Source organism: Meles meles, chromosome 16, assembly GCF_922984935.1.
Source record: "Meles meles chromosome 16, mMelMel3.1 paternal haplotype, whole genome shotgun sequence".
Taxonomy (NCBI): Eukaryota; Metazoa; Chordata; class Mammalia; order Carnivora; family Mustelidae; genus Meles; species Meles meles.
This window is the reverse complement of record NC_060081.1, coordinates 32,964,985-33,035,759: the sequence shown is the minus strand read 5'-3', so window position 1 is coordinate 33,035,759 and position 70,775 is coordinate 32,964,985. Positions and strand designations below refer to the sequence as shown.

The 70,775-nt window shown below is 47.5% G+C and overlaps 3 protein-coding genes and 2 pseudogenes across 3 annotated transcripts; 2 read left to right on the top strand and 3 right to left on the bottom strand.

Annotated features, from left to right (window-relative positions):
* The first annotated feature begins 16,321 nt into the window (after window positions 1-16,321).
* On the top strand, window positions 16,322-19,015 carry LOC123927155 (annotated as a pseudogene).
* Window positions 19,016-25,649: 6,634 nt separating this feature from the next.
* On the top strand, window positions 25,650-43,848 carry LOC123926594 (annotated as a pseudogene).
* A 2,675-nt stretch (window positions 43,849-46,523) lies between these two features.
* LOC123926593 (uncharacterized protein C2orf16-like) lies at window positions 46,524-48,808 on the bottom strand. The gene is made up of 2 exons (XM_045980545.1): window positions 48,776-48,808; window positions 46,524-47,807 (listed from the first exon to the last, which is right to left on the bottom strand). Exons 1-2 carry the CDS (start codon window positions 48,806-48,808, stop codon window positions 46,524-46,526), a joined length of 1,317 nt encoding a protein of 438 aa, XP_045836501.1.
* A 1,818-nt stretch (window positions 48,809-50,626) lies between these two features.
* Window positions 50,627-60,008, bottom strand: LOC123926591. The gene is made up of 2 exons (XM_045980544.1): window positions 53,336-60,008; window positions 50,627-50,658 (listed from the first exon to the last, which is right to left on the bottom strand). Exons 1-2 carry the CDS (start codon window positions 59,988-59,990, stop codon window positions 50,627-50,629), a joined length of 6,687 nt encoding a protein of 2,228 aa, XP_045836500.1. The 5' UTR covers window positions 59,991-60,008.
* An 88-nt stretch (window positions 60,009-60,096) lies between these two features.
* Window positions 60,097-64,638, bottom strand: LOC123926590 (the record flags this gene model as incomplete). The annotated part of the gene is made up of 3 exons (XM_045980543.1): window positions 60,097-60,124; window positions 60,262-64,005; window positions 64,532-64,638. Coding segments are annotated over 3 exons (3,879 nt in total), but the record flags the coding sequence as incomplete, so codon positions are not given.
* Between the last annotated feature and the right edge of the window lie 6,137 nt (window positions 64,639-70,775).

The following is a 70,775-nucleotide window of genomic DNA, read 5'->3' as shown; positions in this document are numbered from 1 at the left end:
TGCATTTAGTTTGCTTCTAGCTGGTCTCTGCAGCAGCGGGGCAGGGGTTCATCCTAAGACGAGGTGCCTGTCTTGGCTTAGAGAGCCCTGAAAGTATCCTACCAGAATGGGGTACAAGGATCTTATTTAGGGGATGATCCCAGGAGACCTGAGGAGAGACAGCAGAGTAAGGAGGAAAACCCAAAAAAAGGGGCATGTTACGGGGTCAAGGCCCTAGGCAACTGGCACTTAGCCCCTTAGGGGCCCCTGTGGGACCATGTAGAATCCAATGCCAGGAAGGAGGAGGTGGGTGTTCTCCCATTACTGACTAGGGTTGATCCTACCATGTATGTGGCCAAGGAGAACTGTGGACACAGGAACTGCCCGTCAAAGTCGCCAGCCACACCCGGGCCCCAGAGCTGTGGACGGGGCCGTGACTGTTCCTGGGAACACCTGCTCCCTCAAGCCCGCCGCGTCCTGACACCTGGGACAGCCATCTGTGGCTGGATGCTAGCTCTGCTCCAGACCCTCCTGGAGCTGAAGCTGCAGTGTAAGAACCCAATGGTGGGACACCGTTTAGTAGTAAGGACACAGAACGATGAGCCAGCCTCAGAGTTCAACCAAGTGAGTGAAGCTGATCGGGGAAAATACAGCAGTGTAGACGGTACGTCCAGCCGTGAAGGGGACATGGCAGAGGGACACAGAACCCTGCCTGACGGGCCCTCCCGGCTCAATCTGGGGACATCTGAGAATCAGAAATAAATGCCACAGGAGTGGACCATAACCTGTGGAATAAAGTAAGCCTGGGGTTGGGGGAGGGGAGCCCTCACAGCAGCAGGGCGGCCGACGCGGGAGACATGAGCCACGGGCTGGAGACGTGCCACGTGACGAGCTGCGCTGATTCGGCCCAACTCTGTCGGTAGAAGTTAAGGAGCAGTAGAATAGATGGACAGACAGATGGGCTCAAAGTATCTTCCAGACAATTATTCTGGGCCTCTTTTAGACTGTGTGGAAATAATTAGCCCATCGCACTCAACCCAGCAGTTCACGATAAACCAAAATATCCACTTAGCAGGAATTTTTCGTTTTGAAGAGAAGAAAGAACATGAGGAGAAAGTGTGCCGCCCACTCCCCCACATTTGTTTTGTTTCCTGAGAAGGAAAACGGCCAGGGATCATGCCTGCGGAAGGCACCAGAGGACATCCCTCCGCCCCACGCACTTGCCTCGGAGCACAAAGGTGGCGTCCACGGGGACGGTGGAGGTGGCGAGCCCCTCTTACCTCTGCTTCATTCTCGGTGTGCAGCACTTGGCTCTCCACTCAGTTGTCGGGGTGGCCCATCCCAGACCCTCGTCACTACAGGGCCCTGTCTGTGTCCCAGTGAGCGCTCAGGGCTGCGTGGGGCTTGTAAGCCGCTGTTTGCCACCTGAGAAAGCGAGCTTGCCTTCCTTATTCATCTCAGCTGCTGTCCTACCGAATTCCAATGCCCAGCGCATAGTAGGTGTTTCACCAGCGTTCGTGGAATGAGTTCGTGGAATGACACCAGCGTTCGTGTCGTGGCGACACATCGCCAGAGTGTCTCTGGGTGTGTGGGTCAGGACTTCTCACGGGGCCCAGGACACCCGGAGTGGCGTCTGGAGACATTGTTGTCCCCACAGGTTGGGGATGGATTGCTGTGGGCATCCATGGGGTCCAGGGGTGCTGTTGAACACCCTGCAGGACAGGCTGGCCCCCACGGCAGACGGTGGCCTGCCTCAAAATGTTGGGTGCACCGAGGGTGAGAAACCCCGGTCAGGATCATAAGATCTCAGCTCCTTTTTCTTCCTTTTCATTGTTTCAATTCCCCATGTTCTCTGACCAAATTTTGTAATTAAAAATTACTTATGGAGAGATTTTTAATGAGGACACACTGGGAACAAAGAAGAAGGGGTTCTTGAGAATGGCCTGGTCACAGTTCTCTGTTCCCACCTGCCTAGTTTGGGTCCCTGGGGAAGTTTCTGGGGTCTGTCTGAACCCACAGGCCCTCAGGCCTCAGGGTCCTTGGAAGCTCAGAGAATGTTCTAGAAAACACCGTTGAGATATGCCCACTCTGTGATCTGCCAGGTAAGTGAGGCCGAGAAAGCAGAAATTTACCCAAATGGACAAGACTCAGCTTCATCTAGGGCCGAGGGGCTGAGCCGCTATATTGCGCTGTGAGGCCTGGAAGACATCGGCTGGACTGGGCAGGCCTGGGGTACAAGCAGAACACGCCGACGTGACCCTGGCAGTGGACGAGGTCTGGGACAGCCGGTTCTCACCAGAGCCCCGTCACGCACTGCACTGCTGCACTGTATTGGCTAAGGGGCATGGTCCGGGCGGCAGGTGCATCCCCGTCCCTCGGAACGCCGTTCCTGCAGCCTCGGTGCGCGGGCTCCGGGATTGCCTGAGCAGAGGCTCTTGGACTGCAAACAGGCGTGCTTCATACCCAACCGTGTCACTTCCTGGGATGCTCCCCGGTTCTGGCGTATTTGTGATTGGGTAGTAAGACTCTCTCCCTTAGGTGCTATCTGCAGAATGATCCTTAGGTTAAAAAAAATGATAATACTAATGGGAAGCCATATTTCTGCCTTGGCACACTGTCCTCTGCGGACTGTCCCTAATTACCGGCCCCACTCGCAGTTCGACCTGGCTAGGCCGCTTTCCTAAGGCAAGCCCTTGGGTGCACGGCTCCAGCAGCCAGGGAAGCAGCTGCCTTAGGGGAATTTCTTTCTTCTGGACACCTTTCCCACTTCCCGAGCAGAGCAGAAAGGTAATGATGAACAGCTGTAGGGAGACGGCTCTTGGAGACCAGTGCAGGGGCAGCCACCGTGGAAGGAATCAGGGAGCACTGGTGAGGTCACCGCTCCCGGACCTGGGAGATGAGGAAGCTGCTGGCAGAGCTCCTCACGTGCTCTACAGCCGGATGGGGGGTCAGGACCGAGCACGGCTCTGCACTGCGTGGTGGGCTTCTGAAAACTGTGCGTGTACTCTGGGCGGTGGACAGTGGGACTGCCGTCTAAAAGCCGTCCTGTGTTCCCAAGGGCCCCTTCCCCTTGTTTGGTTGGAGCCTGATGCCCACCAGCTGGGCCCAGGGTGCTCCAGCTGGGCCCAGCCTGGCAGCCTCCCTTGGGCCAGCGCGCTCTTCCATCCCAGTATTTTGATCCTGCACGACCTCTGGTCATGAGGACGTCACACTGGGCCTGACTGCCTAACGTGTGTTGTGTACGGACCCCCAAATATTTATTCATATTAACTTCTTCAAACACAAGACTCTTGAAACAGGATCTTCAATTATTGAGAAGAAAAAAAGGAACCTGACTTTTTAAAAAAAAATTAACAGAAAATTCCAAACATACTCACAAGTAGAGGGAGCCGCATCCCCAACCCCCAGACCTGTCTCTTACCTTCTCTCCACCAACGTGGGTTCTTGCGCATCTGTCCCCCCAACAGCCTGTCTTCCTTCCTAGGAGGAAGGGACATCACCATGGGAACTGGGGGGGCAGCGTCCCCCTCGCTCCCTCCTGACGTGAAGCACTGAACATCTCCGCCTTGTAAGCGGGATTCTCGATTGCTCTTCTGTTACGCACCTGCTTGCACGTGTGCTGTGGTGTCGGAGAGACTGCTTCTGCCCCCAGGACGCGTGGACAAGGAGGTGGCCTTCCAGGCAGGGGCCGAGGGCTCACGGGTGACCCCTGCTGCTCAGGGTGCAGGAGCTGCCGGCACACAGAGCGCCCCCCGAGCCCAGCGGTTGTCCGTGACGGCTCCTCTGGCGGCTTCCATGGATGGCTGCCTTCCAGATGTGAAGGTTTGCTGGGGTCCTCTGCCCTGTGAGGCTGGAAACCTGTCCTCATGACTTAGCTCTTTAGTGAAGAACAGATTTTTGTCCTGATGAATATTTGCGGCTGCTTCAGCCTGAAAGCTCGCGTCTGTCTTACCTGAAGGCCACTTTACAAATGAAAAAACAGGAGGGTTCGGCAGTGTTCCCTCTGCTCACCACAGTGGAATCGATTGCGGGAAATCCCTTTTCCCCCTTTCTTCCTTATTTACAGAGCCATGGACTTACTCAGGACAACTAGTCGGCCCAACAAAAGGCTCATTTCCCAGGCTCCCTTGCAGTTGGCTGTCAGCACACGACTAAGTTCTGACCCAGTGCATTTACATGGGATTATGGGAGGAGCTCCTGGAAAAATTTTCGTGCAAACTCTCCCTTCTGCCTCTCCCTCAACCTTCTTCCTCCTCCTTTTTTTCTGTGTGGACCATAGAAGTGATGGCTGGAGATCCAGCAGCTCCCTTGGACCAGGAGGAAACCTTGAAGGTAGAAGCCACAGGTACATACACCAGAAGTGGGCTGGGTCAGCATGACCCCTCGGACCGCTGTAATCCTTCTGGACTGCCAACCTGGGCTGCGTTACGTGAGCAGATGTCCCTGTGAGTCTGAGGGAGTCTGTGTGAACCTCTGACCCTCAGCCTCATGAAGGTTGTCACCTCACGTGACTTCTGTTCTTCTGGACGTGACGTGTGTTTGGGGTGGGGGTGGATCGGCTTCCGGTTGCTGTCATCAGGGTGATGTCATACTTGGAGCTGAGTGGCCACCTCCCCAGAAGTCAGGACACTCTGGAAAGGGACCACCTTGTTCCCCCACCTCCATATGGGTGCTGTGCCTCCACACACGTGGGAAACGTGTGAGCTGGACTCAGAGAAGGGCAAGGGGTCCCCTTGTACTTCGCTTACTCATGTCCCTCCCTCACGTGTGCCCTTCTCTGAGTCATTCTCCCAGTGGCCGTGGGCTGTGTTCACAGCACACGCTCCCGCGTCTACGTCTTCATCGGCAGCTCATGCTCAGGCTCCCAAGGGCTCACGGGACCCTGTTTCTCTACACATACACACCCCAAGTTGTCTTTATTCCTGAATCCAAAGGGAAAGGGAAAGCACCATCACTGACTTTGGAAAGCTTCCCCCTTTGTCTAAATATGAACACGTTAGTCTGGCAGGATGCGGATGATTGGGAAAAATCTAGAAACTGCCGTGTGCGATGTCCAGCTCATGTGTCTCGACACATTATTCTTAATTAATTATATTTTATTGAAGCAATTAGGTGACTGACAACCCCAGTTAAGCGGTAACAAGAAGACCATGTCTTGTCACACGCTAGTGATCAGATGGTGGGGCTGCATGTGCCTGGGGCTGGCGCCGTGCGGGTCGCAGGGGGCAGACGGGCTCGCGAAACCTGCAGGCAGGGCCCTGGGCCATGCACCCTGCCACCCGCCACCTGTTTGCACCTGGTGCCCCCCGCCCCCCGGCCAAGGGAAAGAGGCTCCTGCACCCTCCCCACATCTTTCTGCTTCTCTTCTCTTTGTTTTAATATCCGGAAACAGTGAGGACAGCTGTTCCAGCTCCAAACCTGGTGCTTCTCCGGGAAGTTGGGTTAATCTATCTAATTTTATACCTTTCACTCTGTTCCACGTGGTCGAGTGCTTTCCGTCAGGGCGTCAGAGAAATTTCATGCTTCCTGCCTATTCTGAAACAGCCTGTGGTGCTCGGAGCGGCCGCGCACCTGGATCAGCCCTGGGGCCCCAGGATGTAACTGGGATTGTGACTGCGGGAGGCATGGGCGTCCTTGACGTGGCCCAGACCGAGGGACAGCGGCCACACGGCGATGGGATTGCGCATGGAAATGGCACTGTGTTCTTCAGTCAGATTTCCCTGACCTCAGTGCTGTTTCTTCGGGGAAATGACGAATGCCTGGGGGTTTCTGGGGTTTGGAGTAGGGTGGCTGTTGTGTTCTTTCGAGGATGAACGTTGTTGAGAAAAACAACCGTTGTTGTTACCGATGTTGTTAATACCCTCATCTTGGCACCTTTCCAGGCTGGTTTTGGTGGTCGGGAGTGGGGTGGTGCTTGAGATCACGCTGAAAGCTCTCAGCCCAGTTGGCTTCTGGCCCTGCCCTCCTGCCTCTCAGCGGCCAACGCCAGGCCCCTTGGCCCGGCCCACCGGCGCCTCCCCATCCCTGTCCCATGAGTTGCCATGCACTCCCAGAATGCACGTGCCTGGGACACGTTCCAGAAACCACGTGTGCCCATGCACGGCTGCTTCACAGCGTGATTATGGCTCCTGATCTAGGAGATGGGCCCGGGGCCCACTTAGGATCTGGGGGACAGGGCACCCTTTGCTCTCGTAAAGATCAAGAATGAGGGAACCGCTCACGGAGTTGCTGTGGGAGGACCACACGTGGCCCAGCCACGGCCCTGGGGCCCACATTCATGCCGTTCAGCTGGTAGGTGTCCTCACGTCTGCAGCAGAGGGGAAAACAAAGCCATGGCGGAGATAGGAATTTAATCCTAGGGTCCCTGCAACAGGTCTTTTCCACGACAAGGATCAAGACGAGGCCCAACAAAAACAAAGGGGCACACTGTTGACCTCTTGTCCCTTGTACTTGCCCCACCCTGGGTCTTCAGCGTATCTCCCAGGTCTCTGTCTGGACAGAAGACCTTGCACTTTGCCTCCAGGGCTTCAAGCTCCCGGGAAGGATTTCAGGATTTCCATACCCCGGGACGCAGTTCCCTTGGCAGGAGGGAGTGCACAGGAGGCGGACTGGTTCTTTTATTCATACGGGTGCTGATCCGGGGACACCCTGTGCCATGGCTGAAGGGGGGGCTGCCCTGTTGGGGCAGGTGTCCTGGGGGACTCACACCCTTTGTTCACTGTCAGAAGACAAATGTCATGCGTTAGGAGGAGAGAACATTGACACAGACGGGGTGTTACTGTGTGAGGGCCCATGGCCAGCATGTCTGATCAGAGGGGATCTGAGCGGAGACCGGGCGCCATCCAGGAGCCAGCCCACAGGAGCCAGCGAAGGAACATTCCAGCAGAGGGATGGGAAGGAGCTCTGAAGGCACAGCGTCAGCCCCGGCAGCTGCAAGACACCCTGAGCAGGCAGTTCAAACACCGGCGTGGAGGGAGCCTGGAAGTCCAGACCAACGTGCTAGCCAGTGTGTTTCCTGGTGAGGACCAGTTCTGACCCGTAGCCACCCACCGGGGCCCTGTCCTAGCATGGGACGGGGGATGATGTCTTCCTCTGTTTTTAAGGGCACTCATCCCACCACGGAGCCCCAGCCCCGTGACCTCGTCGCACCAAATTACCTCCCATTGCCAGGGCTTCACCAGGGCAAGTGTGGGGGACATGAGCGTTCAGCCCTTAGCCACCAGGCTCAGATCCCCACCTGGTTTGCCAGTAATGCCCTGTTGATTCTGGGACCCCACCCTCTCTGCCTGGTTGCACGTGAGACAGACACAGCCCACACGCTCACTCAAAAGGGGGCATCCCTCTAGGCGTCTTTGAGAGCCGGTGAAGACACCCAGAGCACAAGGTGGTTGTCACCAACGACGTCTCCCTCCTTCTAGAAGTTTCTTCCCCTAGTTCCTCACAGGGCTGTTCTGGCCCACCATGTTGGGTGCCACTGGAAAGCCAGCTCCCTCGAGGGGCAATCCGTGTGTGTCCACCTGGTGTGACTATACCTCGCCCCCCATGTGCTCCACCACATGCCTACCTCGCTGTGCAGCCGTGTTCTGCACCTGGTTGCCAGCGACCCACAGAGCAGGGCCCCGGCTGCCCTGGCTTGGCACGGGGGAGATGTGGCACCCCTGAGCCTTCCTCATGGCTCACGAACGGCGGGGAGATGGGGCTCAACCACTTTGACAGCATTCTGCTATCTTTTCACAAAGCTGCACATAAACTTCTTTACGAAGTCTCTCCAGAAGCCCTACCCCCAGATATAGTCCCAGGAGAGAGGAGTGCACAAGTCACAATAAAAATTTTTTTAAATGTGCAGGAAAGTTCCTAGAAGCCTTGGGCTATCTGACCCCAGATCGGAAGCTGTCCAAGGGCTCACACAAAGGAAAATGGGTCAAGGGGCCACAGCATATTCCCGCAGGGTATCCCGGCACCATGATGGGGGGAAGGCGTCAGAACAATGTAGATGACCGTCACAGACATTTTGCTGAGACTCCTGGTTTCTGACACACTTTGTGTGTTTTAGGATTATTTTAAAGAGGAAATAGGTTAAGAAGCAGGGCTATCGAGCATATCTTGAGCAGGTAGAAGCTGCTGCGAATGAGCGAAGCGAGTCCCCAGAATCCTTCTAGAGAGATCTGGCACTGGTCCAGCTGCCAGCTTCACTGTGGCCGTAAAATGTCATTTAGTTTTTAATATTCCCAGTTTGGAAACTCTGAAGGGGAATCAGTCACCACTCCCAGAGATAAAACATGCAGTGGCTAAGAATACTCAGCATTTCAGAAAACTGATAATCATCATTAATGTTCATGGGCTCACGGCACCGCACACCATCCTCGATCAGACCCAATGGTGAGTGTGACTCCACCTCCTTTCCCAGATGAGAACTAGGGAGCTCAGGGAGCGGGAGTGACTTGCTCAAAGGCACACAGCTCAGGGCTCAGTGGGGGATCTAAACCATCTAAGTCCTGGGAACAGCCAGCTGTATCTCAGCAGAGCTTGCTCTATACTGAGACAGACGAGTTGGAGTTGTAGGAAAGCCCAGTGACACTTTAATGCCTTTCCTGTAAGTTATTAGGGAAAAAAAGAATATCTTTTGACCATCCATCCACCCACCCATCCATCCACCCATCCGTCTATCCACTCACCCATCGTTTTATCCATTCATCCTTTTGTCCATGCATCCACCCATCCATCCATCTATCTGCTCCTCCCCCCATCCACCCATCCATCCATGCATTCATACATCCATCTCTTCATTTACCTACTCATCCATCTGTCCATCTGTCCATTTACCATCCCTCCTTCTTAGTTATTGGGGATTCCGTGACCAATGGAGCCGATGAGGTCCCTGCTTTCATGGATCTGAAGTTCTTCTTCACCATCCTGTGCTGTCATCAAAACGGGGAGCCATGTCATGTCCTCATGAAGACTCCTGCCTCCCCACCTTTGGGCTCTAGTAGTGAGTCTGATTTTCGAGCTGCATTAGTCACGCCCTCATGCAAGGAAAAGCTGCATTTGTAGATGTGAAGACCTCAGCAGAGGCCATGCCTGGATAACTGCCAGCACAGCCTCTCGCCTTCTTTACTCTAGTTTTTAGACAGGCAGTGTTTCCGTGCGGCCAGGCGGCCCAGCTGCAACATGGAGGCTCCGCCGTCAGCTGGGCTACACTGTGTCACCTGCTTCAGAGATGCCACCGCAGCCATGTCTCAGACGTGGCCCATCGCATGCTCTGCGGCCACACTGACAGCCCATTTCATTGAGCTCTGATGCAGAGCAAGCTTGGAGTTCAAACAAATAAAAATAAAAATGAACCCTGAGTGCCAGAAGGGAGGGAGTATGTGCATGTTGGGGGATGTGTGGGGACAGACAGGGGTCCGCGCCGTGGGCGGACCAGAGCAGGCAGCCCGCGGGTGTGCATGGATTGGAGAGAAGCGTCAGTGCCCACAGGATGAGGCCGTCAGCACACTCCCTCCTCTGCATGGTCGCGCAGGGAGACCAGGCACAGGGTCACGTCTCAGTACGGGACCGTGGGTCCATCTCTTCACCTCTCCGAGCCTCCCACCTCATCTAGAAAGACGGGATGCAGTCTCCCAGCCCTCGGAGCACAGGGGCCTGCCTATGGCCGAGCCTTGCTAGGTCTCTCCTTTCACTCCGCCCAGCAGAGCCGGTGAAGGATGCCTTTTGGCCACTGGTCTAATTCGCCCTTGCCTGCAGACAGCGGCCCTTTCTGTCGTGGGGCGGCCCCGTGTCTGGTTCATTGCGTAATCCTGCTAGGTAGGTGAATGTCTCTGTCTTCACTCTAGTCTACACTGAGACAAACTGAGGGGAGTCTCAGTGAATGCTGATAGGAAAATCTGGGTCCCCCGGGCCTGACCCAGGATGGCCAGGCCTGGCTCCTGACTGCTCCCCAGAGACAACTGTGCAGTCTGTCCCCAGTGGTGCGGTCAGGAATGGGCACAACACACATCTCTAGTGACAGGCGGGGACTTGAGAGTGACCATAGAAATTCGCAAATGCTGTAGATGAGCCTCCTTCCCAGCGAGCTGGTTTTTGACATTTGCAAGCACCCCCCTGGCTTGGACTCCTAAAGTCTAGATTCCTTAGCAAAGCATTCGAGGCCCCTCCTGTTTTCCTAACTCAGCTCAAGGTGACTTAAAGAGAAGAAAGAAAAGAGGGCTACAGAGGGGATTGACTGGCTCCCATACCTGGAGCCCCCGTGGTAGGTCATGGTAGAGATGTGCCCAGGTACTCTGACTGTGTCCTCGGACTTGGCTGGCTCCGTCCCCCAGCCTTGTCCGCTCCAACATTGCCCGCAGCATCAGCAAACCAAGGGAAATGGCTTTTCTTCTCTGGGAGCTTTAGCCAGAGCTGTGGGGCTACATCTCATGGCCTTGATCTATCTCTTCTTTTCCCCTTGAACTAATCGATCTGGATGGAATGTTCTGGGTGGCCAGGCCTGCGCCCTGGCTGGGGGCAGAGGCAATCCAGCCAAGTCTCCGGGGCCAGGGCAGAGGGAGGCTTGGGCCTGACTCTAGAGGAAGGGGTGTGCGTGCAGGCCGGGCCAGACCCCGGGTCGACTGCGTTTCTCCCTGCTGTGTCTTTCTCATCCGTTCTCCTTTCTGTGCTCCTGGCTGTTTGTCTCTACGTGATGTCTGTGCAGGACGCCCATCTCTGTTGGCTTTAATTTTAAACCACCATTCTCAAGCGCCTTCCCCATCTCTCCTTTGCCTCTGAGCCCTCTGCCTCCTTCCCCTGCACCCCCTTGTACATTCCCCCTTCACACACCCCCCCCCACCTTCTGCTGGACGGAAGCAGCTGCAGGTCATGGCAGTGCCCCCTGCCTCCCCCAGCTGCCAGCATGGGCTGTCGTCCTGGGCGAGGGCGTAAGTGGGAGAGAGAGCACGACACCTGCTCTCTGTGCTCCAAGGCGGAACCTGGACTGGGAGAGAGATGGCCGCTCCTCGCTCTCCTGGCCAGTGACCTGGGTCTGTGTCCTCACCTGTAGGCAGGTGCAGATCCCAGTGCCACGGTGGGGATCGAATGGAGCCTGACACCCCTGCACAGTGGCGGAGCCCAGATCACACCCGTCACTGCCGCAATGACAGGACTTATGAGAGATCACGGCCTGGCACCTGGTAGGCACCGAGGTGGTCATGATGGCCTGCCTCCCCGCCCCAGCGACTGCCTGCCACGGGTTGTCACCAAGCCCACTCATCGTGAAAGGTGTCTCCTGGTGCCACATCTTTCACGTTCCCAGCAGCTCCTGTGTGCATGGACTCGGGCCAGGGTGACACAGGGCACAGACGGGGCAGCATCAGCAACACACACATATGTCTGTGGTCTGGAGCCTGGAGGTCCGAGGTCATGGCCCGGACAGGTTGGTTTCCCTGAGCCCTCCCTCCTTGGCTTGTAGAGGGTGTCTTCTTCTCCCCAGTCCTCACGTGCTGGTCCCCCTGTGTGTCTCTGCCCCAGTCTCTTCTCGTAAATACACCTGTCAGACTGGATGAGGCCCACACTCGTGACCTTGTTTTAACTTAATTCTGCCTTTAAAGACCGTCTCTCCAAACACAGTCGCATTCTGAGATCCTGTGTGGCAGGGGGAGAAATCCATCACAGGAAATTGGGAAGACACAGTTGCAGCCTGTAACACTGCCCAGCAGCCTGCTGGATGCAGACCTGTCACCCAGGGGTGAAGGCCTGTGCTGCTGCGGTGGGCAACCTGGGACAGGGCCCATGCGTTCCCCCAGCCCTTGGTCAGCTTGTCGTGCTGGCTGCTTCGGTGGGGCCGTCTCAGCAGGGGTGGGGGAACCTGTGGATCCCCAGGCAGCTTGGGGTTTGGCAGAGGCCTGTGCTGCTGCTGGCAAGCAGGCTCTCAGGAAAGAGCCTTGTGCCATCCCCCGCAACTGGGGGGCTATGCTCACAGTGCCCGTCACCACGGTCTCCTGCCAGCATGGGAGAAAGGGGTGGAAGGTGCCGTCCGCTCTCAGAATTGGACTTCCAGTTACAGCCATTGTCAGTCGTGCCCTGGTGGGAGGCGAATCTGAAGCCCGTCAAGAAGCCACTTGCTGGGACACTGGGTGGCTCAGTTGGTGAAGCCTCTGCCTTCAGCTCAGGTCATAATCTCAGGGTCCTGGGATCGATTCCCGCATCGGGCTCTCTGCTCATCGGGGAGTCTGCTTCCCCCTCTGCCTGCTGCTCCCCCTGCCTGTGTTCTCTCTCTGACAAATAAATAGGTAAAATCTTAAAAAAAAAAAAAAAAAAAGGAAGAAAGAAAGAAAGAAAGAAAAAAGCCGCTTGCTGTCCTCCCGCTGAAGTCAACACAGCTCCTCGGGTCAATCAGGACAAGCACCCAGGTGGCCCCCCTGCCCCATTGGTGAAGGTCTCCCTAGGGAGCGGCGATACCCATGTCCCCCTGCGCCCTGGTGCTCAGGTGTCTTTCAGCGACCGGTTCAGGTGGAGATTCCCACCTGGGTCCCTCATGGTGGTTCTGCCAGTACAACCGTAGGGGCTGGCCCTCTGCCAACCAGAGGTCTCAGGACTTCCACCGGGAAGTGGGGGCTGCTCCGTGTGCCCCTGGCAGTGGTTCTCAAGCAGGGTCTCCAGACCAGTGGCCTCGGGATCTCCCCAGGAAATGTTGGAGACTTGTCAGCCCCGTCCCAGACCTGTTGGGCCCAAGTCTCTGGGGCACAAGGATGGGAGGTAGACCTACAGAGCTCACCAGCCCCAGTAGGTGCTGGCCACAGGCACCTTTAAATATTCTGGGAGCCACACTGCAAGTACCGAGAGGGGTGCCTGGGTGGCGCCGTCGGTCGAGCATCTGATTCTAGGTTTGGGACTTAGGTCCTGATCTCATGGGTCATGAGATCGAGCCCCACGTCACCATCTTCTTGAGGATTCTGCCTCTCTGCCCCTGGGCATGCGTGCTCACGCCCTCTCTCAAATAAATAAATCTTTTTCTGAAGAAGTATGAAGAAAAAGCTGAAGTGATTCTTTGAAATGGTAAATATACATGATATAAAATTTACCATCCTAACCATTTTTTTTCCATTTTATTTATTTTTTTCAGCATAACAGTATTCATTGTTTTTGCACAACACCCAGTGCTCCATGCAAAACGTGCCCTCCCTATTACCCACCACCTGTTCCCCCAACCTCCCACCCCTGACCCTTCAAAACCCTCAGGTTGTTTTTCAGAGTCCATAGTCTCTTATGGTTCGCCTCCCCTCCCCAATGTCCATAGCCCCCTCCCCCTCTCCCTGATATGAGGACATCCTAACCGTTTTTATGTCTGCAGTTCTGCGCCATCAGGAGCATTCACAGTGACACAACCGTCCCCTCCGTCCCCCTCCAGCACTCCGTCTTCCCCAAATTGTGTGATGTCCCCATTGAACACTAGTCCCTCCTTCCCTTCCCCCAGCCCCTGACAGCCACCACTCAACTTTCTGTCCCTGTGAATGTGCCGGGTCTAGGTCCATCATATAAGCAGAGGGATGCAGCGTCTGTCCCTTTGTGACCGTCTTACCCCACAGAGCGTAGTGTCCTCAGGGCTTCTGCGTGTGGTAGCAAGTGTCTGAATGTCCTTCCTTTATTGAGGCTGAGTCATAGTCTATCCCATGGTTGGACCGCATCTCCTTTACCCATTCCTGGGACGAGGGACACGCGGGTTCTTTCTGTGTCTTGGCTGCGGCAAACACGAGAGTACACACGTCTCTTTGAGTTCCTGTTTTCATTCTTGTGGACAGATGCCGAGAAGTGGGATTGCCAGATCATAGGGTATCTCTATTTTTAATCTTTTGAGGACCCTCCGTACTGTTTTCCATAGTGGCTGCACCAGGGTGCCTCCCCACTCGCAGGGCACTGCATTCCCTCTTTCCAAATCCTCTCCAGCATTTGCTATGGGTTCTCTTCTTGATGGTGGCCATTCTGCTTGGTGCGAGGTGACATCTCACTGTGGTTTTGATGTGCATTTCCCTGACGATGACATTGAGCATCTTTCCCTCAACCTGTCGGCCAGCTGCGTATCACCCTTAGAAAGACCAAGCCTCACTCATGCCTCTTGATCTGGAGGTGGGAGTGGCAGCAGGCACAAGGTTTGGGGACACACACACACACACACACACACACACACACATACACACACACCATCCAAGGATTTAGCCTGAACTTGGTACTCTGGGCCTAATAGGGGAAGGTCAGGAAGGAAGATGGGAAGGAGGAGAGGGAAAACAGAAACCCAGGGTGGAGGGAAGTCCAGATGAGAAATGATTCTTGGAATCAGTGCAGAAGACCAACATGGAGAAGGCGGAAGGAGGGGGTCTCACCTCCCACTTGCCAGGCTCTGGGGTCTCAATCACGTGTTGAAACCGTTTTGTGCCTGGCATGGTCGCACGCTGTGGACACCCTGTCGTGCCTGCATCTTCAGCCACACAAAACCTTCTGTCACGCTAACTCTGCTTCCAGCTGGTGGGGCCTCATCTGAGCCACAGTGATGATTAACCCAGGTACCCTGGCCTCTTTGAGTACCACCGCCTCTGAGTATCTCTCCCCGCACCCTTTCCTGACCAGTTGGCCCCCAGCCCTCTGGGCACCCCAGGGAAGCTCCAGGGGTCCCTCTTTGCATGCATGCGGACGTCCCAGGCTCTGCTTTGCCCCATGAAGGGGGAAACCTGAGGTTCATTGCTCTTAACCTTTGGACACAATGACCTCTTCTCTGGAGGGCCTGGAGCTCAGAAGTGCAGAATAATACACAGTCCCAGGACAATGAGAATCCCTGAGCAGAGTGCTCTGGGACCAGGATGCAACAGGAGGCCAGAGATCAGGGTCCTCAGGGACAGCAGAGGTCAGAGGACCTGAGCCATGGCTTGATCACATGTCCAGAACACAGAGTCCTCCCTGCGCCTCTTGCTCCATTTCACTCTTTCAACTCAGAAGGAAGGTAACAGAAGCTTTGGAGCCCCAGAGGGACACACGCTGAACTGAATATTACAGGAAAAAAAGTGCCACAGAAATAGAAATGCTGCAATGAGAATTAGAAACCAAAGTATCTGCCCTAAATACAACATTAGCCAACATTTATTTACACTGCACAATGCACTTTTCACATACGGTATCTCACTGGGTACATTCACACTAAGGAGACCATACTGACACTCTCATTTTGCAGATGGTAAAGCAGAGGCTCAGAGAAGTTAGGTCATTGCTGAAGATCACACAGTTGACAGAAAGGGGACTCACACCCAGGTTGTTACTCCAGATCTCACGAAATAGTTTAAGGATTTATGTTTGCTAAAAGAATGAAGTAACTAACAGACTGGTGCAAACTCATGACAATCCCTCACTCACACAGTGTCAGAAGATTTATAACGACATTCCCCAACATTCTCTCACTGGATCCTGCCAACAGCCCTATGAGGTTCTGGACGCTCGGATTTTGGGAAACCTGACACTTAGACGACCAATTTCTCCACGCCAGGCAGGAAGAAGAGCTAAAAACATAGGTTGCTACTCTTTAGACTCCCACCGCTATAAACCCAGCCTGCTGTCTTAACCGCTGTACTCCAGCTCTTCCCATGCCCAGACACCTAGGTGACACTCAATAAATTATTTGTTTAATAAATGAAAGAATGAATGAGAGTGAAGAGAATCAGTATCACATTATGAATGGGGAAGAGATTTAAAAGCTGACACAGTCTACAAGTAGGAGATTTTTAGAACAATTATCTGGCCACTCTGTCCCCTCCCGCAGGGGAAGTGGGATTCCTCCTTCCAACTTGGCTAATTCCACCCCGGGAGGGAGGGGCCCTCCCAGGTGCCCTAGACCCTTGCACCTGCTCCTCTCCCTATGCACGCAGCAGGCTCCTCGGAAGGAGCCGGGATCAGAGGTAAGAGGGGTCCTTGGAGGAGCCCCGGGAGAATAGGGACGGGGCAGGAGGGGGATGAGTGCAGCGAGAACCCTGGGGGGCAGGGCTGGCCAGCACGTCCAGGTCGGGCTGCGGTGGACTGAGCCGGGCCAGCTCTGCAGAAGGCGGCGGCTAGCTAGCCTGGACAGTCACATCCCACTGCAGGGCCCGGGGGACAGCCGCACTGCCTCTGTACCAGGACTCTTGCCAGCAGCCAGGCAGCGCCTGCACCGCCCCACACTCAGGGACAGACTACGCGGCCCCTCCTAGCTCTGGGCCCCCCCCACCCCGCAGCCCCGCGGCCCACTCCCACTCGGCCTCCGCCTGCCCTCTGCCCGCAGCTCTGTCATGCGCTGCCTGCTGCACGGGGCCCGTGCCAGGATGGGGTAGGGGCAGCGCCAAGGAGCCGGGTGATGGGCCGCCCTCTGGGCACTGAGCAGCCTGCCGAGGCCTGACCTACCGCGAGGACTCGCGGACGTCGGTGTGGGCAGGGCAGAACATAGCGCTGCGGACCCTCGGTGACGCTGGGGCGGGGAAGGAGTGGGGAGACCGGGGGTAGGGGGATCCGGGGCTGCTGTGGGTGGTGGGGAGCCCGGGAGAGCTGCTGCCACCCGTGCGTTCTGGGCAGTCCTGGAACCCGCCCCCAACAACTCCGGCCACCTTCAGGAGCCCCACCTGGATGTCAAGTGGATGCCCCAGTGCCTCCCAGCAGACTCAGTGGGTTCCATGGCTTCGCTGATGCCCCTCTCCCCATATTTAAGCCCTTAGGTCCTCCTGCTGGTCAGTTGGGACCTGGGCTTTGTGCAAGCAGGTGAGTAAAGGGGTAGTGGGATCAAGCAGAGCTAGTCCGTACATGGGACCTGTTAACCTATTCACTCTGGCACCCAACAGACGGGCCTCCTTCTCCTGTGAATGTGACAGTCACTCACCTCAGAACCAGCTCGGCCACTGTGTCCTGGGACATCCCAGAAGGCAACATTGTCATTGGCTACTCCATTTCCCAGCAAGTACGAATTACCCTTCTGCTCCCTCAGCCTGTGTCCTTGGAACTCTGAGCCTTCCTTCCGTTACCCCCACTGGGGACCAAAGCTCCCCTCCCCGTGGTGGGGGAATCTGGGAGCTGGTGTCCCCTGGCTCAAGCTGCCCTTGTCATCCTACTCCGTGGAGTGCTTGGATGTTTGAGTCCTGGGACTGGTGTGAGACCACCCTCCTGTCCCATCATCTCCCCGCAGCGACAGACTGGCCCTGGGCAGCTTGTGATCTGGGAGGTGAACACCACCACGTGGGCCTGTGCCCTCTGGGGACTGGCTGAAGACAGCGACTACACGATGCAGGTTCGGAGCATCGGCCTTTGGGGAGAGAGCCCCCCAAGGCCTCGGGTGCACTTCTGAACTCTCAAGGGTTCTGACCGGCTACCCTCCAACAGCTCAAGCCCAGGTGAGAGGCTCAGCTATCCTCCACTCCCAAAAGCTTTGGATTCTCTGGCTTTTTACCTGCCCTTTAGCCTCTTGTTTACTTCCCCCCAAACAAGCCAGTCTAGCTTAGATGAATAAAAGGCTGACTTAATTCATCATACTGCCAAGAAACGAAGGAATAAGGTTGGCAGGGGACTGGGTATAAACAGGCTGATAATGAATTGTTTGGGAGAAGGGCTTTTAAGCTTCCTTTTCCCCACCGTCTGTTCCTAGCCGCCGCAGTCTGTGTGAATACTTGCCCGCAACGGTCCTGCTTTTTTGGTCTCTAACTACCTGTCCACCTTCCTAGAGAGGGGCTCGCAGGGGCAACCCTGCCCCCAGACTCTCCATCCTTACGGGTCTGCATAGAAGAGCTCTGTGGCCGCTCCCCATAACCTGGAGTCTATCTCTTTCTTCTCAGGTGACATCACAGTGGAGGGTCTGGATGGACAGCGACCACTGCAGACAGGGGAAGTGGTTATTGTGGTGGTGTTGCTCATGTGGGCCAGTGAGTGAGCAGCTGCACGGGGCACCAAGGATTGGGGGAGTGGGGGCTCAGTGAGGGTGGGAGGTGGTGAAGGCTGTCAGGGGAAAAGGCAGGGAGGGAAATGCAGGGGAGATGCTTAGTTGAGGGTGCGCAGAAGTTTGAGGAGAGGAAGGCTAAGAGGGTGGTGCTCGCATATGAGCACCCGAAATTCAAGGGTTTTCTTCTCAGATTTTCTAGAAACCGTGTGGGTATCTCACTGCCCTTCAAGGCTGTGAGTGGGGAGGTCAAGATCAAGGTGCAGATTGTATTGTTGTGTCTCAGCTGTAATTGGGCTCTTCTGCTGTCAGTATGATATCATCAAGGACAACGACTCCAACAACAACCCCAAGGAGAAGGGGAAGGGGCCAGAACAGAGTCCTCAGGGAAGACCAGTGGGGACGAGACAGGTAATATGATGTGGGGCCAGTGAGGGAGGGAAGGGTGATTTCGCTTCTAGAAGCAGTCAGGGAAAGGGAGAAGGCCAAAGAGGGGCAGGAAGAGAAAGGAAATGGATATTTGGGATGAAGGAGGCTCTTACCTTCCTGACATGAGACTCAAGCCATTTTTTTTCAAAACAGAAAAAGTCACCATCCATCAAGACCATTGATGTATGAGTGAAGAAACCGAACTCGAAAACAGATGCACTAACAACCTGGGGATGGGGATAGGGTCAGGGAGAGCCTCAGTTGGTGATCTGCCCAAGACTGAAGGATCCCATAATCTCTTAGAGGGTAATGACACTCCCACAATCTCAGGCCTGGTACCCATCCTCTTTCCACTGTGAGCAGGGCCAGAAGGTAGGTCTCTTAGGGGCTGTGCCCCTGGACCTGGGGAATGGCTATCAGATGGGATATGTCCTTCCATCCCCCAGGTCAAGGGGAGAGACACCTGTTCAACTGTATCCCACTAAGTCCCAGATGGGGCCCCCATCGCACCTGCATCAGGTCTCTCGGCATCCCCAGCTGCCCCCACATCTTGCCTCTGGGTCTCAGAGAGGGGTGTTTCTTGGGGTTCTCCACCTCCCCCAGCAACTCAAAGGAATTGTCTGGGTCTGGGGCAGATGCTGCACTGCACTACTCCAATGTCTTCCACGGAGCCTCAGGTGCTCCCCCTCTCACCTGGTAGCCCCCCTCCCCCAGCTGCTGCTGGTGACCTCACCCCTTGGACATTTTTCCAATAAACGTTCTTGGACAAACTGGAGATGACTGTATGGGACACTGTATAGTATGCTGAAGACACTTCCCCACTGTCTCTCCCCTGACCACAAGGGCCTCTCACACCACCACCAACTCCACAGGAACACTCTCATTGTTTTAAGGCATTTGTTTTGATTCTATAACCTGGAATGGGTGGGGAGAGGACAGAAATGGGTATAGAAAACTAGAGCCCTAATTCCTTTTGTTTTGTTCAGTGAGAAGGGCGGAGAAGGAAAAGAAGGGGCGGGGGGATATAAATTCTCCTGCATCCGTGGAAACGAAGGTTATACCACACGAGAGGGGCCGGTAACCTTTTCAAGTTCACTGCCCACATTGACACCCAAGCTTTTCACCATTTATTCCTCTGACTCCTCCATCAACCTCAGTTAATTTCCAGAAAAGGACTGAGTGGTGTTTGGGACAAATCAAAGAGCAGCTCCACTAATGGAACCTTCAGTCCACGTGCTCCTACCCTGTGCCTCCTGTACTTAGAGTCTTCCCCGCCCTCACTCTTCCTTTTGTTTCTGTCTGCCTCTGTCTCTGCTGATTCGGTCAAAGTCAATAATAACTGTAAAGTGTAAGTGAGTTTATATTCACTCTCTGCCACTATATCCAGAGGAGGATTATGGAAATAAAACTGAGGGGTTGGAACTCCCCTGTCAAAAGACTTATACTTTGGGCTCTGGGGCTACTTCCTTCCTGTGAAAGTAGAGGCTTTCCTCTACTCTTTCCTAAATTCCAAGGGTGGGGAATGGTGCCAATGAGAGAAATACCTGTTGATGTTTGCAAGCACTATGGGGGAAAGGCTGCAGAACCCAGAATCTGGACATCATATGCTATACTCTCTGGAGAATCAGAGGTCTTCTCAACTTCGGATCTTTCCAGAGGAGGTGTATGAACTCTCCTTTCTGCATCTCAGTCTCTCTGGCATGTTACAAGAATTTAGGCCAGTAATTCTGAAAGGGACCCCAATCCAAATAGATCAAGAAGTCATTATCCTTTCTACTTAACCTAGCTCCAACCCCAGGTATCACAGACTTAACTTCATCCTATCAGATAAGCCAAGTTCTCATTTGCCCTCTGCCTTGAACCACAAAAGCATCCAGATCTGGGCAGCAGTCTTTGATCCACTGCTTCCCAGTTCTGAAGTAGTACCTCTCACTGGCCACTGGCACGGAAACACTCACATCTCTGGACTCTGGACACCTCATCTCTTGGGATGGAGGTGGCACGGGGTATAGAAGCATGGCATAGATATAGGGAGCTAGAAGTTCAGAATATAAAGGCTGTTTAAATGCATCAGCTCTGGGTTGAATCCCAGTTGCATCATTTACTGTTAGTTTGTTAAGTGACCCCTCTAATCCTGAGTCTCCTGGGATGTGAAATGGAACTAATAATGCCATCCCCTTCAAAAGGTGTCTTTGAGATTAAATGAGATAATGCATCTACAACCTTTCGCCCAGTACCTGGCAGAGGCATACTGAGTATTCAGTTAGCTATCATGATTAGCCTTGTGATACCCCGTGCAAATCATATAGCCTATTTCGGTTAAAACCGGCCCGCTGCAAAACGTGTGAAAGCAACCGCCCTGCCTTCCTCCAGGGTTGTAAGGATTAAAAGAAGTATTCGGCCACACTTTACTCACAATCACGGTGTGAGAAAGACCGCCATTACCTAGGTAGGACCTGGAGTATGTGGAGGGCTTGTGGGCGTGGCTTGAGCTTGAGTTTGCAAGCAAGGACAGGATTGGTTGAAGAGAGGACTCGAGTCCTCTCGGGGTCCCGCCCTAGACCTCACTGCGCCTGCGCACCTTCTGTTTGCTTCAAGGCGAAGCTAGGTGGGGACCTGGTGAAGAGTGTTCGGCTCTCTTAGCATCTGCGTCAGCGGCAGTCTCTGAGGCTGCGTGGCGGGTTGTCCAGGTAACGACGGGAGTTGTCGCTGACTGGTGGCATCAGAGAGACAGGTGTTCTTCAGGCAGTTGAAGCATCTGAGGACCCTGCTGAGCCCTCAGGTGAGGAGTTGCATGCCTCCTCCTTCCCTCGCCAGCCTTAACGTTCCCAGAGAAGTGGGGCAACTGAAATCTCACCATGCTGAGCGCCTACTGTATGCGGAATCTCTGCTCGGTAGGCAGTGTGCGGTAGTCAAGACGGACCACTAACTTCGGTAGCTTTCATTCCTTTTCATTTGACCTCAGTTGTGTACGAGGCCCCGTGCTGGGCGCACGTGTAAACAACGAACCTAAGTCTGCGCCCGGATAAACAAGCGCTTTAGGTAAAAGCCCCAAAGACGGAGTGCGGAAGACCTCACGTGCGCTCTGTTGATGAAGATCTCAGATTCAGAAAAGGATGGGCACCGGGAGAGGAACCATGCTAAAGAAAGGCTGGGTTTTGGAGCTAGGAGACCAGCATTCAAGTCCTAGTGCCAGCTCCACTTTAAATAAATGGTCCAATCGCGCTGACTTCAAGCCCTCGGCACACAGTCTCTGAGGCCCACCCAACTACTCCATTTGGAAAATGGGAGTAACAATAATAGCAGCCTGAGGGGCTTTGGAGGAAGAGTTAAGGAAAGTCATGTGCCCATAGCCTTATCAAACTAAAAAACCCTGTAGAAACTGATAGACGAGAGAGAACATTCAAAATTCAAAGGATAGACTCATACAAAGCTAATGATAGTATCTGCCATCAGTGAATGTTTCCTATGTAGCAAGACAGCATAATTTAAGGAGTTAGGATTGTGGTTTGTGGAGTCAGACATACGTGGATTTAAATCTTGGTTCCATCCCCTTAGAAACTGTGTATGTCAATTTGAGCAAATTACTTAACTTTTCTGAACCTCAGTTTCCCCATCTGTAAAATAGGCATAATCATATCTGTCTCAGCATTATGAAGTAAAAGGACAATGCATATTGAGCATGGATCAAAATGTCTAGTCTATGGTAAGATCTTGTTAAAGGTTGGTTGTTATTATTCTACTCCCTGCCCCCATTTAATCCTCACCACAGTGCTGTGAGGCATGAGGAAGGCTTCACAGCGAATGTGGTATTAGGAGAATAGAGGGAAATTAGAACAAAAGAGAGAAGTGCTCATTGCTCAGGACACTGCCCCCGAAATTGTAATTTAAAAATTCCTTTACCCTAATGGAATAATTGGAAGTGAAAATCCCCTTCAATCTTTCAAAATAAGATGTCATGTTGCAGGGTAGGGCAAACGCCCAGGATTGGCAAAATGATGAGGGAAGATGATGAGCAAGGAAAATGAGGAACCTCAGCCTTTCGAACCTAATTCAATCAAGCGGTGGGGGAGGGTAAAGGTGGTGGTGTGGCTGTTTTCTGACTCTGAGGATTTTGATGGAGGGAAGAAAAAAATAGGCCTTTTAAACCTGGGACTTTGGAGGTAGGTGGGTTAGGAGTGAAAAGTAACAAAGTTTCAAACCAGAGCTCTGGAGCCCAAGTAATTAATCACACTATTGGAGCAGAAGCTGAATGTTTTATTTCAAGGAGGGAAGTCCTTAGTTCAGAACCGTTGAGGACCAGGTGGTGGACAGATGTGGAAGAGAATAATTGACTGGGAGATGATCACTTCAAAACTGGACTTCTGAGCAGTGCATAGTTTGGGGGGGGGGATTAAAAAAAAAAACTAAGCTGGTGGCTTTTCATCCTAAATCTCAACTCTGATTGTTTAACTCCCCATTCCAGAACTTTCCCTGTCTTTTTCCTACCAAATAAGCCCAAACTCCTTGGCCAAATTCCAAAGTTTTTTTTTTGTGCTGGCCTCACTGTTTTTCCTGTCTTCCTTCTTCTGTTCTATTTGTAAGATAGTTTAAGCTAAATTAAATTACTGTCTCTTAATGAGATTTGCCTTTGCTCCTATCATTCCTTCTACTTCAGATAACTTCCCCCATTTAACTACATCCAATTCTTCAAACCTTAAAGTTGGGTCATTTAAACATAAAACGATTTCAGACTTCTCCAAACTATCATGGCTTTGTACATGCCTTTCTAATGGGATTTTTTCTGTTTTGCACCATGTTATTAGCCTGGGGGCAGGGACTGTATTTTGCTCTTTGTCTTCCTCTGAGCCCCTGGCTACATGCCTTTCTCAGTAAGGTACTCAAAAAATATTGAATGAGGAGTGCCTGGGTGGCTAAATCATTAAGTGTCTTCAGCAAGGTCATAATCCAGGGTCGTGGGATTGAGCCCCACATTGGGCTCCCTGCTCACTGGGAAGCCTGCTTCTCCCTCTCCCACTCCCCCTGCTTGTGTTCCCTCTCTCGCTGTGTCTCTGTCAAATAAATAAAACCTTTAAAAAATAATATTGAATGAAAAAAAAATGTGTATATTGAATGAATGGCCAAAGACCAGAACCTATTAAAAAAGAAAAACTTATCAGACCAAATGAATTTATTTCAGTTAAGCTATGAAGGAGCAAGACCATTGCAGGGGCACATTGGTACAGTTGATACTGTGTGTCACCTCAAAGTGTATTTGCATTATGGGTTTCTAAAGCACCTTGTTCTCCTGGGCCAGGGGTTTTATAGCCTTGGAGACCAAGATGCATCTTTTGTTTTAAGAACTATGATTTGGAGAATTGACCAAAGTCACACTAGAGCTAAAGGAACTAGAAATGCTTTTGTCACTCTGGATGAACACCTGGGCTTATTTTTGCCCCCTCTGCCTCTGCAAGATGGAGCTGCAAAGGTGACCTGCATGGCTTGCTCCCAGAACAATGCCAAGTTTGCCGTCTGCACAGTGGACCGAGTGGTGTTGCTATACGATGAACATGGGGAGTGGAGAGAGAAATTCTCCACCAAACCAGCTGAAATGAAGGTGAAGAGAGTACTCTGTGTGTCCTTAACCTGTTCATGGGGTCTTATGAATCTGGAAAACTTCCTAACTTCCCCAGCCATCTGCATAGGAAATGGCCTGCCCCATCTTTTCTCAGGATAAATCCCTCACGCTCCATACAGTCACACAAACACCTTTTCTTCTCTTTTCTCTACCATGGGTACTCATGACTTTTTTTTTCCTTTTCCTTTTTTAACTCTTAATATGGCAGGAAGAGCTATATGGTGAAGGGCATGGCTTTTTCTCCTGATTCCACTAAAATTGCCATAGGACAGACCGACAACATCATCTATGTGTACAAAATTGGAGAAGATTGGTGAGGATAGAGACTGGGAGGTGGGGGTGACCTGGAAAAGAAGGGGAAGGCAGGAAGAAATGTCTCATTGGGGAAAGGGGAGTAGAGAAGATGATGGTCCAGGCTGGGACGTGGAGAGCAAAGGCCTTCCCGAGTCTGTTGCTGCTTCCCTATCTGTGCCTGCCTCATGTGTTGTGAGATCCCATCCCTGGTGGGATCAGCCTAAGGACAGCATGAGGACCTGTGATGGGAGCCCTTGGTGACACAGCATCTTTGTTATTGTTCTAACACTGCTCGGGTTTCATTGTATGCCTCCTTTCAAGGCTCCTATGGAACGGTAGGAAACATTAGGGGGAGCAGGGAACGTACCTGGTCTTTCCTCCCTTCCCCCAGCATCACGTGTGGCACTTTATTTATGAAAGTGTTTTTAATGTGTTTTCCCTCCTTTTATGTGGCAGGGGTGACAAGAAAGTCATCTGTAAGAAATTCATCCAGACGGTAAAGTTCAGACCTGTCTCTGGGAGATTTGGATGAACAAACATATATCAATATATCTACTTGTAAATGTAACCAGAAGTTGCATTTTTAAAACTTGTCAGTCTGACTTTTCCAACTGAGAGGATGGAGGATGGCACTGCGTGGCTGCCCATCCTCCTTGCTTTCCTCCTTGAGCCCTGCTGTGTCCTCTTCTCTGCTGTAGGCGACTGGGGTGGTGGCACGTGTGGGGGGTTCAGTTTGTTATAAATGCGCTGGGCTACATGGACAGGGTTATCCTTTTCATGATTTCCTCCTTACAGAGTGCTGGCACTTGTCTGCAGTGGCCGGCAGAGCACATCATTGTTTTTGGACTGGCTGAAGGGAAGGTAAAGAAGGAAGAGAAACACAAGAGAGGTTGTGGGTGGGGATAATGGTTCTGGAGAGAGAAATACGGTTAAATGTTTCCTTAGGGTCAAGTTATATATTGGGGGGAAAACAGAAGGACCAGTTTTTTGTTATTTCTTTTTCTTTCCTTAGGATCTGGGTGGGATTGAAAGGAACCTAACCAGACTTGTATCCATTTTCCCATTTTCAGGTTCGTTTAGCAAACACTAAAACTAATAAATCATCTACCATCTATGGGACAGATTCTTACGTGGTATCACTGACAACAGAATGAGTACGGAAGAGCAGTATCCCAAGCTTGGAGACATAGGAAGAAGCGATGGGGATGTCGGGACTGGGAGACTATAATATGGAAGATGGGGAGGAGTGGTAGCAGGGAGCCCAGGTAGGGTAATGTTTGACACAGAAGTGGGATTTCTTGGTGAGACAGAGTAATCTCTTTCTTCCTCTTCCTCTTCCTTTTAATTCACTCACTTTTTTAGTTCCTCTGGGAAAGGAATTCCCTGGTCATGCAGATGGCACCATTGTTAGGTATTTCTTCGATGATGAAGGCCTGGAGAGTCACAGGTATGACTAAAGGATGCTGTGAGATGGGGGTAAAGAAACCCAAGATCCCTCCTAGGGGAGGTTGAACATTAAGATTGAGGTGGTTGGTGGGGGGCACATTTAGATGCAGCCACAGAGAGAATTTTTATTCAGGAGGCCACAGCTTAATATTTGTGGGCAAAGAGGAATCGAGTGGAAAGGATTCTGAGAGTAAGGGAAAGTGAAAATTATTCTTATCTATGTAAAAAGTGTATTTATATGTATAAACTCATAGGAAAAGTCATTCTCAAGAGAGAAAAGGGAAAGGGTGGGGGATAAAATGAATGTTTATGTTTTACTTTATGTAATTCTCTATTGTCCAACTAACTTACCTTATGACTTACTTGTAGAGGGGTGCCTGGCTGGCTCAGTTGGTGGATCATGTGACTCTTGATCTCAGGGTTGTGAGTTTGAGTGCCACATTAGGTGTAGAGATTACTTAAATAACTAAAACTTTAAAAAAATAGTAATCCCTTTCTGCCTGGGTGACTTTCTCCAAACCAGGAAAAATCCGGCCTTAGCCTAAAGCACTCTCCCCTGAAACTAGAGAATCTCTTCTTCCCTTTGGACCCCAACCTAAAAATATGACATTAAAGGCAGGAAAGAGAAATTCCTACTTTATTGGAAGCCAAAAGAGATTTAAAAAAAGAATTACTCAGGTAATAATGAAATTTATTTCTTCTGTAAAGAAAGAGCTGTATGCTCCGTGTGGACCTAGCCAGTGTTAGTTAATGTGTAGGATATGTCCCTTTGGGGGCCTTATAGGTATTTACTAAAGAACTCAACATACAAGCCTTTTGAGGTTTCCTCTTGAGGACAATGTCAGACATGTGTGTGCATGTCATACATATGTGTGTAAGAGTATAAAACACAAAGACGGTTTGTGAAGTTCTCCAGATTAGGATGTGTTGGGGTGGGAAAATGTTGGGAGGAAGATTGATACAGGGTATAAATTTTTCCTAGAAAGGAAAAATCCCTGGCTGAGGCTGTCAGAGTCAGAGTGATTGGAACCCTTTACTTCTGTCTTAGGGGAAGTTGGTGAACCACCCCTGCCCACCCTTGGCTTGGGCAACCAATAGCATCGTGGCTGCAGGCTGTGATCAGAGAATTGTAGCCTATGGAAAGGAAGGCCATGTGCTACAAACTTTTGATTACAGCCGTGACTCTCAGGAGCGGGAGTTCACCACCGCTGCTGCAAGCCCTGGGGGCCAGTCTGTTGTGTTGGGAAGTTATGACAGATGGGTCCCTTTCCATGTGCATCTACTGCCTACTTTCCCTGTGTACACCTTGCTCTAGCCCAGTTATTTTCAACCAGAGTGGGAGAATGGTTGGAAATCCATGTAGGTTGAAAGAGATCCTCAGGTTTTAATTCACTCACTTCCCTTTTCCTGCTCCCACCATCGGTTGGGACTCTGGCAGTTCCACAATACACCAGGATTTTGTGTCTCTGTGCCTCTGCATGGGACTCCATAGTGGAATTCATCTCCACTGTCTTTGTATTACCATTGCCTCTGTTCAGACCACTGGCTCGGTGTTTGTCCCATGATATTACACTTTGGTGTTTATAGTTATCTGGCTAAACTGAAACGCCCTTGAGAAGAGGGCCTATTCATTGTTTTTAAATCTCCAGTGGCCAAATTAGAATCCAGTACATAATATATGCTTAAAGGTTTTGTGAAGGAAGGAAGGAAGGACGGGATAGATGGATGATGGAAGGGTAAATAAAATAAAATAAATAAAGGGCCCCAGTCCCTTCACATCAGCTTTACTAGCCCTGTCCTTTTATCCCCTTCGATGTCATGTGGGTCTCTTCCTTCCTTTTTCTCTGTTTCTTTTTCCTTATTTCTGCCTTGCTAACAGCTCATTTTTCTCACCAGCCATGATCTCCTTTTGTTTTCTCCACTCCTATCGCTCTCACCCCATTTTACTTTTCTCTTGATTGTCCCAACTTCCTTCCTTGGAACCTTTTAGTCCTCTCCTATGAGATTCCCTAGCATGTGTGTTCTCTTTCACTTCCTTTCTTCGCTGATACAGCAAGACTCATTGCCTTCAGTTACCCACCCATTTCCACCCTTTTGCTCAGTCTCCATCTCTTCTGAAATCCACCTTCTTAATTTCAGACTTCGGCTACTCAACTAAAGCCCTTGAAGAAGTATCTGGGAAGTGGCAAAGCCCAAGGAGATTGCCAACTTAAATACGGTCACTGCCTTGGCCTGGAAACGGGATGGCTCACGACTCTGTGCGGTGTGTTTTAAGAGTAATCCCTTTCTGCCTGGGTGGAAAATCCAGACTTAGCCTAAAGCACTCTCCCTGAAACTAGAGAATCTCCTCTTCCCTTTTGACTCCAACCTAAAAAGATGACATTAAAGGCAGGAAAGAGAAATTCACACTTTATGGGAAGCCAAAAGAGACAAAGAATTCTGTAGGCAGGGCTGATTTCTCTCCTTCATCCCATCACTGTCCTTGAGTGCTGTGAGTGCCACCTCTTTCCATTTGGTACTTCCCCAAACTGCCAGCCCTTTTACTGCCAACTCTTTCCTAGATTCTAGAACTTGGGTTTCAAAGGTGTCTCTAGATATCCTTCTGATGCCTGTGACCTTTTATGTTGTCGCTTTCCCTTCTAGGGCACACTCTGTGGTGGAGTGGAACAGTTTGACTGCTGCCTCCGGAGAAGCATTTACAAGAATCCGTTTGAGTTGACATATGTGGGACCTAGCCAGGTGAGCAGCTGATAGCCAGTGCACCAAAATCTCCTTCTGGACACTGCCACAGTGTCAAATATAACCCCTGGCAGAGCTGTTCTGGAGAACAGAGTGTATCAGGCAACTCTTTGGCAACTTTCCTGCTGTAGCCCTTCCAGCTTACTGTAAGAAAAGATTTAAACACCAAATTTAAGGGGTACAGAGATCGCCACTTCCATCTTCCTGGTTTAAAACTTTACTACCTGGGGCTCCTGGATGGCTCAGTCTTAAGTGTGGGACTCTTGATTTCAGCTCAGGTCATGACCTCAGGCTTGTGAGATCAAGCACCACATGGGGGCTCCACACTGGGCATGGAGTCTGTTTAAGATTCTCTCTTTCCCTCTCCCTCGGCCCCACCCATGTCTCCATCCCTCTCTAAAACAAAACAAAACAGAAAAAGCTTTATTACATATATGTTGTTAACTAGGGAGTTTAGGATTATGCAGGTGCATAACATTGCTTTAGGGCCTCTGAACTCACCGTGTGTGACATTGCAAGGTAATTTCTTTGTTCTTGAGCCCACTTTTCTGTTTTCCCTACCTCTGTCCCCTTTTCCTTCCATTTATTATTCATTGGTTCCTTCATTCTTTTTCTCTTTTTTTAAAAATTTTGTTCACTTATTTGACAGAGTGTCCACACAGGAGCCAGGGGAAGGCCAGAGGGAGAGGGAGCACTTGGACGTGGGGCTGAATGTGGGGCCTGATCCCAGGATCATGACCTGAACTGAAGGCAGATGCTTAATCAGCTGAGCTACCCAGGTTCCCCCTCTTTTTTTTTAAGATTTTATTTTTAAATAACTCTACACCCAACTTGGGGCTCAAACCCACAACTGAGATCAAGAGTTTCATGCTCCTCTGACTGAGCCAGCCAGGCACCCTTGTTCTTTCATTTTCTGTCCATTCTCTATACATGAGCACTGTTAGGACAGAGAATACAAAGATAATTGTCTGTATTATATTGTTCCTTAATCAGGATCATTTTAGCAAAGAAGTATATGAAATGACAGTATGATCAGTATACACCATGATTAAAGTAATCACAAAGATTTTCACAAGAGGTAGAGGATTGTAAGGAGAGTGATTAGTTTGACCCCGTATGTATTATGTATTAGCATTGAAGGAGATAATCTCTGAAAACATTTTGTAAATAGTAAAGCACTGTGTGAATATGAGGTGTCATTTTTACCAACAATAGCCTAGGCTAGGTGAGGAAACAAGATACTAGCTTTGTTGAACACTGTGGAGGTGGGCACGGCAGGTTAACCCCTCTTTGGGGTTGAGGGAAGCCTCAGGGGGCTCAGACTTGTACCTTACCAAGGTGATTGTGAAGAACCTGTCATCGGGGACCCAAGTGGTACTCCAGTCACACTATGGCTATGGGATAGAAGAGGTGAAAATCCTCGGAAAGGAACATTAGTTACCTGGTGGCCCACACGTCAGACATGCTGCTGCTGGGGACCTGAACACTAATCGCTTTAGTGAGGTAGGACCCCCAGGCGGAGGGGCAGGGAATGGAGCATCGTGAGCTGCTACTTCCAGGGAGCCCAGGTCCCTAAGGGGGAAGATCTCTAAGTAAAAGCTCTAAGATGCTGGCGTTGGGGACCTGGTGGACCTGGGAGTGAGACCCTGGAGATTTGGAATCCTGGAATGGGAATTCCCACTGTTGGACAGTGTTTACAGGATCACTCAGAAGCCTAGAAGTCTAGGGCAGAATGTGACACAGCACCCCACTTGTGGAACATCAGGGCCTTCCTAAACTCCTTCTCTCTGCCTCCTACCCCGTCCTTGTCTCAGCGTTGTCTTGGATACTTACCCACATTGTTCTTATGTCCTCTCTCTCTTTGACACGTGGCTTGGCAGGGATCTGGTGGCAATGAGAAGTATTTCTTTGAAATTGAGAATGTGAGTAGAGCTTGATTAACCAACCCTCACCATCTCAGTAAACCTCCTAGCTAAGAGCAGATAAAGAAAGGAGGGCGAGATAGGCAGAGGAACAGAATACAGAGAAAAGTGGGAGTCACTTTGCACTGACAAGACATCTCCCTCTACTACTGTTGACCATGCAGACTTCTTCATGCAAACTTCCTGCCACGTGACAGTTCCCTTCATCCCCAGGTGTGCATGATCTTCAATGCTGGAGAGCTAACCCTGGTGGAATATGGGAGTAATGATACCCTGGGTTCTGTACGTACTGAATTCATGAACCCCCACCTCATCAGGTAACCCCACAAGGTTCTCTAAATTTTTGAAACCCCAAAGAAGTCCCTTTTAACCTCTCACTCCTGTATCCTCAAGATTCATCTAAAAACGTCATCCCATATGGTACTTTGGGGCCCTTGCTAAACATCCCGATGACCCAAGTCCATTCTGCCTTACCTCACCCTTCGTGTTTCAGTGTCCGTATTAATGAGCGGCGTCAACGAGGGATGGGAGACTATAAGAAATTGGCTTCTCTTGTTGATGTTAAGACTATTGCTATAGGTAAGACTCTCCCATAATTCTGATAACAAAACAGATGTTTCTAGTATGCTTCCATATCACAGGGGTGTGTAGAGTGGAGAATGCAGGAATCTGAGAGGCACCAGGTTAATGTATGGCCCTGCTCTCACAGAGGATGTGGGAAGTGTTCTAATCCACGTGTGTGAGTCTGCATCTAGCTGTATAGATACACATAAACTGTTACGCATATCAGCTTGTCCCTATAATTGTTCATGTTCTTTAGGCATGTATCTTTGGGCTAGGAATTGTGAACTGTAGAGCGGAACCTTTAGTCAATTTATGAATTTTCCTGTTTAGACTTAGGACATAGGATAATGGACTGTTCGAACTGGAAGGGGACTTATTTTCTGTAGAGTTTGACATTGGTAGCCAGTGTTGACAAAATTTATTTGAATTTCACAAGTGTTCACATAAATAAATACATCTTATTTTACATATTAATAATTAACTCTGGGGACACCTGGGTGGCTCAGGCAGTTAAGAGCCTGCCTTCGGCTCAGGTCATGATCCCAGAGTCCTGGGATCAAGTCCCACATAAGGCTTCCTGCTCAGCAGGGAGCCTGCTTGTCCCTCTGACTTCTGCTCTCCCTGCTTGTGCACTCACCCTCTCTGACAAATAAATAAATAAAATCTTTAAAAAAATTAACTGTATCATGAAATGTTTCAAGCATGGAAAAATGTATTTAGAACAGCACAGTATTCCCTATGATGTATAGAGAATAACATACCCATATAGCCTCATTAAGAACAAGGTCTAGAGTCAAACCTCCCCACTTCTGCAATTATACCTGGGTGATCTTAGGTCAAATTTCTTAACCTTTCTGTATCTCAGTTTCCTCATCCACAAAATGGGGATAAAAATTGTACCTACCTTATATGAAAAGCACTTAGACTAATGTCTGGCACATAATAAGCACTTAATAAATGTTAGCTATTAATAATATTATTACTTGTGTACCCATACCTAGTTCTTTTTTTTTTTAAGAATTTATTCATTTATTTGACAGAGATCACAGGCAGAAAGGCAGGCAGAGAGAGGAGGAAGCAGGCTCCCTACTGAGCAGAGAGCCTGATGCGGGACTCGATCCCAGGACCCTGAGGCCATGACCTGAGCCGAAGGCAGAGGTTTTAACCCACTGAGCCACCCAGGCGCCCATTTTTTTAAGATTTCATTTATTTATTTGACACAGAAAGAGAGAGAGAGATCACAAGTAGGCACAGCGGCAAGCAGAGAAAGAGTGGAAAGCAGGCTCCCTGCCAAGCAGAGAGCCTGGTGCTGGGCTTGATTCCAGGACCCTGAGATCAGGACCTGAGCTGATTTCTGAGGTCTCGTTTAAGAAGTTTCCCTGGGGCACCTGACTGCCTGAGCCAGAGGAGCATGTGACTCTTTTTTTTTTTTTTTGAAGATTTTATTTATTTATTTGACAGACAGAGATCACAAGTAGGCAGAGAGGTAGGTGGAGGGGGGGGGCGGGGCGGGTAAGCAGGCTCCCTGCTGAGCAGAGAGTCCAATGCAGGGCTCAATCCCAGGACCCTGGGATCATGACCTGAGCTGAAGGCAAAGGCTTAATAAACCACTGAGCCACCCAGGTGCCCCAGCATGTGACTTTTGATCTCAGGATCGTGAGTTTGAGCCCCAAGCTGGGTGTAGAGTTAAATAAATAAATAAATAAATAAATAAATAAATAAATAAATAAAAATTTTAAAAAAGAAGGTTCCTACTCCCTCCTACATTTTAATATTTTTAGATTTTGCTTCTCATCTGGAATTAATTTTTGTGTGTAATGTGGGTGTGGCTCATATTTTACTTTTTCCATGTTTAACCATTTATTGGAAATCCATTCACTGATTCGTAATGTCACCTCTTATAAATCAAGTTTCCAAATACATATGCGGCTGTTCTTAAGATACCTTTACAGTTCATGAGTTTTATGTTTCACATCAGATTGTTGAGTTGTAATGGAAATGATGTAATATGGCGGCCCATGTTCCAGTGGCAGTAATGAGCTGTGAGACTTTGGACAAGTCATCCCACTACACAGGGCTCATCTTCAATAGTGTATAAAATGACAGAGTTCTTCTCTTAACCTTTTTTCATTCGTGACCCCTTTGAGTATCTAATTAAAAGCATAGATCCTGGGATGCCTGGGTGGCTCAGTTGGTTAGGCGACTGCCTTCAGCTCAGGTTGTGATCCTCGAGTCCCACTTTAGGCTCCCTGCCTGGCAGGGAGTCTTCTTCTCCCTCTGACCCTCCCCCCTCTCATGCTCTGTCTCTCTCTCTCCCTCTCAAATAAATAAATAAAATCTTTTTTAAAAAATCATAGATCCTTTCCCAGAAGAAAATACATAAACATATAATTTTGTATATAATTTCAGGGTGTTCACAGAGATGGGGTCCCACAGCTCTAGTATTCTGTGATTCTACTTAAAAATTGAGACATTGAAACATGGCTTTATGAAGTTGGCTTTTAATTAAAGGAAATTTCATTTTTAGGTTGGTCTTCCCAGTTGTAGACATTAGCTGGCATTTGGTCTTGAGCTTGAGCACGGATCAAGGCAGGACATTGCGCATTGGTAACGTATACAAATAAGAGCTGTGAAGGCGCCGTGTTCAGGAGACTCCCTGAAAGCATCCTAGCCAGTCCGTAAGTGTGATCTTATCTTACATTGTCTGCAAAATTCACACCAAACTAAAATACTTATCCTCAGCACTTTCAGCCTGACTTTAATCAGAGGTTCCTTCTGTTTTGTCTGTGTGCCTTCTCCACTGTTTGCCCCTCAGGGCTCTTACATCATTGACACTCAAAGTGCAAGGAACTCCTTGTAGCACATATGTTCATCGAGGTCGTTTCATCCATCAGCTTTCTCTTCATGGTTGTGCTGGAACTGGGGCTCTTCCTTAATGTGCTCAGTGCTGCCTTCCAGAGGATTTCTTGAGTAAAGGATGCCCGTTGCTCTGATCTGTTCTGATCTGCTATGAGACAACTCCAAGATCCCAGAGAGGAATCTCATTTCTTGATGGATCTGGACCTTTTGAGCTAGCTACAGAGTTAAACAAAATCTCTATAATTTTAGTATAAATCTAGTATTGTAAGCATCTTAGCAAAATTATGTCATATTCCTCATACTCTACACTGATGGAACATTCTTAAAGCCCAACATAATAATTAAAGGCAAGACTTTTGCAGGCTGCCTTGTGTCTGTATATGATTATGTGGAATCTGTCTTCTTAACCCTCTCTCTTTTACTTTGTAGTGGATCTGACTGGTGGCTACAACATTGGCACCATCAGCCATGAGAGCCGTGTGGATTGGCTGGAACTTAATGAAACGGGCACAAGCTTCTCTTCAGGGACTGGAAACTTCGTGTAAGAAGGGTTACTAAGGCCTTAGCCATTGAGTAGTCCATAGAGGATGTGATACTACCTGCTGCCAGGGATTGCGGGGGGCAGGATGGGCTTAATTTCTTGGTGCACTATGCCATCAACATAGCAAAAGGCACAGAAGAATCAACATGGTGTCTGTTATCACAGCCCATCTGTTAACATAGCCCATACCTTAAGAAGATGGTATTGTGATGGCACCAAAGTCAAGAGGGAAATTTGGGAGCTGGTTTCTCTTTTACTGTTCACAAGTCTGTGCCCTCGGGAGACTGCCTCACCCCTGCATGCCTGGCTGAACTTTACCCACACCTGTTGCAGCATTCCTCAGCTACACGTACCCCACAGTGTTAAGGCTGGCTTGACAGTCTCCCCCAAACTCCTTATTGACTCTGATCTCAATATGCTATCACCAAAGAGCTCAATCTTGAGGGCAAAGAGACTCTCTGGTAATTTTTCATTTCATGTTCATTGTGATGGGAAAGCCACATCGCCAATTTCCAGACCATTGAATGTGCATGGTGGCCTTACTTTTGTGATCCAGTCTGGCAACTCTGGCCCAGAGTTAAACTCTAAGAATGAAAGTCTGACCTTCAGCTAACTTAAATTTCTGGTGTAGCTCTGGGCTCACTTGGTCATCTCTTATGGGCCAGAGTCAGGATGTACCAAGTCAGCATACACGTCGAGCATTGCAGGCTAGTAAGCTTTGAAATCCAGCATCTGCCTGAGGGGTGGGTCAGCTCACCACATTTCATTAGAGAAATGGTCAATATCAGAAGCCACCCCATAGCCCCTTCTGATTGCGCTGTCCACCTCTTCCTTCCGCAGTTGCATCTGTACGATACTGAAAGCTGCTCTAAGATGATGATCCTCCACTTCTGCTCCTACGTGCACTGGGTCCCAGGAAGTGACGGGCTGGTGGCTCAGAACCGAAACAGCCTGTGTGTGTGGTACAACATTGAGGCACCCGAGAGGGTCACCACATCCTCTATTAGGGTATGTTGGTGCCAGGGGACCTCAGACATAGTGTCCCACTGATCATTTAGGGCCCGGAGGAAACTCCAAAGGTTATTTGGTTTTCTCTGGCCCACCACCCATCATCTCTGTGATAGAGTCAGCAAGTAAAGCCTAGATCCTTCCCCACAGTGCGCTAGGCTCCAGAACCGTCCTTGTTCAGATTCCTGACATTGTATCCTGTCCTCTCTATTCCAGTGGCCCTGGGAATTCACCAGGTCATAATGAGTTCTCTTAGACTGGAAGAGCCCCCTTAGCGGGGGCAGTTCTGTCAGTTCCTGGGTGAGGATTCTCTGTTGTAAGCTGTTCAGAGCTTCTTTTTTTATCAGACTGAAGATCGGTCACTCTCCTGTCCTGCCAGCATCATGTATATTCCAGTGACCTTCCAGAATCTGGGAGGGAAAACAAGAGAGGCCCTGTGCTAGGTGAGGATGATTGGTGTGGATACAGAGGGAGCATGTGATAGTTCTTTTTGTCTTTTTTCTACATCTCTTCTTTCCTGCTTTTCTTTCCTCATTTTAGACTAATTACGTTTGGCGCTTGGGGGCTGTTTTGTCCTGTTTTAAACACATTTTTCACATTTTTGCTTTGGAGGTCATACATTTGACTCCTATAGTGGTTACCCTTGGAAGTTTACCATACCCTTAAATTATTCTGAATAGTTTCAGCTTATTTAGCATCTGACCCCTGGCAAATGATACAAGGACCTGAACTTTGATTACCTCCCCTTTGCCATTATTGCCCAGTATTTTTTTATCCCCAAAGTGAGACGTTATTCTTTTCCACAGCTGGAATTTGGTTACATTTACCATCATGGTGCCAGTTTCTCTGCTCACTCTTTTTGCATTGCTGACCTTTGCTCTGGAGTTACCTCCTTGAGAGAAAGTGTTTCGAAGATGAATCCTCAGTTTCTGAAAAGTACCAAAATGGAATTATCTGAAAATGTTTTTATTTGGCGTTTTCTTGAAAGAACAGTTTGACAGTTTTTCTTAGTCTTTTGCAAATAATATCATCCCATCGACTGACCCCCTTAGTTCTGAGAAGTTTATTAACAGCTCCTTGTGTTGTCTTGTTGCTTTTTAAAAAAGATTTTATTTATTTATTTGAGAGAGCAAGGGGAGGGGCAGAAGGAGAAGCAGACTCCCCACTGAGCAGGGAGGGATGGGGGGGGCACTTAATCCCATAACTCCAGGATTGTGACCAGAGCCTAAGGCAGAGGCTTACCTGACTGAGCCACCCAGGCGTCCCTGTCTTGTTGGTTTTAAAGTCTTCTTTTTTCCAGCATTCTGAAGCTTCAGTACATTATGTCTGCATATAAATGTCCTCTTACTTAACCGTGCTTGGTGTGTATGTGCACGCGTGCACGCGCGCGTGTGTGTGTGTGTGTCCCATCTGCGAGGACACCTTGTTCCTCAGCCATGAGCTCTTTAAATGTTGCTGCTTCTCTGGAACTCTTTCTCACCTTCAGAACTCTAATTAGGTATGTGTTCCATTTCTTGTCCTGTCTTTGTGCCTCTAGAACCTCTTATTCTTCCTTCCTCCTTCTCGCTCCATGCACATCCTGGATAATTCCTTAAGAAACATCTTGGCAAGGGGTGCCTGGGTGGCTTGGCCCTTAAGTGTCTGCCTTTGGCTCAGGTCATGATCCTGGGGTCCTGGGATTGAGCCCCTGCATGGTGCTCCCTGCTCAGCAGGAAGCCTGCTTCTCCCTCTCGTACTCTCCCACTCCCCTTGCTTGTTTCCCTCTCTCTCTGTCAAATAAATAAATAAATACAATTTTTTAAAAATTATTTTAAAAAAAAGGAAACATCTTGCAAGTCAGAGGTTTACTTTCACCACTGTCTTATCTGCTATTGAAATCACCCACTGAGTTTTCTTACTTTGAATATTGAATTTTTCATACGGTTTCATTTGGTTCTTTCTCTAGTCTGCCTGGTCATTTTTTCTAGTATATTTGCTACTGAAGCGAGCACAACCTGGCCATTTTTTATAGTTTCTTGTCTCTTGCTTAATTTTTCATTCCATCCCTTAGGTCTTTAAATATTTCACAATTCTTTCATATTCCATAACTGGTTTCTTCCATAATTGTTATTTTTAATATTGGAAATCCTTGGAGGTCCAAAAGTGCTGTAGTTATTGTTATTGTTTACTCCTTTATGGTAGTTAACTTCTATTTTGGTAGCTTTATTTTATTGGGGGGCTCACGTTACACTGAATATAATTTTTAGAATCTCAAGGGCCTAACATGGGCATGTTTTCCTCTAGATATGATCAGTGTTTGCTTTTGCAGGAATCAGGCATACTAATGACTTTTGTTCCCTTTCCTGAAGAGAGGATCCCAGATTTCATGACTAACAGAACCTCAGAATCGCCCCCTCATCCTGCTGGAGGACCCCTGGTTTATTCATCCGCTGCTGTGTTTGCCATCAGGGCGACTGTACCCTTTCCACTTGCTCCCCTGTTTTTTCCTGCTCAGGTTTTAGCTTACTGGCTTTTTCCTTTTTTTTTCTTTCCTTTCCTTTTCTGTTTTTCTCTTTTTCTTTCTCTTTTTCCCTTCCTTCCTTTTCTTCCCTTCCTTCCCTCCCTACATTTCCTTTTTTTTCCTCCCTCCCTCCTTCCCTTCCTTCCTCCCCGTGGGAGACTAGGAAGCATGCCTAGTGATTTCTTCAGGTGACCTAAGCAACAAATGTATTCAAAAGTAGGGCCCAGGTTAAAGTTGTATTTTAACAGGACTCAAGCTGGAAGCAGAAGTGATTGGACGCTTTGTCAGTTTACATCCAGGCATTAGTGCGGGCACAGCTCTGAGTGTACAGGAACCTGAGGGCATTAGTGTAGATAAGGGATTCTTACCTGCTTGAAGGAAACTAAACGCTGGGCAAACAAGGGCCACTGTCATTCCCTCAGTGTGTAAGCGCTAGGGTGGGGTAAGGCGGGGTCTGTTCTGCAGTGGAGTCGTGGAGACACTAAACTGGAATTCGGGTGGGGTGGGGGGATTGAAATTTTACAGGGTGATGTGGTAGGTCTGGAGCAGGGCGGGGGGAAGACCGAGGTGATGGTGACCGAAGGTGTGACAACTGTTGCCTGCATGCTGGATGAGGGCCTGATCGAGTTTGGAACAGCCATCGATGACGGCAGCTACACCCGGTGAGGGGCTGGGCTGATATCCCCGGGAGGTGGTGGGAGAGGCTGGGTTCTGAGGCTGGAAGACCTGACTGTTGCCTTCCTTCCTTCTCTCTTCAGGGCCACAGCCTTCTTGGAGACTCTGGAAATGACCCCAGAAACAGAGGCAATGTGGAAAACCTTGAGCAAACTGGCACTCGAGGCAAGGCAGCTCCACGTCGCTGAGAGCTGAGGCAGACCAGAAGTGAGGTGCGGGCAGCTAGGAAGGATGGCCAGAGGCCATTTTCCATGGGGCGGGAGTGTGAGACGCTCCTCCTGTGCTAAGGCACCAGTCCCCTGCCATTACAACCAGTAACACCTTTCAGGTAGTTATTCCAAACATTCTTCCATCCCAGTTTATAAGATTTTTATTGCTTTTGCTTCCCCTATGTAGGTACCCCTTCAGAGTTTTAGCACCCATGCCCTCCAGTCCAGGTGTTGATGTGTATTTCCAAATGTGGCATAGGAGTGTAGTTAGTAGGACAGACTTGGGATTTTAGACTCTTTCAAGTTACCTGGCTCCATTTAACAGCTTGTATAACCGTGGGTTAAGTGAACCTTTCCAAACCTTGGTTTCTCAATTTCCTCTCTGTAAATGGGAGTAATGATAGCATTTACCTCCTAGGGTGGTAAAGAAGAATCATAGGGGCGGTGAAGAAAGTAGGAGAATTCTCAGTGCTCAGTAAATGTCAACTGCTGCTGTTTTGCCAGGAGTCCTCTTGGATCCTTCCTTCCCGTGGCCCCACAGCTAGACAACCAGCTTGTCCTAGGGCCCTGACCCAGCGTCTTCAGGCTGTTGTTGTAGTCATGTGGTATGTGTCAACAGGCAGGTGATCTCTTTGAGAAGATTCGAAACCCAGAGCTGGCCCTGGAGTGCTACTGTAAAGGCAGCGCATTCATGAAAGGTACTGCCCCCTACAGCCCCGCCTTCCCTGTTAGAGTCTTGCCCGAATCATCCCCCTGCACCAATTTTGTGCATCTGTTCTGGTGGATCGGCTCAGTTCTCCATCCCTCCACTTCTCACCTATTTTCTACACCCCATTTCCCTGAGTCCCATCCCTGGAAGTCTTAGCTGAGTGCCCTCTCTGTCCCTGGCAGCGGTGGAGCTGGCTCGGTTGGCATTCCCAGTGGAAGTGGTGAGCCTGGAAGAGACCTGGGGGATCATTTGGTGCAGCAGAAGCAGCTCGATGCAGCCATTAATCACCATATTGAAGCCAGGTAGAGGGGTGCAACTGAGACTGGGTGTGAGGTCCAAGGTGATGGGTCAAGTAAGGGCACCAAGGCTCCAACAGAGATGACACCATGTAGGTTGGAGTAGGCTTGAGGTGTCTCCCTACCTCTACCTGTCTTCCTCTTGCCCCATACACACAGATGCCTTTCCCAACTCTGCCAGGTGCTCCATTAAGGCAATGGAAGCTGCCCTGGGCTCCCGCCAGTGGAAGAAGGCCATTTATATATTAGATCTACAGGACCAGAACACTGCGTCCAAATACTATCCCCGCGTGGCCCAACACTATGCGTCTCTGCAGGAGTATGAGGTGAGGAAAGTCCCTTGCTAGAGCTGGAGGCAATGCAGTACAGAATGAGAAGAGAACTCAGAACCGGAAGTGGGGGCTACCTCACCAAATCCTTCTTTCTGGGTCCCAGCAGCACCAGCCACCCTGAGCGAGAAGAAAGCAGTTTTCTTCCCTTATTTCATTCCAACATAACACAAACCCCTCTCCCAGATCTATAAAGCGAGTCTCCAGCTCTCTTCTATGGAACTCCATGGGAGTTCCAATGTGGAATTGCCCTGTGTTGCAGAAGTACGAGATCCTTTTAGGTCCTTTTAAACTGCGTGTTGTATTGTCCCCATTCTGGTCTTGGCTGTTTTTTTGTTTTTGTTTTTGCTTTTGTTTTCAAAACAGTAGAGGGTGTGAGACAAGATAGCCCTCTTTTCTTCCATGTTGGGGACTAAGGGTCCTATCCTCTCCCCACCATCCCAGCTAAGGTTTGCTCTCCCCCTGCAGAGGCTCTAACGCTCTTTCTCTAATGCTCTTGCCCTCGGCCTTTTGTGTCTGCTGTCTCGAGCACAGATTGTGGAGGAGCTCTACATTAAGGGAGACCGAACAAAAGATGCAATAGACATGTACACTCGGGCCAGCCGCTGGGAGCAAGCCCACAAGGTAGAGAGTGGGGCGCAGTTCGTCCGAGGGCTCCACCTCCCTGGGGCTGTCCCTACTTTCCTTGGGCTCTGATGTCCCCTCTTCACTGGCCTCCTTGAAAGCTGAGAAAGAGCACCAAAATAGAAAAGTCTGGAGCGCTTGGATACCTAGCCACAGGGAAAGGCAAGGATGAAGAGGCCCTTGTTCCCAACCTGTAATTCCGAAGCGAGCAGAAGAGTTTGGGAGCTGGGGAGCCCCAATTGCCCCTCCCCAAGCTGTCGTCACAGCGGCAACTTCATTCCCTGCCTGCAGCCAGAACCCGGTGGGTACGGCGGGAGCTCGGGAGTGGGAACACGCGCCCCACCACAGGGCATCTCTGGCCTTTCTGCGTGAGCGGAATATAGTTCTGACTTTGCTCCTTATGGTCTTGGAATTCCCTGGACTGACCAGGAAAGCATCCGTACACAAACCCTTGTGGTTGTTGGGAAGGTTCAGTTGCTGGGAACACAGGTCACCCCCAAATCATGCTTCCCTGGCCACTCCGCAGCCCCCCTGCTTCCCTCGGAAGCGCGCCGGAGGCTACTGGGTCTCTGTGTGTCTGCAAAGCTGGCAGTGAAGTGCATGAGGCTGGAAGACGTGTCGGTGCTGTACATCACCCAGGCCCTGGAGATGGAGAAGCAAGGCAAGTACCGGAGGCGGAAGGGTGAGCCACAGCCCTAGAGGAGTCATGCAGGGAGAAGGATGCGCGCTGTCTGCCTAGAAGGCAGTGATGCAGGAATCTAGGTCGAGGAGCCCTGGGGTGTCTCTCCCCTCCCCAGGCACTACATGACAGTGGAAGAGCCTGGTCTTGCCATCCCCATGTTCAAAAAGCACAAGCTGTGTGATGATATGATCCGCCTGGTAGGGAAGCACCGCCCAGATCTCCTCAGTGACACACACCTGCACCTGGGCAAGGTGAGTCCTTCTCAAGCCTCGGCCATCTCTTCCCCGAACAGGCTCCACATCCCCCTCGCCCCATCCTGACCCTCCTTTCCCCAGGAGCTGGAGGCTGAAGGCTGACTGCAGGAGGCCGAGTATCACTACCTCGAGGCTTAGGAGTGGAAGGCAACAGTGAACATGTACCGGTCCAATGGGCTCTGGGAGGAAGCCTACCGGGTAAGGAGTCCAAGTCACTCTGGGGATGCGCCTGTCCCTCTTCCCCACTCTCAAGTGATGCATTCTGAACTGGTTATGGGTCTCTCTGAAAAATGTTCATACTGACAGGCAAAATTTCACATGCGGTAGGAGGGGGTCTGTGAACTACCTGAAGTCCATCCTTGGACCCTGAGCAGGCTAACAGACCCCAAAACTGAGCCCTCTCCCTGTTCTAGTAGAAAGACCGGACCCTTGTCAAAGCTGAAGTCCGATCAGAGGGGAGTAGGGAGCAGCCATGTGGCCCTGTGTGGGAGGATTGCCAAATGGCTTTGCTTCACAGGTAGCCAAGGCTCACGGAGGAGCTAATGCCCACAAACACATGGCCTATCTGTGGGCAAAGAGCCTGGGAGGAGAGTCCGCAGTGAGACTGCTTAATAAGCTCAGACTCCTGGAAGCTGCCGTTGACCATGCCGCTGACAAATCGTGAGGCCCTAAGACTTCTCTCCACTGGCCCCTTTTGAGAAAGAGCCTCTACGTAGACAAGGAAGATTGCTGTATAGCTGAGAAGTGTTTCTGAAAACGGAGGCAGGAGTGAAGAAATCCTTGGAAGAACGTGATGGAGAGGCAAGGAATGAATCAATCGCTCTGCCCTTGCTCCCCAGGGACTCAGAACAGTGTTTAGCTGTTCTAAGAAGATGGAACGTGATCAGCTTTTTTCCTTCTTTTTCAAAAAGACCTTTTTAAGTAATTACTATACCCAGTGTGGGTCTTGAACTCAACCCGAGATCAAGGGTCACTCATTCTACAGACTGAGCCAGGCAGGTGCCCCAGAGAGAAGAGCTTTTAAAGCTAAGGTGCACTAAGCCAGTAATTGACTTCTGAGTGATGGAAGTGTGCTTCTGTTAAATGCAAAAAGAACTTTTCTTAAGCAAATGTTACAAAGACCAGTAATAATCCTGCATTGAGTCAGATGGCTGAGGGTAGTCTTAATGTTTTAGAGAGACAGTTTTTCTGCTAGTATAGATGTGACTGAGGAGGAAGTGGTGAAGAACCCAGAGCCCTTGCTCCTGAGGAAGAGTAGTTCTGTGAGGCTAACTGCGGTCCCCTGCCTCACGCCCATCCCATTCCCTTATGACCACTAGTCGCAGGAAGCACAGGCTTTTCCAAGTGTCCCCGGACCCACGTCCTCTTTACATGTGTGTGTGCTTCTGTATCACTTCATATGGACTGTCTTCTCAATCTGTCTTTCCCTCCCCCGGTCCTGTCTCTGCCCTTTCTGTTTTCTCCTGCCCTGTTCCTCCTCTTATAAAATGAAAGTACTACTCTGAAAGACAACCTGAGGGTTTTGAAGGGGCGGAGGGCGGGAGGTTGGGAACCAGGTAGAGGGTAATAGAGAGGGCATGTATTGCATGGAGCACTGGGTGTGGTGCTAAAACAATGAGTACTGTTATGCTGAAAATAAATAAAAAAAAAGAAATGGGAAAAAAAATGAAAGTACTAAGTAGGCAGGCCTTACCTACACCTTCCATTTCAGCTCATGGGAATTTGCTTTTGAACTCTCTCGGCTGGACCTCAAGCATAAAACCCCTGAGATTCATGTCCGATATGCTATGTACCTGGAGGATGAGGTATGGATGTGCTCCTTCTCCCTTGCTTTTGACCTTGAACTCCTCCTCTCACGGCTGCCATGATGGCAATCTGCTTCTGATCATGTGTGGCTGCACTTCTGTCCCTACAGGGTAAATCTGAAAAGGCTGAAGCTGAATTCATCAGTGCTGGTAATCCCAAGGAAGCAGCCCTCATGTGAGTTACCCATCAATTCCTTACTCCCGTCCTCCCAACCACAGCCCCAGGACCTGGCATTGCCACCTTCACCTGATCCTGGTACCAATAAATCTTCTACCCCCTGTGACATGGCTGTTTGTCTCCCACTACTGAGGCCTCAGTCCTGTACTGAGCCTCCCCTGTGTCCTCTTCTGGGAGCAGGTTCGTCCATAACCAGGATTGGGAGGCAGCTCAGCGTGTGGCCGAGGCTCACGATCCTGACAGTGTCGCCGAGGTGCTTGTGGGGCAGGCCCGGGGGGCCTTGGAGGAGGACTTTCCAAAAGCAGAAGTGCTGCTGCTTCAGGCCCAGGGACCAGGCCTGGCCCTCAATTATTATAAGGTAGGGCACCGGATTCAGGGCCATGAGGGGGAGGGGGAGAGAGTGTAAGAACCCACAGAGCACTACACTAACCAATACTACTGGGAAAGATCCAGAGAGTTAGCAATGGAGAGGGGGAAGGAGACAAGAAGGAGGAGAGAGGTCCAAGGACCTAGGGATCCGTGGCCCATAGTGTACAGCACCTGTGTGGCAGTGGGAAGGTGTCATGCCGGCCTCTGCCTTCCTGATACCTGGAAATCTGAGCAGGAGGCTGGATTATGGAGTGATGCCCTGTGGGTCTGCAAGGACTATGGCCGGGCCAGCTGGAGGCTCTGCAGGAAGAGTAGGAGCGGGAGGCTACCACGAAAGGGGCCAGATATGACGCCGGGAGGCAGCAAGTGTCAGCAGGGCTGGAGGGTGGGTCACAAGGTATGCACCGGATAGGCCACGCTGCCCAGCCTGTTCTGGTCACGTGTACTCTCATCTTAGGGGCATGGAGGGGCTCGTGGACCAAGCTCGCCAGTGGGAGCAGGCTGGGGAGTATAGCCGTGCTGTCAACTGCTACCTCAAGGTGTGGGACTCAGGCAGCAGCAGCCTGGTGGAAAAGTGCTGGATGAAGGTGAGGCGGGCCACACCCTTTTTGGCCATCTACTTCCCAGACTGCTCTCACAGCCAGCATTCCTCCTCAGACATTGCTTTTTCCTCCTGGGCCTCTCATTTTCACTCAGGCAGCACGTTCCTGCTGAGTGCTTGCTAGATGCTAGAGCCAGAACTTTGAAAACTGTAAAAAGGGATCTAAGGCAGAACCCCTAACAGCCTGAAGTTGGGGGAAGTTGGACCACTGTGGCTCAACTAATTGAGAAGCTCGGTGAAAACTAAAGGATGTGACTTGAAGTGGAGTTCAGAGGAGGGTGAAGTCTCGACTGAGAGGGAGGGAGGCTTAGTGAGGGAGGGGGTAGACCTGGGACCAGAGCTGGAAGGGCAAATCCAGAGGCCAGAACTGGGGCCAGATGGAAGCCAGGAAGAAAGCAGAGGCTCCTCCTCTACATAGAAGCTCCTGAAAAGAAGAATCTAACCAGTGAAGCCAAGTCAGTAGGTTTCATCAATTCCTAAGCATATATATAATCACATATTATTTTCTTAGAAATTGGGTTGCATGTGAAGTTCTTTTTAAAGATTTTATTTATTTATTTGACACAGAGAGAGATAACAAGTAGGCAGAGAGGCAGGCAGAGAGAGAGGTGGAAGCAGGCTCCCTGCTGAGAAGAGAGCCCGATGCGGGGCTCGATCCCAGGACCCTGAGATCATGACCCAAACCGAAGGCAGAGGGTTAACGCAGTGAGCCACCCAGGAGCCCCTGAATGTGAAGTTTTAAATGATGTATCTGGGGTACGTGGGTGACTTGGTGGGTAAAGCATCTGACTCTGAATTTTCGGCTCAGCACATGATCTCAGGGTTGTGAGATCAAGTTCTGCATTGGGCTCTGCACTGGTTGCGGAATCTGCCTTAGATTCGCTCTTCTTCTCCCGCTGCCCCTCCCCACTCATGCTGTCTGAAACAAAAAATAACAAAAAATAAGTAAATGATGCATCTTTGATTCCAAGAAATATGGTATTAGGAGTTTGAGGGGGATATGGAGTCGGCGCCGCCGATCCCAGGTCTGAAGGTCTACTTCCACCTGGCAGCTTCCAAGGGGGCTGTGGCCAGAGTGAGTCACGTGACATGACTCCCTCCTCTGAGACCCCACCCCAGGAAGCTGTAGGTGGGGTTTGGAGCCCCAAACCTGGCTTCAGGGCCCCTTCCTCGCATTCCATCCCTTTGCAGGACACCAAATATCCCTTCACCCTCCGTTCCCCACCTCCAGCACACGAGTGGTCTTTCTAGGTGGAGATCAATTATTGCCCCTTTATTTAGAGAAATTACAGACCCATTCCCACCCTCCCTCCCTCCAGGTAGAGAGGCCTTGAAGCTCTTTGACTGCTGAGGGTGCAGGTATCGGAGGCAGTGGCTGAGCAGGAAAGAAGCCAGAAAAGGGGCAGGTCAGTGAAATCTTGAACCAGACAGTAAATAATGGGGATGAATCTCTTCTCATCTTTCAGCTTCAGGCCTCTAAACTTGGCCTGTTTGGGAGTATTTTGTGTGTGGTCCCTAGGAGACATGTTTTTTTTTGGGGGGGGTCATTTTAATATTTACAAGAAATAAATCAGCAGAACAAGATTATATCAGATAGGCTGTGTAGAGTAGCTGCGGCTTATAAAACATACCAGTAATTTGTACCTGGTGAGTATAAAGAAAACCAAGGCAGGATTCAGATGTCTTTACAACCAAGGGAGTACACAGGGCATCAACAAATTAGAGGACAAAAAAATTCACATTTTCTACATTAAAAAAAAAAAATTTACAGATCTCACAAATGTCTTTGAAGACAAAGAAAAAGCCAAAAGACAAAGAAAAAGTCCTCTGAAGGGTGGGAAAGAAGAAGAAATCTGAAACGGAATTCTAAATGTAAAAAGAGTTTTACTTCACAAGACCAATTTTCTTGGCTTCTGTTTCATATATCAACAATCTCCACATTTTGACTATAAAAACTTCTGCTTCTTCATCAAGTACCATGGCAACATTCTAGGAGATGTGTTTTGAGTAGCCCTTGCAATCTTTAGACAGACCTTGTCTGAGCCTCTCCCTAGGGGAGCTGTGTTTGAGTCTCTTCTTAACGGGACTGTGATGGGTTCTCGCAGAGGGACTGAGATGGGTTTTGCCACGCCAACTGTACTGGTCCCTTTCAAAGTGGCTCTGTTGGCTCTGCTCAGAAGGACTGTGTCTGTTCCTCTCAGAGAGATTGCGTCCACTTCTTTCAGAGGGACTACAGTGAGTTCTCTCTGAGAAACTGCGACCTCTCCTCTCAGAGGTCCTGTGCTGTCTTCTCTCAAAAGGACTGTGTCCTCTCACCTCTAAGGGACTGTGATGAGTTCTCTGAAAGAGATTGCGACTGCTCCTCTCAAGGGGAATATGACATCTCCTCTCAGAGGGACTGCGACATCTCCTCTCAGAGGGACTCTGATGGCTCCTCTCAGAGGGACTCTGATGGCTCCTCTCTGAGGGACTGTGATGGCTCCTTTCAGAGGGACTTCGATGGCTCCTCTGAGAAGGACTTTGATGGCTCCTCTCAGAGGGACTGTAATGTCTCTTCCAAGGAAGACTCTGATGGCTCCTCTTGGAGGGACTGAGATAACTCTTTAGGGAAGGATTTTGATGGCTCCTCTCAGAGGGACTGTGATGGCTCTTTAGAGAAGGACTTCGAAGGCTCCTCTCAGAGAGACCGTGATGGCTCTTTAGGGACGGACTTAGGTGGCTCCTCTCAGAGGGACTGTGATATCTCTTCCGAGGAAGACTTTGGTGGCTCCTCTCAGAGGGACTGTAATGGCTCTTCCAAGGAAGACTCTGATGGCTCCTCTCGGAGGGACTGTGATAGCTCCTTAGGGAAGGACTTTGATGGCTCCTCTCAGAGGGACTGTGATGTCTCTTTAGAGAAGGACTTTGAAGGCTCCTCTCAGAGAGACCGTGATGGCTCTTTACGGAAAGACTTCGGTAGCTCCTCTCAGAGGGACTGTGATGTCTCTTCCGAGGAAGACGTCGGTGGCTCCTCTCAGAGGGACTGTAATGGCTCTTCTGAAGAAGGCTTCGGTGGCTCCTCTCAGAGGGACCGTGATGGCTCTTTACGGAAGGACTTCGGTGGCTCCTCTCAGAGGGACCATGATGGCTCTTCCGAGGAAGACTTCGGTGGCTCCTCTTAGAGGGACTGTGATGGCTCATCTGAAGGCGGCTTTGGTGGATCCTCTCAGAGGGACCATGATGTCTCTTTAGAGAAGGACTTCGAAGGCTCCTCTCAGAGAGACCGTGATGGCTCTTTACGGAAAGACTTCGGTAGCTCCTCTCAGAGGGACTGTGATGTCTCTTTAGAGAAGAACTTTGATGGCTCCTCTCAGAGGGTCTGTGATGGCTCCTTTCAGAGGAATTACATGGGGTTCTCTCCCTTAAGAAGCTATGGTGGTTTTGCTTCTTGGGTGTGAGTTTCTCTTTAAGGTGACTGTGTGAGGTTCTCTTAAGTGAACCATGTAGATTTCTCCCTCTGACTTGAACTTTGGTTCCTATTTTGGAGCTCTTGGACTCCTGGCTAGAGATTTCACATCTGTAGGAGTTTTTCTTACCTTTGCTGCTATTGTCGTTTTGAAGAATAACCACAGTCTGTCCGACTGAAGTGGTTTTGAAAATAGCACTTCTTTGGGAAACCATGGGCTTGGGTAGTTGGGTATGTTTAAGTTGGAAAGAGCTACCTCTTTTTGGTTGATGAGTTGATCTGAATTGCTGTATTTCTTCCCATAACATCTTCTCCTTCTTAGTGGTGATGTCTGTTGGCTTTAGCTTAGCAACTGACATCCTCTCTCTTTTGATATCTCTCGATGAGGAATAATCTCTGGCTTTTTGTTTTGGATCGTGGTTTTTGCTTGAACACAAATGGTCTGGCCTTGACCTGTCCTCAGGCTTCTGTCCAGCAAAACCCATAATTCTGTGTGCCGTCTGGAATGCTTTCTTTAGACCTTGAAAAAGCAGTGGAATGAATTTGGGTTGGGAGGGTTTCTTAGATTGTCTTTTTGAAGAGGCAGTAGTTGTCTGAGATGCTCCATTCCTCTTCCTTCTTAACTGGGCTGGTAAATCCCGAGGACGACTCCGTATTGTGGTTCTACCATTTGTATAGAACTCTGTGTTTTGTGTCCTGCCTCCCATAGTGATTCTTTTCTTTGGGTATTTTGAACTACGGGTCTTTTTGGTTCTCCTTTTAGACCATTTTTCATCCTGATGGCTTTCAGAGTCACTCTCTGGTAGAGAGTGAACTTGAGTAAACTCATAGCGCCCTGGCCCTCCAACTGTCATCTTTCCTGCTAGGGCAGGGATCCTATACTGTCTTTGCCTGATGTGGACTTGTACAGGAGCAGGAGATGGGGAAGATACAGACTGGAAATCCATTGTAGAAGTAGGACTCTTGGAAGCTCGAGTGTAGACTTTAGCTTTCCTTAGTGATGGTGATATAGAACTCCTTGATGTGATGGATCTGTCTCTTCTGTGATGCTTTGGGACTTGGGATCTTTTCCTAGTTCGCATCCTAAAGCCAAGATGCAACCTAATCTCTCCGTGGTCTTTGGGAGTGCTTACAAGGTGGAGCTGTGGGTAGATAAGAAGGTAAGGCCGCAACGTGCCCTGTAATTTATGACAGCAATTAAGTCCTACACATCGGCCACACTGTAGGCGCATAGGGTATTTTAAAACCAGACCTGAAGTTAGAGGTGGAGGTACATGGGGGAGTATTTGACTCCTTAACAGTTTTGCTGCTACTTTTAGCTTCAGATCTTGTAGCAACTGGAACTGTTCTGACAAGTCAGTCTTGGCCTGGGGAAGATAACTTGGCTCGAGACAGTGTTGGGACTCAAAAATCCTTGTCTGTGAACTCTGTGAGTTCTCACTCTCTTCCATTGGAACAGAATCTTTCCTAGTGAAAAGTGTATGGAAGGAAGACTCTAAATTTACTGGGACAGGAGGCTGGCCCTCTGTACACGAAACAGGCACGTGCTGAATGACTTCCTGGGATATATCACTAAGCTTCGAACTTTTCTTTATTTTTGCGCTAGCCCCAGAGTATTGCTGTATTATGGAGGACATGGAGCTACGTGTCCACATCCTTAAGGCTATTCTTTGTTCGTGACCATGATATGAAGTGTGTCTCTGAATGTAGTTTCTGGACACTGAAGTCCGAGAAATAATACTTCGACTCTTCTCTAGCAGACTCTTGGAAAGTTGCATCAGTTCCGCAGGAACCCCAAATAAATTCTGAATAGATTGACAGATATCTGCAGTGGCTCTTCCCGTTAAAGGTGTTTGAGAACAAAGGTTCCTTTCCATAGTGGTGCCCAAGACATTCCCTAACACTAGCATATTGGAGAGATATCTTCTGGGTAGTCGCTGTCTCCAGGAGTGATTCTCCCAGACATTCTGTTGTCTGCTCAAGACAGACCAGTTAAGGCCTCTTTGAGTTCCTGATCCTGACTGGAAGGTCCTAGATGGTGATCTCCAGCTTTGCAGTGGATGTTGGGATAGGCGCTGGAGTGAATTCTCTAGCTTCCCCACCGGCTTCTTATCAGTCCTCTTAGATATGACACCCACTCCTGGGATCTCAAAATGTGGGGTTTCTACAATGTTAGCTGTCTTATCAGAGGGTTGATTGTGAAGAGACAAGGGAAGGGTTGAAGTTTGTATCATAGCAGAGTCTAGAAAGTATTCTTCAGACTGCAAAATATCTGTCCCAAAGTTTTTTATATCCAAGGCCCCTGACACTTCTGGCATCTCCAAATCACAAAGGCTTCCTAATTCAGATGCTTCGGCAGAGCTTGAGATGAGCGAGTTTGAGGAGTTCTGTAGAAATCTAGAGAAATAATTCCCTATTTGTAACTCCTCTGTTGAAATAAAATCCTCAGATGCCCTCTTCTGATATACCTGTACTAGATTCAAATCCTCACATTGCATGATTTGAGGAGGCCCTATATTTATCCCCATTACTTTCCCAGCCTGAAGCCCTTGTTCATGAGTGAACACTGTAGATTCCTGCAAAGTAAATGCTAGCTGTGAGAGTGATTCTGAAGATTTCTCTTCAGTATTTGGCCTCAGAGTTAGTTCTACAGGTTCTTCCATTTCTTGAAGGTGTGGCCTTGGGAAGAAATCCAAACAATCTATTACTTCAGTAGCTGATCCTAAGGAGACTCCTAGTGGTTCTACAATCTGAGGAATTGGTAGTGGTGCTAATTCCTCAGAATTTACAGTTTGAAGTGGTGGCCCTGGGATTAACACAGTCTTTACAATTTGAAACCCTGTGGACTTCGTTATATCCAAAATTTGGTGGCTTGGCTCTGTGGTTAATTCCTTTGATTTTACACTTTGCAACCATAGCCCTGAGGTAGACTCGGAAGGTCTCACATCTTGTACTTTTGGAGTCAGTTTAACGAAGTCTACCATTTGAGAGGTTCCCCCTGGTGTTAATGCTACAGAAGTTACAACCTGAAGTGGTGGCCCAGGAGTCACTTTCCCATATTCAACAAACTTGGGGGGGCTTACTGAGGTTATTCCTATTGGTTGAGCAGCTTGAAGCTGTGTCTTTGTAGATCCTGTGACTTGATCTAGCGGCTTTGGACTAATCCTCATAAACTCTGTAATTTGACCCTGTAGTCCTGGAGCTATCTGTGAATATTTCATACTTTGATTCTGTGACTGTGTCAGCCCCATTGGTCCATCCCCTTGCTGCCATGTCTCAGATGTGAGCTCTACAGATTCTGCATGTCCTGTAACTTGACCTCTTTGCCTTGGGGACAAATCTAAAGAGTCCCCCCTTTGAAGCCATTGCTTAGAGGTTGAAGCCACAGATTCCGGAACTCGATATCTTAGCCTTGGTGTCATCTCTGAAGATTCTGGGACGTGATGTAATGACTTTGTAGTCAGTGCTTCTGATTCTTCCCTTCGCAGTCTTTTCTTGGAGATCACCTCCACAAAGGGAGGATTGGGCCTTGGAGCGCTCTCTGTATATCCAGTGGTTTTACTTATTGGCTTTGGGGTCATGCCAAGGAGTTCCTTCTCTGTTGGCCTTGCCTTGGAGGTCAACCCCATAGTTTCTGTAGTGTGATGCTTGGGCTTTGGTGCCATCTCTTCAGATCCTGTAACTTCCTGCACTGACCTTGTATGTGATTCCCCCAAGTCCTTAACTTGAGGCCATGACTGAGAGAGCAACTCTAGTGTTTCTGGGATTTTCTTTAAGGTTAATTCCAAGGATTCAGAGCCTTGATTCCTTAGCACGTGAGTCAGATCATCAGATTCTGGTACTTGAAGATCTAGCCTTAGAGGCATTCCTGGAGATTCCATGGTTTTACTTGTTGACTTTGGGGTCAACCCCATAGAGTTTTCTACAGTTTCATTGCCTTGATGTGCCAACCTTTCTGTGGTATGATAAACTGGTACTGAAATCAAATTTACAGACTTGGAGACTTGATGCTTTGGTGTTGGGATCACCAAATTCACAGATTTAGGGACTTGAGGCTTTGGTGTTGGGATCATCTCTGCACCTTCTACAAATTGATGCCCTGGCCTAGGGATTATCTCAGAGGAGTCTGTGATTTGATAGCTCCTCTTTGGAGTTAGTTCCTCAGATTTTGTTCTTTGAAGCAGTGACCCCGATAGTAACTCTACAGATTTTATATCTTGTTGCAGAGATGCTGAAGACAATTTCACATGTTTTATACTTTGCAACTTTGCTTCTGGAGGAAACTCCAAAGGTTTCTCACCCTGTCGTTGTGATTCTGGAGACAAATTTGAAAATTTAACACTACTCAACATGGGTCCTGGTATGAACTTCTTAGTTGGCTCTGGTGCCAACACTATTGATTTCATACCGTGCCATCCTGAAGTCAGCTCTTGGCAATTCATACCTTGCTGTTGGGACCCTGGTGTCAACTCTACAGATTTCCCATCTTGAAAACATAGTTCCGGTGCAAAGACCTCAGAATTAACACTTGGGGACCTTAGGCATGATGGAAACCCTGAAGAATTAGCACCTTGAGGCTGTAGCTGTAGGTTTGACTTCAAAGATGTCACATCTTGAGAACATGGCTCTGATTCAAACACCACAGATTTCTGCCCGAGGCAAGAAATCAAATCCTTCGAATTCACATCTTGAGGTTGTGGCCCTGGTTTCAACTCCAGAGATTTCACATCTTGAAAACACAACTTTGGTGCAAACACCACAGATCTCTCACTATGCTGCCTGAGGTGTGAGGGCAGCTCCCCAGAATTCATACCTTGAGGATGTGGCCCTGGATTTAACTCCACAGATTTCACTTTTGTAAAACATGGCTCTAGTGCAAACATCTCACACTTCAAGTCCTGCAGCTTAGAGCCTGAAGCCAGTTTCACAGAATTTCCACCACAAGACACTGGCTCTTTGTTCATCTTCACAGACCTTACATCTTCAAGCAGTGGCTTTGGTAAAAATAACACAGATTTCCTGCCATGCAGTGAAGAGCCTAAAGTGAACACTGGGTGCATAACTTGTTGCTGTGACCCACAGTGGTTCTCCAAAAACTGTATTTCTGGAAACTTTGTCCCTGGAATTAACTCAGAAGCTTTCACACCTTGCAAATGTGGTCCAGCGTTGAACAGAATAGATTTTGTACCTTGATATTCTGACGTAGGATTCAATTCAGAGGGTTTCATGCCTTGCATCTGTGGGTCTGGATTAAACTTTATAGCATTTATGCATTGAAGTTCTGACCCAAAATTCAAATCAGAAGAATTCACGCCTTGCAGCTGTGGGCCACAGTTTAATTCTTGTGATGTTATACCTTGAAACTTTGTCCCTGGACTAAATTCATGTTTCACATTTTGTAAATGTTGCACAGGGTTGAACATAAGAGATTTCATACCTAGAACTTCTGACCCCAGATTCAAATCAAAAGATCCCATACCTTGACATTTAACCCCTGAAGTCAACTCAAAAGATTGTATACCTTGCAAAGGTGGCCCGAGTTCAGACCCCATAGAATTAGCACATTGTAACTTTGGCTCTGGATCCAACTCAAAAGAATTTACACACTTCATCTGTGGCCCAGGGTTGCGTTCCATGGGTGCTACAGCAAGAAACTTTGACCCTGGAATCAATTCGGATTTTAAATCTTGTACATGTGGTTCAGCGCTGAACACCATAGATGTCTCACTTGGATTCTTGGATCCCGGATTCACCTGAGATCCTGTACCTTGACATTTTGTCCCTGGAATCAATTCAAAGTACTGTACGCCTTGCAAAGGTGGCCCAGGTTTGCACCCCATAGAATTTGCACATTGTAATTTTGGCTCTGGATTCAACTTAGAAGAATTTATACACTTCATCTGTGGCTCAGGGTCGCATTCCATAGGTGCTATAGCAAGAAACTTTGACCCTGGAATCAATTCAGATTTCAAATCTTGCGAAGGTGGATCAAGGTTGAACACCATAGTCGTCTCCCTTGGGATCTCTGAACTCAACTCAGAAGACTTTGTACCTTGACGTTTTGAAACTGAAGTTAATTCAGAAGGGTTTATACCTTGCAAGGGTGGCTCAGATTTGCATCCAACAGAATTTACACACTGAAGTTTTGGTTTTGAAATAAATGCAGAAGAATTCACATCTTGCAAAGGTGGCCCAGGGCAGAACACCTGGGATTTTATACCTCGAGACTCTGATCCAGAATTCAACTCAGATTTTACCCTGTTCAGTTGTGGTCCAGTACTGAATGGCCTAACATTTATACACTGAAGCTGTGGGGCTAGATTAAATTCAGAGGATTTCCCACCTTGTAATTTAGGCTGATGCTTCGTTTCCAGAAATTGCTCATATGGAAGCTTCCTGTCTGTGCACAACTCGGGTTTTATCTCTTGTAACTGTGGCCCAGGATTGAACTTGAAAGATGACATACCTTGAGGCCTTGATCCCTGGCATAACTCAGAAGATTTAACATCTTGCCACTGTTGCTCAGGATTGGATTCCTTAGATTTCACATCTTGGGGCTTTGTCTCTTTGCACAATTCTGAAGATTTTATATGTTGCAAATGTAGTCCAGGGTTGTATACCACAAATTTCACACTTTGAAGCTCTGGCCATGGTTTCAACTTAAAAGACTTCTCTTCTTGCCGCGGCTTCCCAGCATTGAACTCGGAAGATATCACATTGCAAATCTTTGATTCCAAAGCTAACTCAGAGGGTTTTGTGACCTGGAGTTCTAGGTCATGGTTGACCTTTGTGGTGTTCATTATTTGAAGCTTTACAGACTCAGGAGATTTTGCACCTTGCAACTTCGCCCCAGGGCTGAATTTCAGAGATTTCAGGGCTTGAATGTGTGATCCTGGTGTCGACATAGGCAATTTCCTATTTTGTAACTGTGGGACTGACTCAAACCCCAAAGATTTCACATCTTGGGTCTTTGCACCTAGAGTCAATTCAAGAGGTTTCATGTCTTGCCACGTGGGTCTGGTAAGGAGCTCCACATGTTCTCCATTTTGAAGCTTTGTTTTTGGCGTTAACTCAGAAGATGGTACACCTTGTAACTGCAGAACAGGTTTTAACTCAACAGATTTCAAATCTTGGAGTCTGCACTCTAGCATCAAGTCAGATTTCTCACCTTGTCTCTGAGGTCCAGGGTTGAACTCCACAGATTTCACACCTTGAAGCTTCCTCATCTGAATTAAATCAGATTTCCCACCTTGTAGCTTTGGACCGTGGTTGAACTCAGAGGGTTTCCCTTCTTGAAGTTTTGACCCTGGGATCACTTCAGAAGATCTCATACCTTGCAAGTGTGATCTAGAACCAAACCCTGCTGATTTTTTATCTTGAAGCTTTATACCCATGATCAACTCAGAACATTTCACATCTTGTAACTGTGGGCCTGCTTTCACACCTGAAAACTTCCTCTCCAGGATCAAATCAGAAGATTTCTCACCTTGTAACTTTGGATTAGCTTTCAGTTCTGCAGATTTCACACCTGGAAGCTTTTCCCTTGGGATCAGTTGTGAAGATATCACATCCTTCAAGTGTGGTCCAGACTTAAAATTCAGAGATTTTACATCTTGAAGCTTTATACCCATGACCAATCTAGAAGATGCCCCATCTTCCAACTGTGGGCCTGACTTGAAATCCACAGACTTCACTTTTTGAAGCTTTGTCCCCTGTATCAATTCAGAAGATTTCACACGTCTCAGCTGTGGCCCAGGTTTGACATTCACAGACTCCATATCTTGAATCTTTGTTTCTGAAATTGATTTAGAACTTTTCACTCCTTGAAACTGTGGGTCAGGGTTGAACACCAATTGCACATTTTGAAGCTTTGATCCAAGGGTCAGGTCAGAAGATTTCACAACTTGCACCTGGGGACTGGGGCAGCTTTCTTTATGTTTTACATTTTGAAGCTTTGTCTTTGAGGTCCTTTCAGAAGAATTCACATGTTGTAACAATGGCCCAAGGTTGAAATCTGTACATTTGGTACCTTGAATCTTTGTCCCTGTGATCAATGTAGAAAATGTTATACCTTTCAACTGTGAACTTGGATTTAACTCAGTAAATGTCTTATCTTGGGACTTTACCTCAGGTGACAACTTAGAAGGTTTTAGATCATGCCACTGTGACCCAGAGTTGAAATTCTCAGATTTCACACCTTGAAGCTTTGTCTGAAGAGTCAATTCAGATGACTTCATGCTTGTCAAGTGTAGTGGGGAGTTCAATTCTATAGTTGTATTGCTTTGTAATTGTGACCTTTGGCTTAATACGCCAGATTTCACACCAGGAAGCTGTGAATCTTCCATAAGCACCAGAGACTTCACACGTTGAAGCTGTGCTCCTGGGGATGAATGTAAGGGTTTCGCTTCTTGAAGCTTTGATTTTGCAGTCAATTTAGATTTCCCATCATGCATGCAAAGCCTAGATTTCAGTGGCATAAATTTTATATCACAGAGCTTTGACCCTGAAGTCAGCTCACATGATTTCACACTTCTAACCTGTAGACAAGGTGTCAAATCACAGTCCTGAAGCTTATGTTCCTGGAGTGATGCTGAAGATTGCGTATCTTGGAGCTTTGGCCTTGGAGTTAACGCAGATGACTTTCTATCTCTTAACTGTATCAAAGGTTTCAACCCTAGAGACTTGACACCTTGAGACTGTAACCCTATAGACTTCACACCTTGGAAATCAGGTCCTGGTATCCACTGGATACACCTCATTCTTTCCAGCTGTGGCTCTTTTTTGAGCTCAGTAGTTTTTACATCTCGAAGCTGTGGCTCTGAGGTTGATGCCAAAAGCTTCCCTTTGTGCAGCTGTGTTCCTGGGAGCACCCCAGGGATTTTCATGTTCTGCAACTGTGGCCCAAGGTTGAACTCTGTATATGTCGCACCTTGAGTTTTTGACCCTAGAGTCAATTCAGATGACTTCACATCTCTTAACTGTGTCAAAGATCTCAACCCTAGGGATTTAACACCTTGAGACTGTGACCTGAGATTTAACTCTACAGATTTCACAGCTTGGAACTTAGGTCCTGGTATCCACTGAATGCATCTCATACTTTCAAGCAGTGGCTCTTGTTTTAACTCAACGGTTTTTACACAAAGCTGTGGCTCTGAAGCAAACTCTGAGACTTCAATTTGGTGCAATGGTGACCCTGGGGTCAACTTAGGAGACTTTATGCTTTGCAACTGTGGTTCAAGTGGATCAGGCTTGAATTCTTTAGGTTTTAAACCTTGAATATTTGATTCTGGAGTCAAGTCTGATTTCATACTTTTAAACTGTAACTCAAAATTGAGGTCTACTAGTTTTTTACCTTTAAATTTTAGCTCTGGAAGTAACTCCAAAGACAGCTTATCGTCCGACATAGCCCCTCTCTTCACCTGCTCTGAATTCACACATTGCTGCTTTGGTGAGATTACAGATATCGTGCCATCCTGTTCTGGCCCAGAAGTTAAATTCATGAGTGCTGTCTCTTGAAACTGTTGCCTTGGGGCAAAATCCATAGTTTTTACTCCTTGAGACTTTGATCTTCTGGTCACTTTCACAGATTTTACTTCCTGCTTGTTTAGCCTTGGGGTCCACTTTACAGATTGTACACATTGCGGCTCTGAATCTGGAGTTTCCTCTACAGATTTTAAACTTTGATGCTTGAAACACGGGGTACTGTCGACAAATTTACTCTCTTGGATTTGTGGCTCTAAAGTCAGTTCCTTGGGTTTCACACCTTGCAGTTCAGACCCTTGGAGTAATGGCCCTGGTGCAAAAGGCACAGATTTCTCACTTTCAATTTTCAATTCCACAGTTTGCACATCTTGCATTTGTGTTCTTTGGACCAACTCCACAGCTTTGGAGTCTTGAATTCTTGCATGCAGAATCAAGTCAGAAGCTGTACCTTGAAGCTTGGTATCTTTGGTACTTTTCACAGGTTTGACATAGTCTATCCATGGCACTGCAGTTATCTCCATAGATTTCTCACCTTCCAGCTGTGGACTAGGGGTTGGCAAAGTAGATTTCGTACCTTTTGGACCCTGTCCTGTAGTTAAGACCACAGATTTCACATCTTTCAGCTCCGAGGTCAACAACTCAGATTTTACACCTTGAAGTTTTGAGTCTGGGGTCAGCTCCATTGGTTTCATACCCCCCACACCTGGCCCTCGGATCAATTCAGAAGATTTTATACCTTGTAACTTTGTTCTTCTAGCCAACTCAGAATAGTTTACACTTGGCAACTGTAACTCAGGAGTCAACCCCATAGATATTGCATCTGGTTTCTCTGGCTGAGAGACAATTCGATAAGAAATGTTACCTTCCAAGTTGGACATTTGGTCCCTCCCTAAATTTTTTACACCTTGAAACTGTGTCTCTGGTACTAGCATATCAGGCTTGACCACTTGCTTTTGAGGTCCTGGGGACAACCCCACAGATCTTACTCCTTGCATCTTTGGGTTTGGGGTCAACTCAAAAAATTTCACATGTTGTAGTTGTGGCCCTGAGTTTAACTCTGAAGTTTTCACACCTTGAGGTTGCGTTCCTGATGTCCGATCACAAAATTTGACATCTTGTAACCATGGCCCTGGGGTAAGCCCCACCTGTTTTATATCTTGAAGCCTTGGAGATGTCTTTGCTAATTTAGAATCTTGAAATGCTAATTCTGGAGTCATCTCCACAGAATTTACACCATTAAACACTGATCCTGGGGTTTGCTCCCCAAATTTGACAGCTTGAAGTTTTGGCCCTGAAGTCAATTCAGAAAATTTGACATCTTGCTGCCTTGGCCCTAGGTGCAGTTCCTGAGACTGCACACCTTGAAACTGTAGTTCTGAGGTCAACTTCATAGACTGCGTGCTGTGAAACTGTGATCCTTCAATAGACGGAAGAGTTTTCATATTTTCACTCAAGAGCCCTTGGCTTAATGGCAAAGGTGATTCTGTTACAAATCCCAAGGATTGTATATCTTGAACCTGTGTTCCCGGTATACATTGCACATGTTTCAAACCTTGATGCTTTGGTTCTAAGGTCAGATCAGAAAATCTGACATCTTGCAAGCGTGGTCCTGAGTTTTGTTCCACAGATTTCATACCTTGAGTTTCTGGTTCTGGAGACAATTGTACGGACATAACACTTTGATGCTTTAGCCCTGGGGTAAAGTCTGACAATTTGATTTTTTGCACTGGGGAACCTGGGGTCAGTGCATCAGATTTCACACTATGATGTGGGGACTCTGAGATGAAATCTACAGGCTTTTCTCCTTGAAAAGGTGGTCCTGGAGGTAAATTTGAAAATCTGACACTTTGCAAATGTGGCCCTGGGATCAATTTCACATCCTGAAGCTGTGCCGCCTTAGTCAATTCCTCTGATATTATATGTTGTAGTATTGGTTCTTGTACCAGCTTCTCAGATTCTACCATTCCAGTAGTAGCTGGCTGTTGGATTAAATTAACATATTCCACGTCTTGTAATTGTGGCTCTGGATGCAGCTGCATAGACTTTACTCCCTGGAACTGTGGCTCTGGGGTCAACTCCGGAACATGTCGTTTTGGTCCTGTGATAAATTGCTTAGATCCCACCACTACTGGGGATGACACAGGGGTTAACTTCACAGATTTCAAATTTTGCATTAGTGGCTCTGATTTCTCATATTGCATTTGTGGTCCCAAAGTCAATTCCAGGGATCCTTTTACTGAATATGGTGGTACTGGCATTGTCTCCTGGATATTTTCAACTTGAGACAATGCCAACCCATAAGGTTCTGTGTTTTCGTATTCTGACCTTAGGGGTACCTCTGAAGGCTCAGTAACTTGAAGGTGTGGCTTTAGAGTCATTCCCGTAGATTCTATAACTTGACCTGTTGGTTTTGGTGTTAATGCCACTTGGCGCAAAGTCCCAGAAAACAGCTGTGCAGTTTCTGTGTCTTGATGGCCTGGCCCCAGAGTCATCTCTGAAAAATTCTGAAAACATGGCCTGGGCATCATCGCAGGAGTTCCTGTGACTTGCTGTGGGATTAACTTCACAGATTCCTCCTCTTGTGGCCGGGTCTCAGAAGCTAACTTTACAGAGGCTGTGTCTTGATGCCTTGGTCTAGAAGTTGGACCCAAAGATGTCTTTGCTAGTAAATGTGGTTCCACGCTTAGTTTCCTCGATTCAACATGTAAGCGTGTTTCAGGAATCAACCTCTTAGATACTTCCAGTGGTACAGTTAAATCCACAGCTGTATTGCCATGCATTAATGGACCTAGAGCTAACCCGTCAGGTTTTGTACTTTGGGGCTGTGGTTCTGGGGTCAGTGGCACAGATTTCATACCTTGAAATTCAGGTTCTGAGGTCAACTTCTTATAGTTCCTAAATTCTGAATATGGTCCTAGATTCAGGTGAACAAACGTCATACTTTGGGACTCTGGGTTCAACACTTCTGGATTTATTCCTTGCATCTCTGATCCTGGTACTAACGCTGGAGATTCTTGTATTATGTGTTGAGGCATTCGAGTCTCCAGGGCTTTTACGCCTTGGAGCATTGTCTCAAGAGCATCTTGGAACGGCACTGAGTTTGCCTGCATACATTCTGAAGTCTGGTTCAATGGCCCTGGAGTACTTCTTAAAGATGGTTGTGTCAACTCCATAGATTCTTTCCTGTGGTGACAAGGGTTGGAAGTCAACTCTACTTCTGCTCCTTGATATCCTGGCTCTGTGATCATTCCTGAAGATTCCAAAGCTTGGTGCCATGGGGTTAATCCTTCAGGTTCTGTGGCTTGATGATTTGGCTTGAGGTTCAGCTCTACAGAGTTTACTGCTTGAATGTGTGCCCCTGAGCTTGGCTCCTCATATTTCATACTTTCCACCTGTGTTTCAGGAATCACATTTCTACATTCTGCCATTTGAGGAAATTTCACATCTTTAAGCAATAGTACTGGGGCTGTCTCCTTAGATCTTTCATCTGGTAACCATGGCTTTGAGGCAAACTCCATAGATTTCTTATCTTCCTGTGGTGGTCTTAGGATCAACTCCACAGCTTTTGTATCTGAAAACTTCGGTGGGAGGGCCAAATGAACATATTCCAGACCTTGCAACTGTGAATTGTGGGTCAAATCTAGCGATTTCCTATTTTGCAAGTGTGGTGCCTGGGCTAACTCAGCAGATTTTCCACTTTGTTGTTGTGTTCCTAGGTTCAAATGAATAGATTTCACACCTTGAAGCTGAGACCCTGGGGCTAACTGCACAGAATTCCCACTTTCCAGCTGTGAAATAGGTGCCAACTCATTAGATTTTACAGTCTGCAGTTGAAGTTCTGGGGCCAGTTCTATAGGGCTCACAGTTGGGATCGGCTGTCCATATTTTACCATCTGTGGGACCGAACCTGGAGTTACGTCTATAGATTTTACATTCTGCAATCCTGGGGATAACTTCATAGAATCCACAGTCTTAACTTGTGGCATTGGCTTCACCCCCAGATATTCTGCACCTGGAAGTAGAGATGTAGTGGTCATTACTGCAGATTCTGTGACTTGATGCAGTGGCTCTTGGCTCATTTCCTTAGATGGTGCTCTTTGACCCAGTGATCTTGGGACTGTCCCTAAATGTTCCATTATTTGATGATGTGACTGTTTTGGCTCAGCCAGATTTCTGATTATGGGGTCAGAAGCCAACCCCATAGTTTCCATAATTTGATGGCTTTGCCTTGGACACATCTCTGAAGATTCTAAGATTTGATGCCTTGGGGTCAAACGTGGAGATTCCATGACCTGATGAGGTAGCCCTGGGGTTAATGCTGTAGTTTTTGTGCCTTGAACATATGGTTGTGGAGTCATCTCCACAGAGTCTTGCACTTGAATCCGTGACCCAGGAGTCAACTCCAGAGGTTTCCTGACTTGAGATACTGGCCTTGAGGTCAAATCCTGAGTTTCTACAACTTGTGATTGTGGTGTTATGATCATTCCCATGGGTGACCCCAGTGCTGCTGGGGTTACCTTTAAAGAGTGTATGGATTGATGTGATGGCATTGGAATCATCCCTACTGATTCTGTGATTTTAAGTGGTGGCTTTGGAGGTAAACCCACAGATCCTACAACTCCAGGTGGACCAATAGTAGGAGGACAGCTAGAAGATGTCAAACCGACTGGTTGAGTTGCTCCTGGGGCCAAAGTTGCAATTTCAGACTGTGAATCTCCAGATTCTATAACATGTGGCGGTGCTGGTGGAATTATTCCCATGAAATCCATAGCTTGTAATTGTGCCACTGGAGTAACTTTCGTGTAATCAGTAACTTGATGCGATGGACTGGAGATCATTTCCAGTGATCTTGTATTTTGACATATTGGCCCTGGAGGAATCTTCAATGGTCCTGTGATTTGACTTTCTGGATTTAAGGTTATATTCACTGATTCAGTAACTTTAGGATGTGGCCCAAAAGTCATTTCCACAGTTTCCACAACTGTATATTTTGCCTTTGGATGCATCTTTCCTGATGGTATAACTTTATGGTCCAATGATGTGGCTATTTCCCCTGATTTCATGGCTTGGGATGGTGTTCTTGGGGTTTTTCCCACTGGTTTTATGATATGTGGATGTGATTCATTAATCATCCCCATAGAATCTGTGACTTGAAGCAATGCTGCAGGAGTTACCGTCACATTATCTGTGACTTGATTCACTGGTCTGGAGGTCATCTTTGATTCCATAACTCGATGCTGAGCACTTGGTGTTACCTCCACTGGTTCAGTGACTTGATATGATGGTTTAGTGCTTACACTCACTTTTTTTGTGGTTTCCATTGGTTTCCCAACTTTGGCTGGTGGCTGTGGGAACAAACCTACAGATTCTATCACTTCTGAATGTGATTCTGGGATCATCCCCATCGAATCCATGACTTGAAGTAAAGCTAAAGGAGTTACCTTTATACTATCTGTAATTTGACATGGTAGACTTGGGGTCAATTCCACATTAGTCATGTGGGACTTATGCTGCTGAATCCTTTTTTCCAGACGACCTATGACCCTCTGTTCTATATTAAGTTCTAGGACATGTTTTGGCTCCTTCTGCAGTCCAGTGGTTTTCTCTGGAATTATGTCAGCTCCTAAATTTTTGGGAAGTGGAGTGCCCAATGATGTAACTAAGGGCCTGGATGTAAGGATTTGGGGGCCATCCCCAAGTGGTGACTGCTTACCTGGGATAAGTGACTGTGAAATTTTTGTTTCTGTTCTATTTAATCCAGATTCCACTCCAATATTCACATGGAGCTGAAATGATGGACAGTTTGGGAATTTATTGTAGAGACTTTGTTCAGTGCTTTGATGAATGGGCACAGATACCTGGATTTGAGGTTTCTCTGGTTCAGGAACTCCTCCTTGTGCCTCAATTAAATAATTCAGCATTCCCCATGATTCCCTCACAGGCAGAGGCACTGCTTGTTCCCTCAAAGTATAAACCTTCCAAGCCATATGTCCCTCTAACTCCCACCTAGCTAAAGGAGAAAGCCGGATTGGAGCCCACCCCGAGAATCGTGGTCTTGCCTTGGTGAAAATAAAATCTGGCCCATGATCCAATGTCAAATGACTCTTGCTCTCTCCCCCATTCTTTGTTTTTTCTTGTTGGCGGAGATCTGGGGATTCAAACATAGAGTTGATAAAAGAGTTTTGGGATCTTAAGGGTGAAAGAGCTGCCAAATTCTGTAAAAGTTTTGATTTCCCAAACTCTGAGAGCTGAAAAGGAGGCAGGGGTGTGCCTTTGTTCCTGAACATGGAAGACTGGGTTTTGGGTAAAATAGGTAAACTATGGCTCCGGAGTTGCCAGGTTGTTCCTTCAGAAAAGACGGGAAGGTGGGACAGGCAGGAGTTGTTGCATAATGATCCAAAGGAGCTGCTGTCCTTAGTAGAATGTTTTGCCTTCTTAGAGCCACAACAGGGTAAAACAGGCTTCTGAGCCACAAGCACAGAGGAGGTGGAGGAAGAAATCACATCCTGTGATTCAGGCAAACATAATTTCTTAAGACTTGATCTAAGAAATAAAGAAAAGTTTCCATTTGCTTTGAGGCTGGAAAAAGTAGGAAAAGGGAAAGGTAACGGCTATTTCAAATGTGAAATATTTTGGCCCGAGGGAGAACAATAACAACAAAAGAGATTGTTTTCCCCAATATCAATTACTTGTGTGAAGAATTCCTCTACCAGGAGGAGAGGACGGTATGGGTCTCCATTCCAATCAGAAATGATCCATGGACTAAAACCTTTGGACCCAGAATTTATCCCCACTGCCAAAACTAAGTAAATAAGCCACCACCTAACAATCTCTCTTTTCCCTCTCTTTTCCCCTCCCTCTTTCCCTCTCTACTACCTCCCTTCTTTGGTCTCTTCCTCCCTCCCTCTTAAAAGTTCTACCACCTTTGGGGCACCTGGCTAGCTCAGCTGGTAGAGCATGCAATTCTTGGTCTCAAGAATTCAACCCCCACATTGTGGGTAGAGTTTACCTAAGACAAAAACAAAAACTTCCACCACCCAACCTCCCCCCAGAAATGACCTTCCCTGACCTTGCACATTCCAGATGTTGGAAGATCTGATGAAGACTTCTGTCCATGGACCAGAGTACATACTCCTGGGCCCATCCTATAGGGAGACCTGAAAAGCTGGACACAAGAGTAGGTCAATGTCACTGAAGTGATATTAAAGTACTAGTAAGGAAACCAATAAGAATAGTGACTTAACTTAGAAAAGGAACAGCTATCATTGTGAGGGAAGTAAAACAGTACTAGGTACCTTTCTCCTAACTCATACAGAGTTTATCAGTAGAGTAAGCTGAAGAGAGGAGGAATAGATAGTGAAGGTCAACTCTACTCACTGTGTCCAAGTAGCTTCCGAGCAGCTCATCCTAAGTTTTTCTTCCCACTGGGAAGCTGGGAACAGAGGTAAAGAAGCTTTTAGCACCCTAATTGTTGATACCACCTCTACCTTGTTCCACCCCGGTGTTTTACAGATAAGACAACAAAGGTGAAATCATGCCTAGGATCATTAAGTTAATTAGTGGTAGAGCTCAGACTTAACCCAAGTCTCAAGTTTTTATATTTTGAACTCTACTCTGCTGCCTTCACCATGTAGTAGATTAAGCTGTTGGAAAGCGCAGGAACAGTCATGCGAGTAGGGAGTTGGAGTAGGGGAATCAAAGTTCATAACACATGTTTTTCCCCCCAACAGAGTCTACCCAGTGCCTATGACAGGGGAAAAAGTTATCGGAACTTCCTGCACCAAACATTAATCTCACCAAATTTCTTTCCTGATGCTTTGAGTTCTACACGAAAGGAAAATTAGGAAAGAGAGCATGGGGAAAAGAAGCATAGGAAGAATTATCAATCTGTTTACATCTCTTTGGAAGTTGCTAAAAAGAATCTAGCATCTTTGGAGATGCTAGAAAGAATAAGCACATTTCTTTCGTTTACATAATCTGTCTCAAATTCCCTCCCTCAAACTGTTATTAAAGTCTGGAGTTTTAAAGCAGACCCACAGTTGATTTGTCATTAGCCTTGAGCTGAAGAATAAAGGATAGGATCTTTCTGACCTGTGAGTTTCTGGATCTTTTTCAATTTACGCTGCTTTGAAGTCTAGAGAGGCACAAAGAGAAAAAAATAAAATCAGAAAATGTTCTAGGTTAGAGAATCAAGAGCACATTTCCTCTCACAGACACAAATATTGATACAGTTGGTGTCCATAACCACAGCACAACTGGCACCCCATTCATGTATTCATAGATCATTTAATGAGTGCTTACTAAGTTCTAGGCATTAGGTTGGGTGCTAGGACTACAAAGATAAATATGACCCCTGTATTCTGGGAATTCACATTAATGGCAAAACAGATGTCTAAACAGCTAAATTATAATACAGTGTGGCAAATATATAACACATAAATAGTATATAAATAAATAGATAACAAAACATAAATATATTAAATTTATTAAAATTTATAGATATATTAATAAATAAATATATAACAGAAATATAAGTGTTACAGAATAAAAGGACAGTGATTAACTGCCTGGGAAAGATGGGGAAAATTACTCAAGAAGTGGCCATTTGTACTGGAGTCTGAAGAATCAACAGAAAGTTTTTGGTGAAAAAAAGAGCCTGCCAGGCAAGTCAAAAGCACCATCACCAAGAAGATTATAAAGTCATGAGTGTCAGGTGCACATTGGCTAAGACAAAAGCTGAAAATATAAGCGGAAGCCAGATTTTGCCAAATGATGGAATTTTTATTTGATCCTTTAGGTCAGGATTTCCCAATCAGTAACGTAATCTCCTAAGTTTTTTGCAAGCTTGTTCCAGGTCACTTTAAAGGCAGAAATTACATTTGTTACCATTTCAAATAAAACAATTTTTATTTCTCCCTTTTGAATCATGACATCAGTCTCAGAGAGTGTATTATAAGAGTCTACATAATATTATTCATAGTATTGCCAAATGTTTTAGCTAAACAGTGTTGAATAAAAGCGTTAAATGCAAAAATTCTCCCAGGAATGGTGGTTCAACATAAGAAAGTAAATCAATGTGATACACCACATTAATAACACAAAGGGGAAAAAAGATGGACAATTATCTCAACTGGTGGAGAAAAAGGATTGCCAAAATCCAACACCTATTCATGATTTAATAAAAAAAAATAAAGACACTCAACAAACTAGGGATAGAAGGGAATTTCCTCAATATAGTAAGGGGTATTAATGAAAAACCCATAGCTAATATCATTCTCAATAGCGAAAGCCTGAGAGCTTTCCTTTTAAGGTAGTGAACAGACAAGGATGCTCAATTTCACTACTTTTCTTTAACATTGTGCTAGAAACTCCGACCAGAGCAATTAGGTAAGAAAAATAAAAGCCATCTTTTCCTTTGGAAAGGAAAAGTTAAACAATCTCTATCTCTGTTCATAGATGACATAATCTTATTTACAGAAGATCGTAAATAATACACACACATACACACACACACACACACACACACACACACACACACACACAAAACCCAATTAGAACTAATAAATGAATTTAGCAAAGTTACAGAATGCAGTATCAACACACAAAAATCAGTTGTTTTTTTTTTTTTAGGTTGGTTCCATACTGGGCCCAATGGAGAGCTTGACCTCATGACCCTAAGATCAAGATAAAGATCAATATCAAGACCTAAGCTGAGATCAAGTCTTGGATGCTTAGGGGTACCTAGGTGGTTCAGTTGTCAAGAGTCTGCCTTCTGCTCAGATCATGTTCCCAGAGTCCTGGGATCAAGCCCTGCATCTGGCTCCCTGCTCAGCTGGAAGCCTGCTTCTCCCTCTCCCACTCCCCCTGCTTGTGTTCCCTCTCTCGCTGTATCTCTCTCCGTGTCAAATAAATAAATAAAATATTTTTAAATATAAATAATTTAATTTAATTTTTAAAAAACTGATTGAAAATAGAAACCCTGGCCTCTGCCTTCAGCTCAGGTCATGATCTCAGGATCCTGGGATGGAGGCTGGTATCAGGCTCTCTGCTCGGTGGGGAGCCTGCTTCTCCTCTTTCTCTCCCTCTGCCTGCCTCTCTGCCTACTTGTGATCTGTGTGTCAAATAAATGAATAAAAAAAATCTTTATAGATTTTATTTTTAAATTTAAAATTAAAATTAAAACGAAATTTAAATTTTAAAAATTTTAGATAAATCCCCTGATATGAGGAAGTGGAGATGCAACATGGGGGGTTAGGGGGATAGGAGAAGAGTAAATGAAACAAGATGGCATTGGGAGGGAAACAGACCATAAGTGACTCTTAATCTCACAAAACAAACTGAGGGCTGCTGGGGGGAGGGGAGGTTGGGAGAGGGGGAGTGGGTTTATGGACATTGGGAAGGGTATGTGCTATGATGAGTGCTGTGAAGTGTGTAAGCCTGGCGATTCACAGACCTGTACCCCTGGGGATAAAAATACATTATATGTTTATAAAAAATAAGAAATAAATAAAAAATTCTAAAAAATAAAAAAATTAAATAAATCTTTAAAGATTTATTTTATTTATTTGTTTATATTTATTTGAGATAGAGACCATGAGAGAGAGCATGAGAGTGGAGAAGATCAGAGGGAGAAGCAGACTCCCTGTGCAGCTGGGAGCCTGATGCAGGACTTGATCCCAGAACTCCAGGATCATGACCTGAGCCAAAGGCAGTTGCTTCACCAATTGAGCCACCCAGGCACCCTATTTTGAAGTACTGATATAATTCCGAAAATGGCATTTTTTTAAGATTTTATTTTTAAATAATCTCTACACCCAGTGTGGGCCTCAAACTTACTATCCCAAGACCAAGAGTCACATGCTCTACTGACTGAGCCAGGCAGGTGCCCCTAGAAAATGGCATTTAAAATACCAGACGTTGGGGCACTTGGGTGGCTCAGTGGGTTAAAGCCTCTGCCTTTGGCTCAGGTCATGATCCCATGGTCCTGGGATCCAGCCCCACATTAGGCTCTCTGCTCAGTGGGGAGCCTGCTTGCCCCTCTCTCTCTGTCTGCCTCTCTGCCTACTTGTGATCTCTGTCTGCCAAATAAATAAATAAAATCTTTTAAAAAATAAAAATAAAATAAAATACCAGACATTGTGTCCCTCCTAATAATCATCATGACCTTTGAAATTGTCTCCCCTCCCTCCAAAGAAGTAATTCTGATAAGTCTTAGACCCAACTTTCCCATTTAAAGAAATAGAGAAGAAAAATGGAACATATTAAATAACAACATGGGTATTTAATCAGTAGAATCTTGCCTGCAAAACTCTAGAGGACAAATGATCCATTTCTTTAACATATAAATGGAAAGAATAAAAGAAAGATATGGAGGTAGGGAATCTACAAATTATAAGGAAATTAAACACACCAACCAATCTCAATATGTGAACCTTATTTAGATCTTGAGTCAAGCAGACTGTAAAAAATAATTTATATCATTTATGATACATTTGGTATTTGCCCAAACCAAATTCAGTGTTTATTTTCCTATTTTGGTAGTTTTTTTTTTTTTTTTTACTCTTTATAAAATATTTTTATTTTAATTTTAATAATTTTTTTATTTTTTAATTTATTTATTTTTTCAGCGTAACAGTATTCATTGTTTTTGCACAACACCCAGTGCTCCATGCAAAACGTGCCCTCCCTATTACCCACCACCTGTTCCCCCAACCTCCCACCCCTACATTTGGTATTTGAATACTGATGGATATTTGATGGTACTCAAAGATTATTGTTAAATTTTTAGGCATAGTAATGATACTGTGATTAAGTATTTTCTCTTAAAAGAGTCTTTACCTTTTAGACACACATATTTAATCATGAATGAAATTATGTTACCCGACATTTGCTTCAGAACAATGCAGAGTTGAAGCTGGGTTATGGAATCATGAAGATTCATTATGCACTTTTTAAAAAAAGATTTATTTATTTATTTATTTATTTGACAGACAGAGATCACAAGTAGGCAGAGAGGGAGGAAGGGAAGAAGGCTCCCCGCTGAGCAGAGAGCCCAACTCAGGGCTCTGCTCCATCCCAGGACCCCCTTGGATCATGACCTGAGCAAAGGCAGAGGCTTTAACGCACTGAGCCACCCAGGTGCCCCTTATTATGCACTTCTATGTGCTTTTGATTTGTTTAAAAATTTCCTTAAAATGACAAAAAAAAATTATTTACTATAGCTCCAGAAATCCCTCTTTATGGAAAGCTAAATATTATTAAAAGAAATTAAAAAGACCTAAATAAATGGAAAGACAAACACATTCAAAGATCAGAACACTCATTATTTTTACTACATTAATTATCCTTAAACTGACCTATAAATTCAGTTTCATTCCCATAAAAATCCTGCATATTTTTGTGTGACAATTAACAGGATAATTAAAAAATACAGAAATGCCAATGACCTGGGATGCCTGGGTGGCTGTCAGTTGAGTGTGCAACTCTTGGTTTTGGCTTGGGTTGTGATCCTGCATTGGGCATTGCACTTAGTAGGAAGTCGCTTGAGATTCTCTCTCTCCCTCTCCCTCTGCCCCTCCCCCAGCTCACACGTGGGCACGTGCTCTCTCTCTAAAATAAATAAAATAAATCTTTAAAAAAAATGAAAGAAATGCCAATGACCTAGAATAACTAGACAATTTTGAAGAAGATCAAAGTTGTAAGACACGACCAAACTTCAGGACTTACTACAAAGTCTCATTAATAAAGACAGTGAAGTATAAGGACAGACAGACCAAAGTAACAAAATAAAGAGCCCTGAAATTGACCCACACATGTGAACATTTATATGATTTATGACAGGGTCATCAATGCAATTGAAAGAGAAAAAGTGATGGTCTTTTCAGTAAATGGTGCTGGGAGAAACGACTGGAGTTTAGAGTGTGATGGTGAGGTAGTCATGTAAGGGTAGTGTCAGATTTAAAATTTTGGTATTTTGTTCATCATAAATTTTCCACATTAATTTTTATTTTTAAATAATATTGTATTAAATATTACCTTGTTTACTAGGCTTTTTGATGCCCCTTAAATTTTGTGCCCAAGGTGAATGACTCTCTCATTTCACCCAGTCCCTGCCTTCCTGGAGGGATTGGATAATTCTATGGGAGGAAAAAAGAACTTTGATCCCTACCTTATACCATACACAAAAAAGTAATTTGAGATGGATCATAGGCCTTAATGTAAATGAAAAAAAGGTGGGGGGGGGGCTTCTAGAAGAAACATAGAAGACTATTATCATAGCCTGGGGGCAGGCAAAAATTTCTTACATTGGACAT

Excerpts from the sequence above, each read along its gene's own strand:
- LOC123926593 (XM_045980545.1), bottom strand. The coding sequence starts at position 48,808 with ATGAGTTTACTCAAGTTCACTCTCTACCAGAGA. Across the intron at positions 47,808-48,775 it reads AGTTCACTCTCTACCAGAGA|AGCCATCACGGTCTCTCTGA; the intron begins GTGACTCTGAAA and ends CTTTCCGTAAAG.
- LOC123926591 (XM_045980544.1), bottom strand. The coding sequence starts at position 59,990 with ATGATGCCCAGGCCATGTTTTCAGAATTTTTCAGAGATGACTCTGGGG. Across the intron at positions 50,659-53,335 it reads TCCAGGGACAAAGTTTCAAG|GCCACACCTTCAAGAAATGG; the intron begins GTATAACATCAC and ends TTTCTTCCCAAG.